The following is a 72,089-nucleotide window of genomic DNA, read 5'->3' on the forward strand; positions in this document are numbered from 1 at the left end:
AGAGGAACTCTGGGAACTCAAAACTCTTAAGCCACTTTGAGTATCTTGGCGTGCGGTGAATGTATCTGCACGCACGTTGGAAGTAGTGGGGGGGGCCAGGTCAACTTTTGCATCGGGGCCCACAAGCTTCAAGCTATGCCTCTGACTGTGTATATATATATATATATATATATATATATATATATGTATATATACAAAAGTACATAAATACCCCTCCAAATGATTGGGTTCAGGCATTTCCAGTGAAGGATACTGTTAATGCTTCATCATATTAAATCTACTGTGCTGTGCTATATACATGTAAACGTACATCATAGCATCAAGTGCAATAAAATCCACCAATAAAAAAAATGTATACATAAAAGTACAAAGAAAGTTAGCTCTTGTGCAATAATGTGTCAAATAGCATCCAAAATACCAGTTGACAGAGGTATTACTTTGGATATCACACCAGGATGGGTCTTCGCCACCAAACAGGCACAATAGAAGGCTTACGGAAGGACACTTGCAGGAATGTGATGATGTCACTATGCGTAGCTCCACCCAATGTGCTTCGTCACAGATGACGTCTTTTGGGACGGAGCTACATGCTGTGATGTCATCACGTTCCTGGAAGTGTCCCTGGTGGAGCACTTGGTGTCTTTTCTTTCTCCGACATGTATGCTTATTTGGGGTAACTAGTGGAAATCGAGGCTTAAAGCTATACTCCTCTTGGATGCCAATTTTGGTGGATAAGAGAGGTAAGCCTCTCTTATCCACCAAAATTGTTTAAAGTGCAATATGATATCTCTATAATATGAGAGTCATATTCCTGCAGTAAACCTTCTGTTGTGCCTGTCTGGTGACAGAGACCCATCCTGGTGTGATATTCACAGTAATACCTCTTTCAACTGGTGTTTTGGCTGCTATCTGACACATTATTGCACAAGAGTGGACTTATTTTGGACTTTGATTTATATGTTTTTATTATTGGTGGATTTTATTTGCACTTGATGATATGGTGTAAGTTTACATGTAGAGTATACAGCGCAGCACAGTAGCACATTTAAAATGATTGGTTCCATGTTTTATATCTCATAGCGTGCTAGCTGCCACCTATTGATTACATAATTTATTCCACTAGCATAGTTTCACATTTATTTTTTACTTGGTTAATACTACATCATACAAAGATGTTTTAGACGAGGGGTCTCCAAACTATGACCTCTGGGCCCCATCTGGCTCACTACAAGATTTTGCCTAGACCACAGCTAGGGTCACGGGTAAATCCTCTGACAAAGGCTGCGTTCACACCTCAGCATTCCAGAAATACAGGCAAAAATTCCCGTTTCTGCCAGCGTTTTTGAAAACACGTGACAAATGCGCTAAAACGTGCAATGAGTCTGTGGCACCATTATTTCCTAATGACACCCCAAACGCAAGTAGCAGTCCCAGGTTTTTTGTGCATTGGCCATGTGAAAAAGCGTGCAAAAATGCACAAAACGCTTATGGTGTGTGACAGAACATGCGAAAAACGTACAAAAATTTGGAATACAAAATATGCTTGGCTCAGTGCCTAGAAAAAGGTGCTTGAGCTACTTTGGCATGTTTTTCGCACGTAGGATAGCCCATTCAAGTAAATAGGCTGCCCTATGCGGTCATGCGAAAAATGCGCCAAAAAAACGCAACAAAAATGATGACATGTCATGCCACTCAGATGAGAATGCAGAATGCAGCATTAGTGCACAGACCGAGGATTCAGGTCAGTTGTGTCTGCTTTTGATGGAGAGACTGATTCTTAGATTGTAAGCTCTAAGGAGCAGGGCCCTCTGATTCCTACTGTATCAAAGTGTATTGTATTTGTACTGTCTACCCTCAAGTTGTAAAGCGCTACGTAAACTGTTGGCGCTATATAAATCCTGTATAATAATAATAATAATATAAGGGGGGGTGCACTGATGGGAACACTGATGTATGGAGGAACTCTGATGGGGACAAAGATGTAATGAGGGACACTTATGGGGACCCCGATGTAAGGGGGAACTCTGATAGGGACCCTGATTTAAAACGGGGGGGAGGGAGGGATTATAGGGGACTGTGATGTATAGGGGAACTCTTATAGGGATCTTAAAGGGAGGACAATGAGGGGGATTCTGATATATGGGGTAACTCTCATAGGGACACTGATGGGGATCCTGATGTATGGGGAACTCTGATAGGGACCCTGATGTAAGGTGGGGGGGGTGTAGGGGACCATGATGTATGGGGGAACTCTGATAGGGACCTTGAATGGAGAAGGACATTGATGGGGATTCTGATGTATGGGGTAACTCTAAAAGGGACACTGATGGGGATTCTGATGTATGGGGCAACTCTAAAAGGGACACTGATGGGGATCCTGATGTATGGGGTAACTCTAAAAGGGACACCGATGGGGATCCTGATGTATGGGGTAACTCTAAAAGGGACACTGATGGGGATTCTGATGTATGGGGTAACTCTAAAAGGGACACTGATGGGGATTTTGATGTATGGGGTAACTCTAAAAGGGACACTGATGGGGATCCTGATGCATGGGGTAACTCTAAAAGGGACACTGATGGAGATCCTGATGTATGGGGTAACTCTAAAAGGGACACTGATGGGGATCTTGATGTATGGGGTAACTCTAAAAGGAACACTGATAGGGATCCTGATGTATGGGGGAACTCTGATAGGGACCCAGATGTAAGGGGGAGGGGGAATGCAGGGGACCATTATATATGAGGGAGCTCTGATAGGGACCCTGAAGGAAGGAGGACATTGATGGGGATTCTGATATATGGGGTAACTCTGATAGGGACGCTGATGGGGATCCTGATGTCTGGGGGAACTCTGATAGGGACCCTGATGTAAGGAGGGGTTTAAGGGACCATGATGTATGGGGAACTCTGATAGGGACCCTGAAGGGAGAAGGACATTAATGGGGGTTCTGATATAAGGGGTAACTCTAAAAGGCACACTGATTGGGATCCTGATGTATGGGGGAACTCTGATAGGGACCCTGAAGGAAGAAGGACGTTGATGGGGATTCTGATACATGGGTAACTCTGATAGGGACACTTATAGGGATCCTGATGTATGGGGTAACTCTGATAGGGACCCTGATGTAAGGGGGGAGACTGAGGGAGATCCTGATGTATGGGGGAACTCTGATAGGGACCCTGTTGTAAGGGGAGCCCTGAAAAAATGCAGGGGGGCTGCTGATGTGATGGTAAGGCTTCTGATGTGAAGGGGAAATTCTGATATGATGAGGGTTTTCTAATATAAAGTTAAGCTCATTCATTCATTTAAATTTTATTTATGCATTTTTTTAAACCTGATTTTTTTCCATATCGGACCATATCATTCTCTTCTCTCATAAATGCTTCCCCCTGCCAGTCAGCTGACATGTACATTGAGCCATGCATGCACAGCGTACATTTACATCACCCACTCTGTGCCATGCTGATGTGACTCCCCTGTGCATGTGTAAAAGTGACATCATTACGGCCCAGCCATTCAAGCGGTCCAAGAGACAGAACCAGGACAGAAGAGCGGGTGAACATGGAAGTGACCAGGACCCACAGGATCAGTGACAGTGCAGCGCCGGAGGGCACATTATGACTTAAATCTGTCACAATGTGCTAATATGTGGTGCCTACTAGCACATTATGGTATACCCACCTGGGGGCCCATGTAATAAAAAAAAAAAAAAAAGCCTAATGCCGCATACACACGATCGGAAAATCGGCCAGCAAAAGACCGATGAGAGCTTTTGGTCAGAAACTGCGACCGTGTGTATGCTCCATCGGACTTTTGCTGGCCGAATTCCAGCCAGCAAAAGATTGAGAACATGTTCTCAATTTTTCGGTCGGAAAAAGTTCCTGTCCGAAAATGCGTTCGTCAGTAGCAATTCCGATGCGCAAAATTCCTACGCATGCTCGGAAACAATCCGACGCATGCTCAGAAGCATTGAACTTCATTTTCTCAGCTCGTCGTAGTGTTGTTGTACGTCACCTCGTTCTTGACGGTCGAAAGTTCAGCGAACTTTTGTGTGACCGTGTGTATGCAAGGCAAGCTTGAGCGGAATCCTGTGGGAAAAGCCATCATATCTTTTTCCGACCAAAATCCCGATCGTGTGTACGCGGCATCATACCGTTTTAACAACCAGTCTCCTCCTCATACAGAAAAAATGCAGGGAGCATGAAAACTCATCAAAAACACAAAATACATAAAAAAGAATAAAATGCGAAAGAAGCAAAAATGTGCCACAAGAACGCACTAAAAAAAATGCATGATTTTGCAGCAGCACCCGTGTAAACCTAGGCTTATACTTTGCCTTTATCTGCAATGCAGTCTGTAAGGTCCCGTATTGGTCTGAAGGATGGACTGAAGAAAATTACAAATCTTGAGTATTTGCCGGGTGTGGCAAGGCATTCCAACACTAAATGCCCCTTGGGATTTAAAAAAGCCCCCTCCCCCTACCTCCCAAAAAAAAAAAAAAAAACAGGCCACCTGAATGCCTGACAGCCATTGCGCTACCAACGCAAATCCGATTTCAGAGAGCGAAAGAACCCTGAAGGTTTGACGTTTATTACCATATCCATGGCACAAGGCGGGGTAACTATACAGATTGCAGGTCACGGCTGTAAAAGGCTCAGCTACTCCATCATTTATGATTCCATGTATGATAGTGACAGGGACACAATAATCATCAGCGTTCAAACGGATCGGCTTCATAGAGATAATAACAGACTGGGAATGAGGAGGACTCCACTGGGTGGCTATTAGTGACATGATTTGTATAAACAGCCGGTACCTGGGGCTTTGTGTGTGGCTGGAAACAAATGAACGATGTGCACGTTGTTGTTTAACCACTTTGTGTGTACAACAGAAAACACGCCACTAACGCCTTCTCACTGCTGTATGCGTACGTTTCATGAAACATTCCAATCTCCATTATTACTCTCAGCAGGGCCTATTTTAAGCGGGAATGTGGGGGGAATGTGGGGGGAACGTAGTTCCAGCCCCTCCAGCACTGAATGTATGTAAAGCAAAGGGTGCTGGAGAGTATATTGATGCTGATCTATTGTCTCTGGGGGGGACTCTATTGTTGCGAGGGTGGTCTATTTATGCTGGCGAGGGATCTGTTGTTGCTGGGGGGGGGTCTTATGTTACTGAGAGGGATATACTGTTGAGGGAGGGGTCTACTGTTGCTGGATTCTGCAGGTTCTTGGGGGGATCTACTGTTGCTGTGTAGCTGGTGGTATATTGTTCCTGCGGGGAACAATTGTTGCTGGGAGGAATCTACTGTTGAAGGGGGGGGGGCTGGCTGCTGGAGGTTCTATTCATGATGACTGCTGGGAGACCTATTGTTACTGGTGGAGGTCTATTGTTGCTGGGGGGGGGGGGTCAATTGTTGCTGGGAGGGATCTACTGCTTAGGGAGGGGTCTACTGTTGCTGGCTGCTAGAGGTCCTATTTATACTGGCTGCTGAGAGACCTATTGTTGCTGGGGGGGGGGGGGGTCAATTGTTGCTGAGATTGATCTACTGTTGCTGGCTGCTTAGAGACCTATTGTTTCTGACAAGGGTCTAATGTTGCTGGGGGTCTATTGTTCCTGTGGGAATTCATTGTTGCCGGGGGTCTATTGTTACTGGGGGTCTATTGTTCCTGGGGGAAACTATTGTTGTTGGGGGGTCTGTTGTTGCTGGGGGAATCTATTGTTGTTGGGGGTCTATTGTTCCTGGGGGTCTATTGTTCCTGGGGGAATCTATAGTTGTTGGGGATCTATTGTTGTTGTGGATCTATTGTTGCTGGGGGAATCTATTGTTGCTGGGGGTCTATTCCTGGCAGAATCTATTGATGTTGAGGGTCTATTGTTCCTGGGGGAATCTATTGTTCCTGGGGGTCCATTGTTGTTGGGGGTCTATTGTTGCTGGGGGAATCTATTGTTGTTGGGGGTCTATTGTTTCTGGGGGGATCTATTGTTGTTGGGGGTCTATTGTTGTTGGGGGTCTATTGTTGCTGGGGGAATCTATTGTTGTTGGGGGTCTATTGTTTCTGGGGGGATCTATTGTTGTTGGGGGTCTATTGTTGCTGGGGGAATCTATTGTTCCTGGGGGTATATTGTTGCTGGGGGAATTTATTGTTGCTGGGGGTCTATTGTTGCTGGGGGAATTTATTGTTGCTGGGGTCTATTGTTTCTGGGGGAAACTATTGTTGTTGGGGGTCTATTGTTGCTGGGGGAATCTATTGTTGCTGGGGGTCTATTGTTCCCGGGGGAATCCATTGTTGCCGGGGGTCTATTGTTGCTGGGGGAATTTATTGTTGCTGGGGGTCTATTGTTTCTGGGTAAATCTAATGTTGTTGGGATTTATTGTTGCTGGGGGAATCTATTGTTGTTGGGGGTCTATTGTTGCTGGGGGAATCTATTGTTGGAATCTATTGTTGTTGGGGGTCTATTGTTCCTGGGGGAATCTATTGTTGCTGGGGGAATTTATTGTTGCTGGGGGTCTATTGTTTCTGGGTAAATCTAATGTTGTTGGGGATCTATTGTTGCTGGGGGAATCTATTGTTGTTGGGGGTCTATTGTTGCTGGGGGAATCTATTGTTGTTGGAATCTATTGTTGTAGGGGGTCTATTGTTCCTGGGGGAATCTAATGTTGTTGGGGATCTATTGTTGCTGGGGGAATCTATTGCTGCTGGGGGTCTATTCCTGGGGGAATCTATTGTTGTTGGGGGTCTATTGTTGCTGGAGGAATCTATTGTTGCTGGGGGTCTATTGTTATTGGGGGGGGGGGGGTTCTATTGTTGCTGGCTGCAGGGGATCTAATGCACTGATACCTGTTTTTGAAGAGCGGATATATGTACCAATACTTGTACTCAAGTACTCGCCAATACCAGTTATCGAGACTGTGTGGAGTGATTTGAGCTCATAGAAAATTAAACAAATCGCATGTGAAAAGGAATGCGGTGCGATTCCTGTCTGAATCACATGTGGTTTCCCATACCGCTGCTGTGTGAACTCAGGCTGAAGTCATGTTGACAATAGTGGGTTCAGACAGGAGCGGTGTGCTAAACTCTGGACTCTGTTTTCCTGCATGGTCTGTTGTTTCAGCTTAGTAAAGTCTTTCTTATCACTCAATCTGCATATTCGGGAGTTTTCACTTTACCAAAGTGCAGCAAAAAAAAAAAAAAATCACTCCAATTCCCCAGCAAAAACAAGCAGTTGACCCGTATAGCATACCTCCCAACTTTTTGAGATGGAAACGAGGGACACCTACTAGCTAAAGTAAGTAAGACACACCCCCTGCCACGCCCCCTTTAAAGAGAATGATACAAAAAAAGATTTTTTAAACCCACAAATGTTTGGGGTTTTTTTTGTTTTTTTTTAGAAATTGGATGAAAGGTTTAGCACTGGGAAACACTTTTTGATAGAAAAAAAATGCATTTTATAAAAAAAAAAAAAAAAAAAAAAAAGACTAGATCTATAACAATACATCAGACCAAAATGAGGGACAAATGAGGATGCAAAGAGGGGACAGAGGGACGTTGTTCCAAATCAGGGACAGTCCCTCGAAAATCAGGGACAGTTGGGAGGTATGATATAGGCAGGCACAGCCCCACTGCATGAGAAAACTTTTTTTTTGCCCGGAGTTTCTATTTTTACTGCACCCTTGCTGCATGTGTGAATGAGCCCTTATGCCGCGTACACACGATCGTTTTTCTCGTCGGAAAAAGATGACGGGATTCCGCTCAAGCTTGCCTTGCATACACACGGTCACGCAAAAGTTCGCTGAAATTACGACCGTCAAGAACGCGGTGACGTACAACACTACGACGAGCCGAGAAAATGGCGTTCAATGCTTCCGAGCATGCGTCAAATTATTTCCGAGCATGCGTAGGGATTTTGCGCGTCGGAATTGCCACAGACGATCGCATTTTCAGATAGGAACTTTTCCCGACCGAAAAATTGAGAGCATGCTCTCAATCTTTTGCTGGCTGGAATTCCGCCAGCAAAAGACCGATGGAGCATATACACGGTCGCATTTTCCGACGAAAAAAATCTCATCGGTCTTTTGCGGGCCGAAATTCCGATCGTGTGTACGCGGCATTACAGTGATTTCCAGCTTCCATGGGCATCAGCCAGGTATGGAATTTGCAAAGTAAATGCAAAAAAAAAAAAATGCAAAAAATAGCCATACCTGAAACTCAGCTAAAGCACAAAAATAAAGATAATTAACACAAAAAAAAAAAAAAAACACAAATGCAAAGATCACATAAAGAAACAAAAAAGTAGATCATTTTTAAAGCAAATTTTGCCAAAGCAGCTCAGTGAGCGAAATTGCCCATCGTAAACCCCATAAACTCTCCTATCTCTCTGGCCTTTGCTGTATTCTTTCCTTTTTTCACCTTTTCTGCTGCACTTCCCTCAATCTGTGTTTTCATTGTTCCGACGCGTTGCAGACAATAGTCCCATGACCGAGATCCAGGGCAAAGTAACCTAAAGGGCCTTGCAATGTCACTGCTTCCAGCACACCTTATATCGCATGCAGCAATAGGCTGGTATTATGAATGCCTTTCACTGTGATTACAAAGGATCCTCTTTGGACTTGTACAGTCGTTGACCCAAGGCAGTCAGAACTGTCATTTCAAAAACATGATGGCATCACCGGAATAAAAAAAAAAAGGAAAAAAAGTATTACACTTGCCTAAAAATTAAATAACACTTTCATTCATAAGTAGATAAATTACACACATAGAATAATCTCATTGGGCATTAAAGCCAAACTTCAGCTGCGGGATAAAAAAAAAAAATAAATAAAATAAAATAAATCGTTGTACTTGAATCTTCTACATGTACTTGATTTCTTGTTTCTATATATGCAATATGTTAGTGAGTTTGTGCTCACTACTCACTACTCTGTCCTTTTAAAAAATCTATAAATAAAGAATAAAAAAAAAAAGCAGCTTTTGCTGCAATGCCCGATGTGATCTTTGATGCTCCCTGCAGTCAGTAATTTCTACCCCTAGATGGTGCTGCTTTTCTGGATTGAATGACATTCAGTGTCATTTAACTTTCTTCCTTGTGAGCTCAGGGTATCAAGGACCCGCCCCTCGGGGGCGGGACATCATCAGCCCACCCTAGGTTCACAAGAGAATGCTATGATCATTAGGTGGGGTCGCTCTGCAGCTTACAAGACCCACCCCTTGTCGCATAAGCATAGCGGACTATGCTTTTAATATGAGGGTGTCTTAGGGTAGGGAATCGCTCTCTGAGCTGGAAACCTACAACTGCTGAGAAGAGAAGAAAGCTAATGTGTCACATCACTCCTAAAATGGATCTTACAGAACATTGGCCATTAGGTTCCTTCCTCTCGTGAACCAGGAGGGGTTGAGTGACCCACTCGCTCGTCTCGGTGGTGGGCTCCAGCCTTTTGGCTAAGTGGACCAATTGTGAGCCTTACCCCTGTGAGGAGCCTTGTGCTTCAGGGTCATGGTAAGGGCCTACTTCTTGGAGAGGTGGACTAGAGACACATAAGGAAGGCTATACATTATGCAATTCTCTTAAAGAATATTGCTCAATTCCCTTCCCTCTAATCCCTCCCGCTGTCCTATTGTGTTCTGCTGGTGGGGAGCCTTCCCTGCTGGTATAACACAATGATTAGTCTTGCCTGATATGAGGAAGAACCTGGCAGTCTGGTTGTACAGAAGTCGATAGATAGATTGATAGATAGGTTGACTTGTGTACAGTCAGGGTGCCCATACATGGATCGAAAATTCGGCCGGTCCCTGCTGAACCAACTAAATTTCGATTCATGTATGGCCGGCTTTAAGTGCACTTTTTTGTTTGTGCTTTTCACATGCACTTTTTTTTGTTCACTTACAGGTGGATCGTTTTTGTGCACCACCGTGGGTTAAAAAAAAAAAAAAAAAAAAAAAGGACACTTGCATTAAAGTGTCATTAAGCCCAAATGACCAAAAATTGTCAATACAAGCTGTATTACATTGTGTTCATACTCACTTATACAGTAGAGCATTTGTTTTCTGCAGACTGCAAAAATCCTGGTTGGTCCTGCTTTTCACTGTCCCTCCCTCCTTGTCAACACTGCATCCTAAGATTGTGTAGACCAGCTGTTGACATCTACTGAGCATGCTCCAGTTTCAGTTCCCCTTTAAGCTGTTTATTTGCATTTTTTCTTATATGTGATTATAGAGTCACACATGTGGGCATATACAAAGTAATTGGCAGAATCTCCTCCAGATCTACAGTGTGAACAAAGTAAACGCTATTGTCAGTCAACTTAAACTCCGCCTACACCATGTTATTACAGAAAAAAAATGTGCTTTGAAATAAAGATTTGTAGGAAACTTTAAACCACTTAGTTGCTTTTAGTTATTTATTTTAATTCCTTTTTGAAAGCCTTTTTTAACGTCACATGACCAGAACAGCACCAATCAATGCTGTGCAGATACAGATTCATATATCAGCAGAGTACTAGAAACTCCTCGTTAAGGCCTGTACACAGAGGCCGAATATCGGACAAAATCATCCGGTACAGTAGAAGCTGGACGACATTCACCCCTTGTGTATAGGTCCTTGTTTGACCTCATGACTGGCTTCTGTCGAATGAGCATGCTAGAAAACCAGCAGTGGATCGGCATCCAATCAGCGCTGGCAGCCAACGGCTGACTGGTGTGTTCTGGTGGGTGAGGGGGCAGTCCCGCAGTCCCTCAGTCCCCTTGTCAGAACACAATAGTACAGATTGCTGTACTAACTTCGCATAGTTACAGCCATTGTAAACCGCTGGTGGTAGAAAAAAAAAAATCCTGCAAGACAATGTCATAATGTACTAGTATGCATTGCATACTAGCACATTATGAGAAACTTACCTTAGAACGAAGCCCTCCAGCACCGCAATGTCAGCGTCGAGACGGCTGACATCTTCTCCTGGTCTTCCTTCCGGGTTCGTGGCCTCTGGCTACATGAGTGGCCGGGGGCGTGATGACGTCACTCCCGCTTATGCATGCGGGAGCCAATGTTTCCGGCACTGGCTCTGAAAGTCTGGCACTGTAAGACGGACCTTTAGAGCGCATGCGCCGATGATGTCATCGGCTGCATGCACTCTGAATATCTCCTAAACTGTGCAAGTTTAGGAGATATTCACAGTACCTATAGGTAAGCTTTTTTTTATAGGCTTGCGTGTAGGTACAGGTGGTGTAACAGAGTTTACAACCACTTTAATACAGAGACCTCCTCAGGGTTTTTTTTTTTCATGTTTAGCCCGCTGGGTTGAACAAAACAAAACTTACTGTGTGTACCAGGCATTAGAACATTCCCTGAGGACAGGAAAGACGCGGGAAACATCATGTGACTGCTGAACAAAAATTATTAAATAAGGTACTCAGATGATTTTTTTTTACTATATTAACCACTTGAGGACCAGGCCTTCTTCTGACACTTTTTGTATAGATGTAAAAATCAGTAATTTTTGCTGCAAAAATATGTGAAACCCCCATGATATATATGTATATTTTTTTAGTAGAGGCCCTAGAGAATAAAATAGTGGGTTTTACAATTTTTTATGTCACATGGTATTTTTGAACACATTTTTTTTAAAAAAATGAACTTTTAATGAATTTTAATACACACAAACACAATTTTTTTTTTCAGCCTGTGGTGTGTGAACACACTCCCAAAAACTCCACCCAGTGCCAAAAAAAGTGCACACACATAAAGAATGTAACACAAAACGCGCAACGGGTGTACACATTCACTCCGAAATCGAAGGACCTTGCCCTGATCCCCCGGGGCGTTAGGTTCCAGATGGGGACTGGGGTACTTACACTTGGTCCATCTGGCCAAAACCAGACGGACCCCGTTCTCTGGGAGGTCTGCTGAAACAGACCCACCCAAGTACTAGATGGGGCTCCCCGAAAGGAGACCCCATGAGAGAGAGCGAACTAAGCCTGAAGGCCATGTCCACCCCTTCCCAAGACTTTCAGGGCAGGCCCGAGGACCTACACCCTACCAGTCACATGTGCAAAACCGTGTACAAACAAAAAAAGACAAAAAAGTGACAAACAAAGGGGCTTAAATAAAAGAAGTGGGGGGAAAAGGAAGTGGAGAGTAAGTGGAAGTGACCATTGTGCAATACAATGGCCGGCCCTTCGGCCAGGAATGAAAAATTTCCCTGGTCCCAGCCAAAAGGCCCGGCCCAAGAAGCAGGTGTGAAAAAAGGTGTATGAGGTGCAGTGACCCTGGTGCCATAATTCAAAGTGACCCTCACTCACAGTGAAGTTACAGCACCCCTGGACTGCCACTCCAGGGGCACATGCACCACGGGCTTCTTTTCAGCCCAGCCTTCAGCCGGACCAGTGCAGCCCCCATCCCTGCCAAATAGTAAGCCCTTCTAGGTTTTCTTGGGGGGAGAGCCGCAGATGCCAAACACAGCCTCCACCGATACTAGCCTTTCCAGGCCCCCATCATTCCAGTGGATTTGCATGGCATGGCCAGGAGACCAGGGTGACAGCTCCTCCACCAGGCACTGACAGGAACAGAGACCACACCAATCCTAGCCAAAAGACAGGGATGACGCAACCTTAGGCCAGACCAGTGCAGCACCCATCCTCACCCTTCTGGCCTGCTGTCAGAAACCATGAACCAGACTGAGACAGAAGTACAGTAAAATCACACTTGTTTATTAATAAAAATAAAAAGGTAAATAGAGTAAGCGTAGTCAAAGCATAGCCAGAGTTCAGTAACCAGATCGGGTAGTCAGCCAAGCCAGAGTTCAGTAACCAGATCGGGTAATCAGCCAAGCCAGAGTTTAGTAACCAGATCAGGTAATCAGCCAGGCCAGAAGTCAGGGATCCAAGTAGAGGAACAGCAAGTAGGATAAGGAGCCAGAAGGGATGTCAGCAAAGCCAGTCTTTAAACAGGAACGCAGGAGATGGTTTCTTGTGATGTGACCAAGGCGAAGGCAGGAATGAAGTGAGCTGGAGATCTGTAAGTAAGCGTGACTGACGGGCAGATCTACAACAGTTGGTTAACTGTGGAGAGAGATGAGAGCTGGGAATTAGCCGACAGCTGAGCGGCCAGCTCAGAGAAGGAAGGGCTGAGCCAGCCCTGGCACCCACTTGGACTCGACCGCGTACTAGCCTCCTAATCCAAGGAGCGCTCAGGTTGGGCCCCTGCTGAGACAGACTATCTAGATACCATCATGCCAGAGGATTTGCATAGCCCTCCCCATTGAGGGTAGCACAGCGCCTCCTCTGGCAACTGATAAGAACAGATACTACACTTGATCTTAGCCAAAAGGCCGATGATGCACACAAACAAAATATAGTACCCAATTGTTTGTAAAATAAAAAAGATGGTGTTACGCGAGTAAATAGATACCTAACCTGACGCAAATTTAAAATTGCGCAAGCTTGTGGAATGGAGACAAACTACAGAATTTAAAAATCTCCATAGGCGACGCTTTAAAAGCCTTTTCAGGTTACCAGTTTAGAGTTACAGGGAAGGTCCTGTGCTAAAATTATTGCTCTCGCTCTAACATTCGTGGCAATACCTCACATGTGTGGTGCGATTGCTGTTTACATATGCATGCGGGACCAAAAAATGTGTGGTCGCCTTTTTGCACAAGCACTGGGGGGCGGGCATGCTTCAAATTTTTTATTTATTTTTTTTTACAAGGTTTCTTTCATTTTTTTTATCACTTTATCACTTTTATTGCTGTCACAAGGAATGTAAGTACTCTTTATGGACAGGTCTTGTGGTCTATTAGACCCCAGATGTCTCCTCTGCCCTTAAAAGCTACTGATCACACCAAGATCAGTGTGATCAAATATTTTCTAAATTTAAAAATGGCGTGGTTTACATCCGGGGAAACCGGAAGTGATGAGTGATGTTTCCTATACCATAGAGCTCATTGGGGATCACTGGGGAAGGTAGTCCCCGGAGAGAGGCACCGATGGGCGTTGTGTGTGTGTGGGGGGGGAGGGGGTTTGGCGACCCCTCCTGCCACCTGTAAAAGCCATCCTGTGGCTAATTAGCTGTTAGGATGGCTTTTACATACCAGCCAGACACCTTGTGAGAAAAACAATACAGAGATGATGCCTGTAGAGGCAGGCATCATGCCAGTATAACCTCTTGAAGTCAAATAACCACAACACAACCTGCCTGGAGTTTGCATGTTCTCCATGTGCTTGCATGAGTTTCCTCCGGGTAATCCGGTTTCCTCCTACACTGCAAACTGTATCTTTAGTAGCACTCTGCCATGTACAGTATCTTTTATTCCCCCATAGCAATTACTATGAATGCACTTCAAACATATCCCAAACAGATCTCAAACCATAGCTCCCAACTGTCCCTGATTTTAAGGGACTGTCCCTGATTTGGAGCAATGTCCCTCTGTCCCTCTTTCCTCCTCATTTGTCCCTCATTTTGCTCTGATCTATATAGTTGTATATAAAATGCACTTGTTATCTTTCAAAAAGTGTTTCCCAGTGCTAAACCTTTCATCCAATTTCTAAAATCCTGCATTTGTAAATTTTAAAAGACAATATAAAAGGAATTATAGTGATAAAAAAAAGCACTCGTTGATTTAATTAACCTTTTTTTTTTTGTTAATTCTCCTTTAGGGGGTGTGGCAGGGGGCGTGTCCTATGCCTACATACGTTTCTTAGTAGGTGTCCCTCATTCCTATCTCAAAATGTTGGGAGGTGTGCTCAAACTAACTCCAAACTGATCTTCAACACAAGCCATTTTTCCTGGTCTCATGCTGAATTTGATTTGCTTCTGCTGCCCATGTCAACTAAAAGTGGCTGCCAACGACTATATGACACCCGTTCTCTGCGTGTCTATAAATGATTGCATATGCGTTTAGAATTGTTTGTGACTTTCAATTCGGCTTTCAAAAATGAACTGATGCAGCCACATGGTGCTTCCTCATTGGCTGTAATGGGAATGTTGCCCAACATGCTCTCTGTTGTAGATGTGCTTATCAGTAAAGTTACCTTTCCTGTTGTGATAAGCAAAGTTAGCAAATACAAAGAACTTGTCTGGCATGCTCCATACACCAGGCCTGCTTTTCAGTTTGGGCAACACAACATTCACCAAATAAAGGCAGACAATTTGAGAAAAGAGGATTACGCTGGACATACAGTGGCCAGCAAATTCTGCCAAAGACATGTGCCAGAAAATGTTTGTGTTCAATTTTAGTTTATTAAAGTTTTCCAAATACAAACAGGAAATACAGATAATTTTTTTTTTTTTTTTACAAATGTACAGGATAGCAAAAACATTATTAAAAAAAAAGATAAATAAGAAAATAAACGCGCACCCTAAAAACATGAGTGCACAAGATACTCTGACCACACACACACACACACACACACACAAACAACATAAGATATGTAAGGCTGGAGCCAAAAATATTATGCATGACTGTTACCCAGAGCATTCAGAAAATGTTTGGATGATCAGCAGCTGCAGCCCGCAATTGGTGTATTCTGACAGTGGTAGGTGCAGAGTACAATGTCCCTGCAGGGCGATTCCTCCATCCAACTCTTTTCTGGCAATGGAGGATACTGTTAGCTTTTAGCTAAAAAAAAAAAATATATATCTATGTATGGCCAGCCATAGGAGGGCCCTGCTTGGAAGATCCGCGTGCACGCCCCATACCCCGGAAGTGCCGGATCACGTGAACTCTATGTAAACAAGGCAGAGCTCTGTTCTGTCAGCAGAAATGTGAAGTATTTTCTTTCCAAATCCATCAGATCCCTTAGTTAAAGCACCACACTTAGTACACAAAAAACACTGGTTAGGCACACATTTAATTCTTTGATCGCCCTAGATGTTTAACCCCTTCCCAGCCAGTGTCATTAGTACAGTGACAGTGCATATTTTTAGCAGTGATCACTGTATTAGGCTTCATTCCCACAAGGCGGATCCGCTGCCACGGAGTCCGCCTCTGTCCGCCAACTCAGCAGGAGATCTCTCCGTTGATCTCCGCTGAGCCAGCAGATGACAGGTCCCTCTCTGCTCACTGAGCGGGGAGGGGCTTGTCGAGTGCCACTGGTTGCTATGGAGGGATCGTACAAAAACGGACAGCTTGTCTGTTTTCATCAGATCTCACCCGATCCGATCCGCCAGGGACGGATATGGACGTAGGGCCATCCGTCTTATTTTAGCGGATCGGATCGGGTTGGATGTCAGCTGCTGACATCTGTCGCTCCATAGGCTAACATGGATCGCCCGTTCAGGTCCGTCGACAAAACTGACAGGCGGACCTGGACGGTCCGACAGTGTGAAAGGGGCCTAAAGCCGCGTACACACGGGCGGAATGTCCAACAGAAAAAGTCAGACGGAAGCTTTAAATCTTATATTCCGATCGTGTGTGTGCCTCATCTGACTTTTTTTTTTTGAAAATTCTGACGGACCTAGAAATGGAACATGTTCTAAATATTTGTGACGGAACCAATCTCTATCGGGAAAACCGATCGTCTGTATGCTGTTCCGATGGACCAAAAACGTTGCATGCTCTGAAGCAAGTACGAGACGGAAGCTATTGGCTACTGGCTATTGAACTTCCTTTTTTCTAGTCCCTTCGTACGTGCTGTACGTCACCTCTTTCTGGACGGTCGGACTTTGGTTTGGCCGTGTGTAGGCAAGACCGATTGAATGGAATTCCTTCGGAGTTCCATCGGAGAAACCTTCGGAGTTTATTCCGACGGCAAAACTGATCATGTGTACGTGGCATTAGTGTCACTGGTTCCCGCAAAGTGTCAAAAGTGTCAGACTGTCCACTGCAATATCGCAGTACCGCTTTAAGACGCTGGTCGCCGCCATTACCAGTATAAAAAAAATAAATAAAAAAATTCCAGTATATATCCCATAGTTTGTAGACGCTATAACTTTTGTGCAAACCAATCAATAGACGTTTATTGGGATTTTTTTAACCAAAAATATGTAGTAGAATACATATTGGCCTAAATTTATGAAGAAATTAGATATTTTCAATAGTTTTTTATTTATTGGATGGGTTTTATAGCAGAAAGTAAAAAATATTGTTTTTGTTTTTCAAAATTGTCTGTTTTTTTTTTTTTGTTTTGTTTTTTATAGTGCAAAAAAAAAAAAAAAAAACCCCAGAGGTGATCAAATACCACTAAAAAAAAACTCTATTGTGGGAAAAAATGATATAAATTGTGTTGATCCTGTTTACAGCCGATTATTTATATCCTAGTATGATGGGGTGGGCGTGTCGCACAATAGGAGAGGGGGAGGGATAGGGTGGAAAGGAACGGGGGGGGGGGGGTTGTTTACATTTAGTTGTATATGGATAGATAGTTCTGGTCCATTGGATCAGTCTGAGCCTGGGTATGCCCAATAGAATCTGTGTTGTATTGTATTCTGATCTTTTAAATTAAATAAAAAGAATTTTCAAAAAAAAAAGCGCAGTGCTGTATCGCAAAAAAATGTCCTGGTCATGAAGGGCGGTAAATCTTCTGGAGGTCAAGTGGTTAAATGAAATATTCGAAAAATAAAATGCGTACAGGGACAGGATAGTTGGCACTTCTTTTGTACTCTGACCCTGGAGCAATCTAAGATGTGTACATTGTTATCTGATACTTCTGAGTGTCTCTGCAAGCTCAGATCAAACTACATATGTGCACATAGTATTTCCTTCTTTTTGCAAATATCTGCTCTTGACTAGTGACATGACACCTAATTCATGTACAATGGGCGTACGCCGTACTGTAATACATATAATTACAATTCATACACAGAAGCCGTAGAACAGAGAAATAAATCTAGGCACACCTTAAAATACTCTGAGGAGGATATACTGAACATCTAGGTTGTAGGAAGTTTTATTCTCTAGTACAAGTGACGAAATGTGAATTTACAATTTATTCAGACACTTCAAACCTACAAGCTGGTGTGGTCTAGGCAATCCTGATCGATCTTTGAAGCTCATATGACAATTCAAACAGAATCTCTGATACATCTGGAACATGGTGGATTATAAAAAGGGCAGAATGGCCTACTCCGGGGGAACACATGGAAATGCCCAGGGACCAGTTCTACAGGGAGACTCCTGGAGATGCCATGGGACCCGTTTTCCTTGGTGGGGGTTCATGGAGATGCCCTGAACCCCATACGACAGAGGGCTCATGAAGATGCCCTGAGTCTCATACTCCAAAGAGCTTATAGGGATGCCTTGGACCCCATGCTCCAAGGGGGTTCATAAAGATGCCCTGGGCCCCATACTCCAAGGGGGATTATGAAGATTCTCTGGGTCCATGGAGATGGCCTGAGCTCCATATTCCAGGGGGGCTCATGAAGATGTTCTGAACTCCATAGGGGTTCATGAAGATGCCCTGGGTGGCTTCTTCAGGGGGCTCATAGAAATGCCTTGGGCCCCATACTGCAAGGAGGCTTATGAAGATGTCCTGGGCCAATTGGCGGGGGTTTCTTTAAGTCCCTTGGCCTGCTGGGAGAGCCTATTTATTTGGGTGGAGTCAGGTGATCGGTGTTCTGTGCCACCCAGACGGCTGTCTGGGTGGACGTGTGTTGCACTGTCCCGGGCTGCTAGGCCGGAAGCCTGAGGCCTATCCTGGGGGCATCTGGCTGCTAGGCTGTCTGAGGGCCTATCCAGAAGCAGGAGAGCAGCGTAGGGTTGGGACTGCTGGCCTGCAGTCCAACCAGAAGTAACGGTTCAGCCGGACAGGGAACCCGCTGTGTTTGGAGGAAGGAGGGGAAGCTGTCGCCACTAAGGCACCATCCACCTTATTACCGGAGACCACTGTGAATAATCTGAAGTCATTACCTGAGCAGTCTTCTCATCAGCCGGGGACGGTAAAGAAGTGGGAAAGCTTCAGTGAGTGCCAAGCCAGGGACCCAGTGGGACAGCAGAGGTGACGCTTGAAGAGTATCTATGAGTGCCAAGCCAGGGACCCAGCAGGGAAGCGGGGGAAGAACGCTTGAGGAAGATACTGAGTGCTAACAGGGAAAGAGCTCAGGGGATTTAGTGGCTATTGGATCCGAAGTCTAGTGAAAGACTGGGAGTTCATTGAGTGAAGATCCACAGTGAGTGATTGTGAAGTAAACAGAGAACTGTTTGTGTTGTCAGTAGTTTAATATACTACCGTTAGTAACTACTGCAAGACTGTTGCCATAGGAGACAGCAGTCCTACCTATACAGAAGTGGTGTCCGGCTGGAGGCCTTCACCTGTTCAGCTATGATTAAGCACTGACTACAGTGTGAAACGCGTCAGCTTTCCTGCTTTGTGATGCTGTGGCATGTATTTTTATTATTATACTTAAAGATCGAAGATTACTTTTGGGTGCGGCTGTCCAGGATTTCTCGTTTACCTCCCCTTTCAACACAGACAGTGCTGACAGGAAAATCCCTCCCACTGAGACACTGTATTCTCCCGGGGGGGGGGGGGGCTGCAGGGGAAGCCATCCCCGCCGGGAGAAGACAGTGATTATTGCTAGCAACTATAGCAGCCGCTAGCGATAATCGCAAGTAAATCCAGCAGGCTGGTTGTACCCAAGTTTATTGACCAATCAACTTGTACATTTGGCCTGCCCATACACGGGTCAAATCTTGGCCGATTGCTGCTGAACCGGCTGAGATTTGAACCGTCTATGGACAGCCTAATCCTTTAAGGGCCCATTCACACACTTAACCACAGTGACATGCGGCGTGATGCACGCTTTACCTCATCGCACATATCTTTTTTTTTTTAGCAACTTTATTTGAAGTGCACAAAATGACATTCATGTCCCTGCATGTAGGGTTGCCACCTCATCCCTTTAAACCCGAACACATATTAATTACACAGGTTCTGTCGCTGATTAAGGTGATAATTAAACTCACTTGGTGCCTTATCTGCATTTAATCAGCCTCAGAACCTGTGTAATTCATATGTGTTCAGGTTTAAAGGGATGAGGTGGCAACTCTACTGCACGGCGACATGGTGTGTTGCGCTGCTGCTTGGCAACATGTGGCGCTGTCCAGTGTGATGCGATAAAGTGCAGCGTATCTACATTTTATCGCACTGCACCTCCAGGCTGTGAACGAGGTGCATAGATTGTTTTCTATGTGCCATAGTGGTGACTAGCATTCTTCCAGTGTGGGAAAAACACCAACAGGTGTCAAACTGGCGGCCCTCCAACTGTGGCGGTACTACAAGTCCCATGAGTCATTGCAAGGCTAACAGTTACAAGCATGACTCCCACAGGCGGAGGCATGATGGGACTTGTAGTTCCACAACAGCTGGAGGGCCACCTATTTGGCACCCAATGTAATGTAAAATGATATACATATTTTTTTTCAGTCATAGTGTGTTATCTCTGTGACTTGAGCCTCATGTGAGGGGACTCGCATAGCCTACTTTTATTTCTCATGTCACAACTTATAAGGTTTATTCTTGCTCTGACTGAACTCACACTGCTTTATGTGGCCGCCATTAGAGGACAAAATGAGGAAACCCCCCTCCCCTCCATGCATCTCTCCAATGGCCACCAATACACATCTATAGCTATGGCTACACAGGCCACACCCCACAGCCGGAAGAGATCACGTGCCCCAGCGCCGACTCGCCCCGTATCACGTGACCTATCCGCAGGCCTCGTCTCGCAGCCAACCGCTTGACGACTAGTAGGAGGCCCCTGCGTGGTGTTCTCTCATTGGCCGCGGCCTCGCCCAATCACGGGCAGCCATCTGTGTGCCCTGAATGGCAGAACCCGGCTTCCAATGGCGAGCGGACACCGGTGTAGGGGCGGCCAATGGGAGCGGATTTGGGAGGAGGGTGTGTGGAGGGCATATAAGAGCGGCGGTCGGCCGGCGCGGAGTGCTCAGTGTGGATCTCAGGAGCTGCTGTTCATCGGGGATCGGCTTCAATCATGGCCCGCATCGCTCTCCTCGCCCTACCGTTGCTGGCGGCTCTGTGCCTCGCTGAACCCTCCATCTACTTCCAAGAGGAATTCGGGGATGGAGGTAAGTGGACGGGCTGCGTGCCCTACAATAGGGCGGCCAATGAGGGGGGTCACTGGGGACAGGCTAGACTAGTACATCCCTCATAGAGCTAATCTACTGCTTTGGCCTTGTCGCTGGGCTCCCTGTCTACTAAAGGGGTAGCTGGGCGTGTAATCTGAAAATCTGCTGACCTTTTGTGGCTCTAAAACGCACTACAGGTCCCAGCAAACCTGTCATGCATGTGCGTGCTGGGACGTGTAGTACTTGATCCCGGCTGGGACGTGTAGTACTTGATCCCGGCTGGGACGTGTAGTACTTGATCCCGGCTGGGACGTGTAGTACTTGATCCCGGCTGGGACGTGTAGTACTTGATCCCGGCTGGGACGTGTAGTACTTGATCCCGGCTGGGACGTGTAGTACTTGATCCCGGCTGGGACGTGTAGTACTTGATCCCGGCTGGGACGTGTAGTACTTGATCCCGGCTGGGACGTGTAGTACTTGATCCCGGCTGGGACGGCATCTGAAAATCTGTCTTTAGGTGCTTTTGTAGTTGCAGATGATCTACAAGTCCCAGGAAGATTGCCCCATTGCTGTGCATGCTGGGACTTGTAGTGTAGCTGCATGCTCCCCTGTTAGGTAATTTGAAGATCCTCCCTGAGTTATGTAGCCATAGATGAGTTACAAGTCCCAGAATGCCCGCTGTCACTGTGTATGCTGGGATTTGTAGTGCAGGTCCATGATTCCCTGTCTACTTAAATGATAGCTGGGCATGCCATCTGAAAAGTCTGTTCCAGGTGAAGTAGAAGTCCCAGCATGCCTGGCATAGCTGTGCTCTCTAGGACTTTTAGGGCAGCTGCATGATGATCCTTTATGGCCAATCATCCCCTGGAAGCCTGATTTCTCTAAATAGACCCAGTAACCCTGGTGGGGGTCATGCTGGGACTTGTAGTTTTATGGACCCAGGAAAGTGCTGTTTCAGCATGTGTACATCCCAAGGGACACTAATATGGGGCCATGAAAAAAAAATGTTCCAGCATTAAACCCAACGGATGTATTACTACCACAATGTCAACTCTGAGCAAAATCCAACCATCGGGGGATACAGATTCTGTTCTATGATCTGACATTGTGCTGGTAATACAACTGTGGGGTTTGGTAGCTCATGCTGGGACTTGTAGTCTCCCTCCCTGTCCCATTCTGAAGATCTGACATGGCCGCCGAGTCCCTGTTTGCACACTTCTGTAATGACAGGATGTGCCGTAAGTGTAACCTGACATTTCCTGTCTCCCAGGACCTGGAGGTGGTGATAATTACAGCCTTGTGTTGTGTTCAGTCATTAGCCGGCTTTATTCATCATTATAATCCTCATTGTGATCTTCCTCACTAGTGACTGCCATTGGGAGGGGTCCGTGTGGGTTCTGGAGTCAGAGGTTTCATCGAGGTCTTGGGTCATTGGGGGACTTGTCTGGGGGTTCTGCGGTCATATGCTTGGGAGGGGGGGGGTTTAGAGTTGTTGGGGCAACTACCAGGGGGGCTGTAGTTGGGGGACTGGTCTGGGGGTGTTGCTGGGGTAGTTGGAATTTGTCTGTCTGTGGAGGGGGTCGCCGGTTCTGATGTCCTTGGGGGAAGTGTGTGTAAAGGGGGTTGGGGGTCTCTAGAGTTGGGGGGGGGGGGGGGGGGGGGGTTTCAGGTCATTGGAAGATGTCAATGGTGGGTCTCAGTTGATCTAAATTGGGCGATTATCTGTGAACAGTCTGTTTTCTTTATAGGGGATCTTTAGTTACAATGTTATGGTGGCCAATCATGGCACGATTTTCGATCCAGTCCCTGTATGATTGGATCAAGACTATTGAATGGACGTAATTTCCCCTCTGTGTGATTAAAGTGAATTTAAAGGCGGAAGTTTTTTTTTATTCATTCTATGCATTAACATATAAAAACCTATGTGTAGAAGCCTCCGCAATACTTGCCTGAGCCCATCTCTATCCAGCAATGTTGCAGGAGTGTCTCAGCTGCCCAGGACGCCCCCCTCTGAACATTGGCTCCCGCAGCTGTCAGTCAATCAGGAAAAGGGGGCGTGGCTGGGTCTCTGCTCCGTGTAGAGCTGTGACTCGGCTGGGGTGCCCCCTTAGCAAGCTTCTTGCCATGGGGGCACTCAACAGGAGGGAGGGGCCAGGAGAGCTGAAGAGGGACCCGAGAAGAGGAGGATCTGGGCTGCTCTGTGCAAAACTGCACAGAGGAGGTAAGTATAACATGTTTGTTTAAAAAAGACACTTTATGATAACTTTAAGCTCCTGTTCACACTGAATGCGGCTATGAAATTGTGCAACTTCATCACAATTTCAAAGCTGCCAGTCAGTGCGATTTAATGTGCGGCTTGCCGACATCATAAATGGCACAGGAACCTTTTTCATATCAGTGCAGCAAGTCGGAGTTGCACCAATTTGGATGGTTTCATAGGCAAAAACTGGGTGCAAATTGTCATGGGATTGTCAAATTCGCATGACAAGTCGCACTGACAAATGACCAGGAGAAAAATTTGTTTTGCATTGACAGTACTCGTTTATGAATATGATTGAACAGATTGACATTAGAAAGAGGCAACAAATGTGTTTGTTAACTTGCAATGGGGGGGGGGGGGGGGGGGGGCCGGCGCTAAAGGCATGATTTGCATGGCTCCACCCACTTTCCTGAAGCAAACAATACTTCTTGAATTGGGGATTTGTGATGGACAGACGTGACAGTACAGGATAATAGCAGTTCAGTACATAGGAACTACAACTCCCAGCATTCCTTCAGTTGTAGTTCCTGTGTCTGGGTCATTTGACAGGGAAGTTGTGTCCAGGGACAAATGTCTGGAGTGCAGACTGCTCACATTCCACAACATGAGTCGCGCCGTCGGGGCTTGGTTGCCCGGGGGCCGCGCCGTCGGGGCTTGGTTGCCCGGGGGCCGCGCCGTCGGGGCTTGGTTGCCCGGGGGCCGCGCCGTCGGGGCTTGGTTGCCCGGGGGCCGCGCCGTCGGGGCTTGGTTGCCCGGGGGCCGCGCCGTCGGGGCTTGGTTGCCCGGGGGCCGCGCCGTCGGGGCTTGGTTGCCCGGGTGTCTGGGGCCCTAGATCTGTGTATATGCATGTCTGGGAATGAAGTTTCAGCGTGTTTCCCCCAAGGGTACTGCTAGATATACCAGGGATTGTAGATCTCTGAATACATGGATGCCTGTTCCCAGCCCTGCCTATGGTTGCCCAGGTAACATATACGTTCTGGAAACGTCCATCTTGCACCATACCTGTGCATTCGTCTATACAGGATAAATGTGTACACGAAATCTTCACGTTCTACTAATAGATTGAAGGGTTTCTACAACTGGCATATTTTTGGCTCGCGTTCTCTATAGAAACCGGATGGGCACGCTCGGTTGATTTTGAATTGTCTCGGGTGCCGGTCTCTTCCTGACTGATTTACATATCTCTTGTGTAATGGTTTTTTGCTACATCTGGGCAGGTTTCAGACCCAATACATTTTTATGGAAGCTGATTGGACACCTTTTTGTCTACTTATAAACGTCTGCCCAAAAGCTTAGTCAATCAGAATCTGTATGAGCCATATCTGTTTATGCAAAGTGTTGAGGGATCGGTGTAAGTGCATGGCTGTCCGCCACGTCCTACCGATCCAGCAGTCTAACCAGCCCTGTTGCTGCTGTTAATGAAGCCGTTCCTCCCATTTGTCCTCCTCCCCCTTTCCTTCTTCCTGGTCATCATGCAGCTGTATGAATCTTCTGGAAACAGAAGGGGGAGGAGGTTGCTCATTGCCTGAAACCCCCCCCCCCTCTGCTTTTCATAGTGAAAGAGAAAGCACGGCCTAAGTATCGTTCTGAGTATTCTCCCTTCCTCTGTGTAATGAGTAAATATGGGCAGAAGGTCAGACCTTGGCTTCAGCACTGCAATCTCCTTCGCAGTATGCACGTTTTAATGAATGCAATTAGACACTTCCAATAGCCTTGGGTATTACATTTTTCATGAAGGTCCTTTGTAGGAAGATGCACACCCCAAATACAGGGGGGCGATTCAGTAAAGAATTTGCAGCATGTTTCTGGCATTTTGTATGTAGTTGGACTCTCTGCTCCAAATCCATGAGAACGTGACGCATGCAACAAATTCAGGTAGTTTCCAACATTTTTCTATATGGTACTCTTGAAACAAATGTAAAAAGCAATATCACTATATTGAGGGAAGTGGAGGTAAAAAAGACCCCTCCCCCATGTTGAAGTAAATTGATTGTCGCATCAAAATAATTCTGTGACATTTCTTTACGTTCCTTTGGAAGTGATATTTAATACGTTTCTTTTCTCCTGATTGCAAATTGCTTCTCTGCCTCAAAAACACGAACAGGAGAGATGAGATTCCCCTTACTGACATACCCGAATCTGTCACAAGATCAGCCACTTGTCACGTTACCACGAGGCACTTCTCAAGAGTTTCTATAACACTCTATTAGGGATGCACTGATAACCGTTTTTTTTTTTTTTTTATTCTACGAGTAGCGATACACTTTTTTTTTTTTTTAAGTACTCGCCGATACCAATTATCGATACCTACCACAACGGTTTGGTTTTCACTTCAGCTGTCAGCAATAGTATAAAGCATTAAAAAGTTATTAGATTTTTTAAAAATTTTGCAGGTTTTCAATGTGCATGTGTCATTAACAAAGGAAAGAAACAAAAAAAGTTTTTTTATTGTTTATAAAATAGATGTGAACAAAAAAGCAGGAAAATAAAAATTATATGCAGAATAGGGAGATAATTAAGGCTGATTAGAGTAAATTAAAGCAGAGGCCCACCCTAAAAAAAATTACATAATGCACCTAAAAATAAAAAAAAATAAAAATTGAAAAATACATTTTTTTTTTTTACTTACCAGAAATGGCTGTTGCTAGGCAGATCGTCCTAATCTGCCACTTCCTACACCGCGGTGATCTTCAGTCTTCTCCTCCTCGTGTTGTCTTCTGGGGAATGGGGCGCCATGTGTTCTGGGAACTGTGTGTCCCAGAACACAGCCGGTCATTCACAAAGCACCTCTCGACTCGCGCATGCGCAGTAGGAAACGGGCAGTGAAAAAGCAAGGCTCTACTGCCTGTTTCCCTTTGAATGGCGGCGCCAGGACCCAATCCTGGGGACGGATCTGCCTCGGGCGGCCGACATCGCGGGCACCCTGGACGGGTAAGTGTATTAATACACAGGTATTACAGGTATTAAAAGTCAGCAGCTACAGTGTTTGTAGTTGCTGATTTAAAAAAAATAAAAAAAATTCAGCTGGACCGCCTCTTTAAGGGGTTAAACAGAGGAACATTTGTTCACCCCTTTGATCTGCAAATGAAGAAACAGAAAGATACAAAAAGAAACGATGTTTCTTTTTATTTTAGTGTTAATAAACATTGGCTACTTTTTTTTTTTTTTTTTTTGACAGCTCCAATTACACTTCAGCTGTCAACAGGGGAGACCCACTGACAGCTCAAAGAACCGAGCCTGAAAGTATCGGTTTTTAGATATCGATGCATTTGCACGAGTATCGATACTTGTGAAAGTACTCAGTATTGGCACCGATACTAGTATTGGTGCAACCCTACACTCTATGAATTCCAGGGGTAGAGCGTTCGATTTTTTTTTTTATGCGGAATCTTCTAATGCAGATTACTGGGATTGCTGCATCACCTCTGCTCAGATTAGTTAACTTTCTACTGCATGTACTAGATCATACCACGAGCGTATGTTGCACTCTTGCATGGCTGTTTTATACAAGTTCTGAAGGGGCCCATTTACTGGAGGATGTCCTGTAGATTGGAGATCTACTCTAAATCCAGACAGCCACACTCTAATTGACACTTTGATTACAGAATCTTTACCAGCCCATAGTGATCACAGCAGATGGGGAAGGCTGTTTATGCACTCTGTCCCTAGTGCTTAGCCATCATCCCAAATGACCAATAGAAATTTGTTAGGAGTAAATGACAGGACATTGAAACGAATTAACACTGATCTGCTGTGATCACTATGTGCTTTTAAAGATTTATCAATAATGGTATCAATTGAAATGCAGCTGTCTGGAATTTTCATTGCCTGAACAGTACACAGTTGTGAGTGGAGCCAGCACCCGAGGAGTGTGATGGAGCACCATGGACCGACCTGGAGTAGTGTAAAGCTTAACCATACATTTTACAATTTTCTTCAACCACAGGTTAAAGGATCCTCTTGCCCCCCCCCCCCCCCCCATCATGTCGATGCAGGAATCCCTCCCACAGTGCTATTGTGTTCTGCTGGCAGGGAGCCTTCCCCCTGCCGTCAGCATACAATGATCACCGCTGGCGGCTATACCCCCGCCAGTGGTGATCACAGGGAAAAAACCCCAACATCCTGGTTAATCAGCTTCAGTATAACCAGCCTGCCCGTAGATCGAAATTCGATTGTTCCTGCTGAACCGACTGATTTTCAATTCGTCTATACCTGGCCTAAACCTTTGTAGATTGTGGCGATAGCTACCCTCTGTTAAAATAGGAACCCCAACTCAGTTGAAGTACATAGGATGTGCTCAACCCAAGCCCCCCCCCCAGCCCGCCCCTGGAGCCTGAAACCATTGGCCACATTGTGCTACAGCCTGACTCACCCATCACAACTTTCCACTTGCCTTTTCTTGCTGTAAATTATTTTGAGGCTGATAATGTGAAGACGTCTGGTGCAGGTATGCTAGTAGTAGTCATGTAATGTTTAATTTTTTTGGGGAAACTCTTCTAACACCAGATCCAGGTTTAGGTGAATTCATGTCCTTAAGGCAAAACGTCCTGAGATAATGCAACATGTATGTGCGGAAGTGAAGTGTCTATAAAGTCCCTTTGATTGTCAGGTTACCCATTGCTGTGCTTTATGTAAAAGAGTCATTAAGGTAATAATGAGTAGCGTACTTCAGTCACTTCTGACACACAATACTTTGATGGACAGCTGCTTGTGAAGGGTATTGTTACATGAGACCTTGTGTGATCCGGTTACAAGCACTCTGCAGAATAGCTTTGTTGTATCTGCTCTGTATTGTTGCAGAGTCTAATGTGCATAATTTTTTCCTTTTCAGATGCCTGGAAAGAACGCTGGATACAGTCTAAGCACAAGACAGACTATGGGCAGTTTAAGCTTACTGCGGGCAAGTTTTATGGAGACGAAGAGAAGGACAAAGGTAAGTGGCCTTCATTTCTTCATGTTGGCAGGTTAGAGGAACTCCAGGTATGTCACTTCCGAAGCCAGTTGGACTTAATTGGTTGTAAAACCTTTACATTCACCCAGTGAAGTTACTGGCCTCAGGTGATACCGATGCAACAAATCCAAACCAAAGTTGTACCTGTTTATCTGCCGTATTCTGCTCTACATCCATTTAAAGTCCGGAATTTATAAATTTTGTCTGAGCTGTCAGAAAATGGTGGGTGTAGAGCTGAAATTGCACTCTGCTGAGCTCATTGAGGAGAGCTCTGGGAGCGGATTGGAGGGAAGGGAGACCGCCCTACACACAGGAACAGAGCTAAGGCTGCCAATCACAATCTGTGAGCTCCATCCTGTCACTTTTTTTTTTTTTTTGTCTGGAGAACTTATTCATGCTGATAGCAGAGGAACAAAGCAGCAGACAGAATTACTTAATGCTTTTATTTGAGACCAGTACACACTATAGAGTAGGGGTCTCAAACTGGTGGCCCTCCAGCTGTTGCAAAACTACAAGTCCCATGAGGCATTGCAAGGCTGACAGTTACAAGCATTACTCCATCAGGCAGAGGCATGATGGAACCTATAGTTCTGCAACAGCTGTAGGGCTGCCAGTTTGAGACCCCTGCTATAGAGGGATATGCTTTGTTCATATTTCATGCCTGAGATTCACAACCACTTCAATATTGGGTTTGTAGTGTGTTTCACATGTGGTTAGACTAGAGATGTCCTTAAAGAAGCAATGCATGGCGAATGCTCAGCTGCAGCACCATGTAGACTGGAGAAGGAACAACAAACTAAAAGTATCATGCACTCAAGTACAGTTGCAAAGCAATATGGAATATTCTATTAACTGGACTGAATGTGGTTTTCAACAGCCTTTTTAGCTTGGATTGGGAGACCTGCAGCTAGCTTTTAAAGCCATTTTAGGCAACATCTATACATGTTTAGTGTTGGATTTCTAATAACAGATACAAATCTCAATGGTAATCCCAGTGTTGGTAGCAGTTAGTCCCAGGGAGTGTAAGAGGACACAGCCACACAGAGATTGGAGGAGAAGCGGTTGAACCTTAACCAATTCCGGACCGCCCACCATCGTTGTACATTGGCTGTTTGAAGAGGGATATTGTTATGGCAGCAGCTAGCTGCCATAACCCTGGTATCCTCTTCAGTGAGCGGTCCGGTTTCAGATAAAAGTGGTCTCTGCGGCGGATCCGCTGCAAGATCACTTTTATCGGTGATCCACACTCTGATGCCATCCGCTGCTTACCGGAGCTGTCAGAGGCAATCGGATCTTCACCCTTGCTGGGCATGGAGACTGGTGAGGGAAAGATGGCCCCCACCCATCTCCATAATGCAGGGCGGAAGCGACGTCAAAACGTCACTTCCGCCCATAGCTCTTAAAGGGCAATTTTTTTTAATAATTTTTTTTTGTGTATTAGTGTAAATATGAGACCTGAGGTCTTTTTGACCCCAGATCTCCTATTTAAGAGGTCCTGTCATGCTTTTTTCTATTACAAGGGATGTTTACATTCCTGTCACATGCAGAAGCAAACGCATACGTGAGTAGAGCCCGCATATGAAAACGGTGTTCAAACCACACGTGAGGTATCGCTGCGATCGGTAGAGCGAGAGCAATAATTCTAGAACTAGACCTCCTCTAACTCAAAGCATGCAACCTGTAGAATTTTTTAAACGTCGCCCATGAAGATTTTAAGGGTAAAAGTTTGTCGCCATTCAACGAGCAGTCGCAATTTTGAAACGTGACATGTATCAATTTACTCGGTGTAACGTTATCTTTCACAATATAAAAAAAAAATTGGGCTCACTTTACTATTTTTTTAATTCAAAAAAGTGTATTTTCCAAAAGTGTGCTTGTAAGACCGCTGCGCCAATACGGTGTGACAAAGTATTGCAGCGACCGCCATTTTATTCTCTAGGGTGTTAGAAAAAAAAGTGTTTTGGGGGTTCTAAGTAATTTTCTAGATAAAAAAAACTGAACTTGTAAACAAATCTCAGAAAGAGGCCTGGTCCTTAAGTGGTTAAGCTGCGTAGGGGGCTTTTCACTGCCAGGGTGGTAAGCATGTGGAACTCTCTTCCACAATTTGTGTCAACAGGAAGTATTGATAGTTTCAAAAGACTCTTGGACATTCATCTTATCGAATGCAATATACAGGGATATGGGAAATTATTTTTCTACACAAACGCACACCAACTCAGGTTGAACTTTTTGGACTGTTGATCTGTATTCAACCTTACCAACTATATAACGGGCACCACTGTTGCTTTTTCCCCTTAGGTCTCCAGACCAGCCAAGATGCCAAATTCTATGCCCACTCTGCTGGATTCCCTGCTTTCTCCAACAAAGACAAGGTTCTTGTAGTTCAGTTCTCAGTGAAGCACGAGCAGAACATTGACTGTGGTGGAGGATACGTGAAGCTTTTCCCAAGCACTCTAGAGCAGACTGACATGCATGGAGAGTCCGAATATAACATCATGTTTGGTAAGTGAACTGACAGGGCGGGTGTGGAAAGCTTTCTTGAATGACCTTGTTGCCTGAACTTTCTAGTTTTCTTTGTAGTTTTAAATGGAAATACCCTGCTTATCTCTGGCGGCCCAAGTCTTGCTTCCAAAGTGTCAGTGGGAGGAGTTGCAGTCTGCTTCCCTAAGCCACCTGGTGGTGAAGCTTTGTATTACAGAGCAATTATCTGTATGGAAATGGCATCAGACTGCACTGCCATTTGCTTTCCAACAGACCTTGAGACCTACCCAAAGCAAAACACCATGCACACATCGGCATGGAGCGGTGCCATTTATGTTCAATGGCACCTCAACACTAAGGCAGTGCCCCGTAATGTACGGTAATGCACTACCGTGAGTTGTGCACTGTTGCAGAAAAATGGTGCGTGTCTTGTCAGTCTGTTGTAGTGTGCTGGCAGGCCATTCAATTGAAGTGTATGTTAAAGCGGTAGTAAATTGTGTAAAATAAATAAATTAATTTAATCGGGCCCTGGGCAGTTTTAGTCATAATGTGCTAGTATGCATCACATACTAGCATATTATGACACCTGAAAACAAAGCCCTCCAGCGCTGCCACTGCTGTAGGTGCTTCCATCTTCACCTGATCCTGTCTGGATTTACAGGCTTTAGTGATATGAATGGCCTAGCCGGTAATGTCACTTCCACACGTGGAAGACTGTTTATGGCACAACTCTGAAGAAACGGCGCAGATATGCCATTCTTTCAGAGTGACTGTGCCAGTGACGTCTCCGGATGCATCTAAAGTAAATATCGCTCTAAACTGCACGTTTTAGATATTTGCAGTACCTATAGGTATAGGTAAAAATCATACATGGAAGTTTATGCTCACTTTTAATATGCAACATAGCTTGCGGTCAAAGTAAACAAGTCTGGTTGTGGCAGATGAACTAACTGCAGGGGATACAGGCATACCATGCTTTGGTATGGCATCCTTCCTCTCCAGAGGAGGCATAGAGATGCAAACTGCCCATTCCAGCTTGGATCAGCTTCAGTGTCTGGTGTCACTTTTTAAATAGATTGGCTGCTACTTTGACTTGCCTAATCGCTAAATGACCTCACTACTGCAGGCTTGTTATACTATCTTCTGTATCTCTATCAGGTCCTGACATTTGCGGGCCACCCACCAAGAAAGTACACGTCATCTTCAACTACAAGGGGAAGAACTTGCAGATTAACAAAGATATCCGATGCAAAGTGAGTGAAGAGTTTTGACTTGGTCTTTGTCGAATTGAACCTTTAAATGTTTAAAGGGGGTTAAATATCTTATGTGTTTTTAGATTATGGTTATTTAAAGTGGTGTGGTTTTTTTTTTTTTCCTGTACTTGCATAATATTCCAGAAGTGAAGATCCTTAGAATAAATGCATTAAATCCAATTTCATCCAAAGCATGGTTTTGAATAGTGAAGGGTTAAGGGTTTTTACTGCTGTCAACAGAGGAATGGTCCCCTTTTATGTCTGGTGTAAATGGTGCAGGAAAAGGAATGGAGCTGTCAACAGGACAGGAGAGCACAGACAATATTCCTAATGCTGAGCCCCTCAGCCCTGCTTTTAAAATGTGTGCACTGTTAATGGGTGCCGGCGCTGCTGTTTGAATCCATTGCACACAGTGGGTCTCTGCTGTCAAATGTGTGCCCGATGCAACATGGGCACTGAATGTCACATTCTCTACCCGATGTATACCGACGATGCCTTATGGTACATGTGGTGCTGTCACAAGATTTCGCATGGTGCTGAAACTTGGCTTTACAGGCTGGAAATAGTGTACTCCTAAATTATAAATTCCAAGGACAGTCCCTACTTTAAGGACTCCTGCCTCTTAGCACATTGATGGGTCAGCAACTGAAGTGTGGATTTCCAGTTGGGTTTTAATGACTTATTGATATTGTGCTAAAATCTGAATCTGAACCTTTTCCTTCCTCAGGATGATGTTTACAGTCATCTCTACACCTTGATTGTACGCCCTGATAACACTTATGAGGTGAAAATTGATAACAGCAAGGTTGAATCTGGCAACCTGGAGGACGACTGGGACTTCCTTCCCGCCAAGAAGATCAAGGACCCAGAGGCCAAGAAGCCTGATGACTGGGATGAGCGTCCCAAAATTGATGATCCCGAGGACAAGAAACCAGAGGTTGGTGTCTAATTTGAGCAACCCCTCACAGGAGAATGATGGCTGTTGGAAATTGTACAGTACAACAATGTTCTGAACAGGGCAGTAGAATCCACTACTTATGTTCTGAAAGTAATGGGTTATCCAGTAGCAGCTATTTTTAGGTCTAAGCTGCTTCTATCACTATTGTGACTGTTTGCAGTCTTTGGACTTCAAACATGGAACCTCCCACCATTGCTTTCCATTTTGGCATCTTATGGTTTCATGTTTGAAACAAGTACCCAGCTGCATTGCCACTTGGAGTTTTTACCAGGGTCTGCCACTAGGGGGCTGTAGTTGGGATTTAAAGCAGAGTTCCACCAAAAAGTGGAACTTCTGCTTATCTGATTCATTCTCTGCCCCCAACCTCCAGTGCCACATTTGGCACCTTTCGGGGAGCGGATACCTGTTTTTTTTTTTTTATAGGTACCTTGTCCCCACTTCTGGGAGACCGGGCCGCTGCAAATTACGTCAGCAGCTCAGTCCCCCTCCTCTTCAGCTGGGCCAATGAGAGCGCGCGCACAGTAGGCACCCGGTTGTGAAGCTGAGGGTACCGTACACTGCTGGGTTCCCTTACCCACAATGGTGGCGGCAGCACCCGACCAGCTAATGGAAAAATCGGCTACGGTGCCGACATCGCTAGACTCGGGGACAGGTAAGTGTCCTAATGTTAAGTCAGTAGTTGCTGACTTTATTTTTAAAGGGGTGGGCGGAACTCCGCTTTAAGACCCTAAGCTAACTCTACTAGAAAATATTGTTGGTAACTGGAGCTTAGACACAGCCTAATATATTGACATTCTGGGATAAGATAACTGTAGAAAAAAGTACTAGAATCTTAAATTCTGTTTTTAAAATCATTTTTTAAATTGTTTGCAGGACTGGGAAAAGCCAGAACATATCCCTGACCCAGATGCAGTGAAACCAGAAGATTGGGATGAGGAGATGGATGGAGAGTGGGAGCCACCAGTCATCACAAATCCAGAGTACAAGGTAAGCGATATTATCCTGTCACTGAGTTTGCCAATGGTATTCGGTCTCTGAAAGCTAGAGCTTGGAAAAATCTAAAGGGTCCTGCACAATGGCAACAAAGGTGTCAGTACGTCCCTTCAGGTTTTTAAGAACCCCTATCTGGATGGTTAGCAGTTCAGTCTTCCAAATTTGTTGCTTGCCTACGGTTAGGTAATTGGTCACCTTTTCCTCCTGAAATGCCATCCATGATGAAGCATCCTTCCACTCGACTTGGTTTCCTGCTAATATCTCATCCAGAAGCAGCCATTCTAAGTTGCTGTAAAAAATTGAAGATATATAGGCAATCTGGGAATGGCACAGTATACAGCTGATGGCTTCTTACTTGAAATGTTCACAATACAATTGTACATGGGCGCAGGATTTCTCCCGTAGTTGGCTGGTGTAGATGTGCATATTGTAGCACAGCTGAAGAACTGCTAAAGCCATGGAAGTCTCTCCACCCATTTTCACTTTTTTGTCCATGCTTGCAGAAACCAAATTCAGTTTCCCCTATGGAATTATCTAAGACTTATAAGCAGCATAACCGTTATAGATGCACTTATTATAGAATAGGTTGGTTTGTACTTGAAATAACAAGCAGCTTTTTTGCAGGGAGAGTGGAAACCACGCCAGATTGACAACCCTGACTACAAAGGAAAGTGGGTGCACCCAGAGATCGACAACCCAGAATATACCCCAGATCCTACTCTGTACTCCTATGAAGACTTTGGAGCTTTGGGCCTTGATCTGTGGCAGGTAAGCAGACATTCCCTAATGGCCTTACACGTCAAAGTTTGAAACAATCAGAAGTTATAACGAGCTGCTCTTTTTTTACAGGTCAAATCTGGCACCATCTTCGACAACTTCTTGATTACAGACGATGAGAAGTTTGCAGAGGAACATGCCACTAAGACCTGGGGAGTCACAAAGGTATGTGTGAAATGTGTAGTAGATCCAGAATAACATGCGGTTGGCTTAATCACTGCAGGACTGGAACATATAATGACCACTAGTGATTTTTGGTAAACTCACTGGTTTATTGACTTGCATGCTGCCACTGACATTTTGTGTTCAAGAGAACACACCATGACTGCTGTAACCTTCCATTTTAAAAGGGAATCTGTGGCTCCTTGTATAACAGTATTGAGGGTGGTTACCTCTTATAAACGTTAGTGGAGCAGTTCTGTCCACCATTCTTGGCTTAAACTGTTATTTTGAGTAGAATCTGTGGTTGCCTTACAGGGGGGGGGGGTTGTTTACCAGCAGGACAGGAAATTTTAAGTTTTTAATCTAAAAATTGCTAAATTCCAATAACTGATAATTCACCTGCAAAAATATCCATTTAAGCATGTACATTGCTGCTAGTCATGCAGATTGTCTGGTCAGCTCACAGAATAGAGATGATATTGACCACTAGCCATTGAGGAGGCTGGGGGCAGAGGTAACACAGGAAGCTGAGTGTAAAAAAAGGACCTGAGTGCCAGCCTTATTAACCACTTGCCAACCACAGATCCAGCTGATTGCAGTAAAGGGCCAATTACAGTGGCCATTTATCATGTGATCATCTGTGTCCAATCACAGCTGATTCTGTGTAAACAAATGGTTGTCTGCATTTTCTTTCCTCAGTGCTATCACTGTGTGAGAAAAGCCTGTGACTGCACATTTATACTGATCAGGGCACTGATCATCAATGCAGCCAAAAAATTACTTTTTTGCAAAAGTTTATAAGATGAGTTTCTTAAAGAGGAAGTAAACCCTGTTGGGTTTTACTTCCTCTGTTTCCCTGCAAAGGTAAAGCATAATGGGCTACTATGCATCGCATAGTAGCCCATTATGTGTCACTTACCTGACACAGGAGCCTGCGATGTCCCCGATTTCCTCACTGGCAGCGAGCGTCCATTCTTCACTTTTCCTTCCGGGGCTGCGAACTCTGGCTCTTTGACTGGCCAGAGTCGCATGATGTCAGTCCCGCGCGGGAGCCGCCAGTCACGGCATGACCCCAGCTTGAAACGGCACAGCGTGCCCTTTCAATAGTGCGCATGCACTGAGTACATCGGCACATGCGCAGAAGAACTCATCGTACAGGGCGATAGTAAATATCTCCTAAACCGTGTAGGTTTAGGAGATATTTCAAGCCACCTACAGGTAAGCCTTTTCTAGGCTTACCTGTAGGTGAAAGTGGTCTGTAAGGGTGTACTACCACTTTAACTTTTCTGGGGTTTTTTTGCCAAAAATAAAGCAGTGGTCTTTAAATTCCAACAAAAGAATGCTCTGTCTCAAAATGCTAATTTAATATAGGTACAGTGCTGCGTGACCGTGCAATAGTTATTTAAAATGTAAGAGCACTGAAAATTGACCTGGGCAGGAAGGGGGTGAAAGTGCCCAGTAGTCAAGTAATTGCCATCAACGCATATATCAGTGGATTTATCAATGGATAATCTGCACTGTGTAAACTGTTGGCGCTATAAATCCCCCCCCCCCCCCCCCCCCCCTGGTGACAGTCTTTGTAATGGACTGTAATTCATAAGGGCTTACAGACATAACCTGAAGCATGCAACATTAAATAACCACCTTTTAATTCTTCATCCATACAGGAAGGAGAGAAAAAGATGAAGGAACTTCAGGATGAAGAGGAACGCAAGAAACAGGAGGAGGAAGAGAAGAAGAGGAAAGAGCAGGAGCCTGCTGAAGAGGCGACTGATGATGACGACGATGATGATGATGACACTGATGATGACGAAAAAGAGAAGGAGGAAGAGGATGAGGAGGAAAGTGAAGCACCTCAGAAAGATGAGCTTTAAAGATGGCGTCTCTCCTCCTGACCAGCGCTCTCCCCTTCCCTGGGCGTTCATGTCTTGGATAGGAGAGGGGAAATGGGATCGTTCTGTCTCTATGAGACTCAAAATTTATATATATTTTTTACAGTTTTTGTTTTAACCCTGTAATGGAGGATGATCTGTCAATCTTCCCTTATCCCTTTTACCCATATCCTCTCTCCTTATCCCCTCTTCAGTCTTGTCACCAAGTCTCCTGCTGCCCTTAGGCCCTGGCTCCCATTGCAGTAAACCTCTGCAGTACGCTCCCCGGCCTTTCCCTGTGTGGAAATGGCCAACCAGGATAATTTAAATTGTGATTCTGCACCCCCCCCTTCTTCAAAACCACTTCTGATGACTTCCTCCCCCATCCGAGGGGCTTGAGGTGCATTAGCCATTGTCACAACACCTGGTCAAATATTGCCAAACCTAATCGCATTCCATCAGCCCTCGTTCACATTGCAGTATCAAATCACGTCAGTGTTCTGTACAATTTGGTTGTAGTTTTTAGGGAACTAAAGCTTTAATTTAAAGCCACCTCGGATCCTGATGAAGCCAGTGACAAACCTCTGGGTGGCCAGATTTTAGTGCAGTCTACCAACTGAGAACTGTTGGGTGTTATTAGTGAGTGGACAAATAACTAAGCTTATAAAATGGCTTATTTCAGAGGTCTGTTTCAGCCAGCACTTGGCTGAATCCCATTTAAAGACATCCTCCCTCAAGTGGTAAAGGGGACCGGTGAGAACAGCAGTTGTGTGGCACAGCCGAGACTCCTGTTTAGTCCTCTGAGCTTACATTGCCTGAATCCAAGAAGGGATGCCGGTTCATGGGGCTGAATGTGAACCTCGGCTGTGATTAACGGCTATCCTGACCAGTTCCCTTTTAAGTGAACTTGCCAACACATGCCCCTCATTGTGCCCTGTGATGTGGTGAAATGGGCCTTACCAAGCCTTCAGTCCACCCTGCTTCAAGCTCTGATTCTAATTTATATTGATGCAGGGATCATCGCCAGAATGTATGTATGGGTTATGTTTTGGAATGTACAGATGTCTGTAAAATTTCTAATTAAAGGAAAAACCTTTTTTGTGTCCAAAAACCTGTCTCGCTTTTATTGTCCTTGAATTAATCAATTGGCTGCAGCTTCACTGTAAGGCCTCATTCAGAGGTGAATGAGGGGGGATAGGCTGCTTCTTTTAGATGTGGCTAAAGACTACCTCTGGATGCAGCAGGAATCCTGTACTATCACCACACAAGCTGGACAGTTGGCTGTCAGTTTGTATGTGACCAGTTGCACCAGATCTTAATGGACACTGTCTGCATCCAGAGCCAGTCAGACCCTAATTAAATTCCATCCTATGGATGAGCAGTTTCACATAAACATCAGTGGTACTGGCCTGTTATTTTATATAGGACAGGGGTCGCCAAACTTTCCAATTTGCTGTCCTTCAGGCTTTAGGGGGGGCTGGATTGTGGCCAGTGGGGGTAGAAAATGTCCGCGGCACAGCATCAGTGAACATAAAAATTGCCTCAGGGCTGGTGGTCAGTGGGAGGAATAGTGCCCAATCATTGGTGTCTGTATAGAGGAATAGTGCCCCGTCTTTGGTGTCTGTATAGAGGAATAGTGCCCCATTATTGTCTGTGTAGATGAATAGTGCCTCATATCATTTGGGGAGGGGTGGGATAATAGCTAGAAATGGGCTGCATCTGGCCCTCGGCAGGCCAGTTTGGAGACCACTGATATAGGCTCAAAATCTGCCTGTGGCTGTTCCATACACACTGTGCATGGGGGGTACTTATTCTGCTGGCAAGGACCAGATTCCCGTCAGTGGCTGCCCTAAAAAAATAAGCACTTACATCTCATGTGACGTTTGGGGTGAGATTTACTAAAATTGGTGCACCCAGAATCTGGTGCAGCTGTGCATAGTTTACCAATCAGCTTCTAACTTCAGCTTGTTCAGTTAAGCTTTTACAAAAAACCTGGAAGCTGATTGTAGAGCCTTCATGTTTTACATGAAAAGATGATCATTTTAGGGATTTAGGATCATTTTAGGCACCCCTGCTAGTGTGGAGAGGTTGGTGCCATCCCTGTAAACTGATATACTCTGCAGGAGAGCTTGTTCTTTTGAAAAACAGACTTACTGGCTGGATCACCAGATGGAAATAGAAAAAAAAGCGTCTAAAGAGAATGCAGCCATCACATTTAAGCTGCAATAGGTTTGCTTTTTGGTTTAATATGGCTTTATATAAATACAATATCTGGAATTCATAAAGACTAGTGCAGACAGATTTTGCAAAAGTTTTTTTTAAAGTCTTAAATGTCTGTCTAGACTAGAACTTTGTCTGTTACTTTATGTAGCAATGTCTGTCTAGAATGTACGCCGAGACTTTGGTCCTAATAAGCTCCACATTCTTAAAGTGGAGTTCCTCTTAAAAAAAAAAAAAAGTCGGCAGCTACAAATACTGCAGCTGCTGACTTTTAATAATCTGACACCTGTCCCAGGGTCCAGGGATGCGGGGGAATGAAGCCCCACTTGTCCCCCCCCCCCTCCTCTCTGCGGTGCTGGCATTGTCACTGTGGCCACCTGGCTGTGGCTTCCTAGCCGGGCACGCACTGCGCAAGCTGTGACTGGCTGGGCAATCATCTGGGACCTATGACGTCATAGGTCCCAGATGATCCCCGAGAGGGAGGGGTAGAGAGGTGATCTTCCTTCTGGTGCCGCAGAGCCCCAGGAGGAAGTGGGAGCTGGAACTCTCTAAAAAGAGGGTATCCGCTCCCCCACCAAAAAAAAAAAACAAAAAAAAAGTGACATGCCAAATGTGGCATGTCAGGGGGGTCACTTTCCCTTAAAGCAGAAGTTCCATTTTTGGGTGGAACTCCGCTTTAAGCTACAAACTGTTGGTATTGTCTTTCAATTTGTTGCGGCACAATATAAAAGCGGTGCATTTTAGAACCAAGTGTTGCAGATGCTTCATAATTTAGTGCAACACGATAACCAGAGGGAATGATGTCTGAAAAGTGGCATAGCAGCGTCTCCTGAGAAGGAGTTCATAGACCAGTGATGGTGAACCTTGGCACCCCAGATGTTTTGGAACTACATTTCCCATGATGCTCAACTACACTGCAGAGTGCATGGGCATCATGGGAAATGTAGTTCCAAAACATCTGGGGTGCCAAGGTTCCCCATCACTGTCATAGATGCTCAAGGCGGTTTGCTTTGGGCGATTTGCTTGTCTTGGGAAACATGCAGCTTTTCAGAAGTTGCTCGTTGAATGGGAGGCAGTGTCTGGCTTCCTGGAGTTCTGTACCAGTGAGCCAGCCATATACAAAATATAAATGCTCCCGCTTCAATAGCAACTGCAAAATGCAACCTTGTGGATTTACAAATAAAGCCTTGGAATAACTGTTCTTAAACCACGGCTTTATATATCCATAGAGAAAAATACAAATACTGACTGCTTTTGAGGCAAAGCCCTTCCTCAGAGGTGTGGTGATCACTTGTCACCAAGCATTCAGCAGAACATGAAAAGCTTCAATAACCTGTCTGGTTGGGTCACCTGGCACATAAAAGGACAGCTGTCTGCCATGTAATCCAGATATATTCGGAGTCTACCGCTGGAGGTATTGTGCGGTAGTCTCATCCTCTGTCTGCCATTTATCATGGAATCAATGTCTGGAGCCCTCCTATGGCCAATACACACGATCCAAAAATCTGATGACAGATCGTAATTGTTTTATTTTTTTTTTTTTTTTTGCATGCTAGTCGCATATCGAAAATGGAGAGGTTACTAAAGTTAGGAAAATTCTCGAGCGACAGAATAAAAAAATCGGAAGTGATGTATTTGTTTTGTATTTTTGGGCGACAACTGTACTGATTACATGAAAATCGTAGGATCTGGTATCATACAAGAGTTTTTTTCAAACTTGTCCAATTGGATGGACTGTCGTGATCGGCTCTTGAAAGTTGTGTACTAACGATCCGATTATCGTAAGATTGCTACAAAAGTGGTATTTTTCATCCGATTTTCAGATCACGTGGTACGGGCCATTGGATAGAACACCTACCTAATATCTGGTCTTCTAAAACTGTGACTGCCCAGTGATTTGTGTCTGGAGGAGACCTTCTCTATGGAAACTTTCAGGGATATGCCTGAAAAAGTGCCTTTATTTTTTTTTTTTTTATACAGGAATTTTTTTGCGACCACATTTTGCACAGCACTCTACAAAATAAAGGGAGACTGTACAGCTATAATTCAATACAAGAGGGCTAGGAGAAACCTGCTGGTGTGAGCTTACAATCTAGTGTGGGGATCAATGGGTTAAAGCAGACAGTGAGGATACAAAGCCTCCTTGCCGCTTGTCAAAGGCTCACTGAAGAGCATTCTGATTGCTTTTTGGAGACCAAAGCAGGTGTGAACAAGCCCTTAAAGTTCAGTTTTTAGGTGGGATGGGAAAGACTTCCCCGAAAATATTAGTGTTCATGAATTCTCTACAGGCAGAGAGAGTAGGGGGAAGCCAGACAGATTGGGGAAGGGAGAGGTTCTGGGGGTGATGCAGGGGAGCTAGAGCATGAAGTCTTGGGATAAGCAAAGAGGATGGTTTTGGGTGATATTATGAGACCAGGTTGGTGATGTAGTTGGGGGCAGAGTTGTGGATGGCTTTGTATGTTAGTATTTTTAATTAACTATTTATTGGCCTATAACACACACTTTTTCACCCTGAAAATTGGGTGCAAATAGCGTGTTATATGCCAATACTTAAATTTTAGCTGCCTGGGAGGGGGTGCGACAAGCACGTCAGATTACATACAGTGAGAATCTCCTGTTTACTTGGCGGCCTCTGTAATAGGAAGTCCCGTCTCCTGGGCTGCCATTGGACCACTGTTCTGTCTGTCATAGGAGATTCTCACTGTAATCTGTCGGCGCTCATCCCGCCCCCCCCTCCCTGTCTCTTCTAGGCTGCAGATGGGCATCGATCAGACTGCACTGATGGCAACAGGGCTGTGTTTTGGCCTAGGCCGACAAGGCCTAGGCCTAGGGCGGCACTTTGCGGGGGGCGGCAAAAAGGGCCGCCCCCCCGCATGAGATAAAGCCCCCCCACCCGTCTTGTTGATTCCCGGCTCCCGCTGCCGCCTCCCGCACACTTGCAGCCCACGGCGGCCGGCTTTCTGTAGCGGCGCCACTGTGTATGGGTGTGCTTGGCAGAGGATGGGGGCGTGTATCTCACGCCCCCCTACTCTCTGACAAGCACGCCCATACACCACGGCGCCGCTACAGAAAGCCGGCCGCCGTGGGCTGCAAGTGTGCGGGAGGCGGCAGCGGGAGCCGGGAATCAGCAAGACGGGTGGGGGGGCTTTATCTCATGCGGGGGGGCGGCGTGTCACTCGCGCCCCCATAAGTGACAGGTGGAGCCTTAAGCTCCGCCTACCCTCCCCTGCACTGCATCTTCTCCTCGGCCCTGGGGCTGTGACGTCAGGAGGAGAGAGAGGAGCACGAGGGAAACCCCCAGGACAGCAGGTACAGTGTTTTAATAAAGTATATCAGTGTGATGGGCACTGGCAGAATTTGATGGGCACAATGGCTACGTTTGATGGCACAATGGCTGCATTTGATGGGCACGGTGGCTGCGTTTGAGGGCACAATGGCTACGTTTGATGGGCACGGTGGCTTCATTTGATGGGCACGGTGGCTTCATTTGATGGGCACGGTGGCTTCATTTGATGGGCACGGTGGCAGCGTTTGATGGGCACAGTGGCTGCGTTTGATGGCACAATGGCTGCGTTTGATGGCACAATGGCTGCGTTTGATGGGCACGGTGGCTGCGTTTGATGGGCACGGTGGCTTCATTTGATGGGCACAATGGCTACGTTTGATGGCACAATGGCTGCGTTTGATGGCACAATGGCTACGTTTGATGGCACAGTGGCTGCGTTTGATGGCACAATGGCTGCGTTTGATGGGGCACAGTGGCTGCGTTTGATGGGGCACAGTGGCTGCGTTTGATGGGGCACAGTGGCTGCGTTTGATGGGGCACAGTGGCTGCGTTTGGGGCACAGTGGCTGCGTTTGATGGGCACAGTGGCTGCGTTTGATGGGCACAGTGGCTGCGTTTGATGGGCACAGTGAGACCCCCCGTGATAGCATTAAAACTCAGCAGCTAAAAATACTGTAGCTGCTGACTTTTAATATTAGAACACTTACCTGTCCAGGGATCCAGCGATGTCGACACCTCAGCCGATTTTCGGATTGGCTCTCGGGTTTTGCCGCTATCATTCATGGTAAGGGAAACCGACCGGTTCCCTACTGCACATGTGCGAAGCGCGTTGCACTTTCTGAATGGCCCAGTGGAGGAAGGAGGAGGAGGGGGGGGGGGCAAACTTCAGAGGGGACAGCGCAGTCTCCCAGAAGTGGGGAAGGGTACCTGTCAGAAACAGGCACCCTTTCCCCCCTGAAAGGTGCCAAATGAGCCTAAAGAGGAAGGGGTGTTGTTTACAGATGATAGGGTGGGTCTTAAACAGGAAGGGGTGTGGCCTCGGCAGGATGGGGTGGGTCGTATTTAAATTAGGGGGGTGCATGCGTTTAGTCAGGCCTAGGGCAGCACAAAACCTAAATACACCACTGGATGGCAATGGTGAGGCTGCTGCATTGATGGCACTTGTGAGGCTGCAGATGGGCACTGACCCTTATTTTGCTTCAAAGTTCCTTATTTAAAATGTAAGTTTTTTTTTTTTAATGAAACTTCCCTCATTAAAATGAATGTGCGTGTTATATGTCAATAAATACAGTAATATTGGTTAAAAGCCAGTGGAGGGATTGGCAGAAAGGGGTAGTGGACACTGAGCAATTGGTAAGGTGGAGTCTGGAAGCTCCATTCATGATAGATGTAAAAAGGGATAGCCTGTGTAGAAGTAGGTCAGTGAGGAGAGAATCGTTGAGGCAAAAGATAACAATGGAGTGAATTAGTAGCTTGTTGGTGTCACTGGGTAAGAAGGGGACATACACTCACCGGCCACTCAGGCTTTGTTCACACCATTGCCAATTGGATGTGGGATCCCAGCATCCAATTTGCAATAGCAGGAGATTTTGACTGGCTCTCTATGGAGCTGGTTCACATCTTCGCAGCAGGTCTGGTGCGTTCTGCAGAAAACCGTAGTGCGTCTTTTGTTCCTTTTCAGGTCCGAATTCAGCCCAAAATTTGGACTGAAACCAGTGGTGGCTGGTGATAAATTTTTTTTTGGGGGGGGCGCAAACCCCTCCAGGTTTTACCTGCTTATCCTTGGCTGTCACGGCTCCCAATACCGGACACACTATACACAGAGGTGGAGGGGATCCAGCAGCACTCACATTAGTTATATTACCCTGTTTCCCCGAAAATAAGACCTAGCGTGATTGTCGGTGATGGCTGCAATATAAGCCCTACCCTGAAAATAAGCCCTACAAGGACTTTAACTAGGGCTTATTTGGGGGGTAAGGCTTATATTGCAGCCATCACCGACAATCACGCTAGGTCTTATTTTCGGGGAAACAGGGTAGCACCTGAGTCAGTGAGGATGAATTAGCCCTGTAAAGTGATGGAGTTGGCATGTTGTTCTTACCCTCCCCACAGACCATGTTGTTGTTTCTCTCTCCTCCCGTACAGTCATGTTTGGTAACTTCTTCACTGCCTGAATGCCCATTTTGACACATTTTAAAACGCAGCCTGTTGCTGTGAAACTTGCCCATCATCTTCTTATCAGAAGTCACCGTCAGAGTCCCACACAGTAGCTGCCTGCCGTGATTTACCGCATGCGCAGAAGAGATGTTCCACCAAAGCAGTCTGCTGGAGGGGGGGGGGGGGGGGGGGGGGAGACAGACAGACCGCCAGTACTCTTATATCAGCTAATCATAAATCGGCTGATATAACTGCAAAAGTGCAGCGCATAGGTGGCCTGGCCGTCCTTACTGGAGCTTGTTCCTGTTCCTCCATCCCACGCACAATCCACTCCACACACAACATAGTGATGGCCGGGAAACCGGAAGTGACGCCGCAAAAAGCACCGTCCTCCGGTCCCCTCCAATCAAACACAGACAAGGAGCCAAAAGGACAAATGAGTGGGGAGTGTTCGGGGCGCACCGCTTGTGCCCCAGACCCTCCCTAAACATGGGCAAATCAACTGGAAGCTTCCTATAGACCACCATGTGTCTGGCGCCTGGTCAATCTTAAAGTGACCACTTTTTTTTTTTTTTTAAGGAGAATAGCTTAGGGGGGGGGGGGGGCTGAAACTGTGAACCAGCACGCACCGCCCCCCTGCTGTGAGCCGTATGAAGCTCATATGTGAACCGAGCCTCAGGTTCACCTTGCTAGTACCGGGTTGGACCCCCTTTTGCCTTCAGAACTGCCTTAATTCTTTGTGGCATAGATTCAACAAAGTGTTGGAAACATTCCTTTATATATTTCGGTCCATATTGACATGATAGCATCACGCAGTTGCAGATTTGTCGGCTGCAAATATCTCGTTCCACCACATCCCAAAGGTGCTCTATTGGACTGAGATCTGGTGACTGTGGAGGCCATTGGAGTACAGTGACCTCTTTGTCATGTCCAAGAAATCAGTGGTGAGATGATTGGAGCTTTGTGACATGGTGCATTATCCTGCTGGAAGGAGCCATCAGAAGATGGGTACACTGTAGTCATAAAGGGATGGACATGGTCAGTATCAATACTCAGGTAGGCCGTGGTGTTTAAAGGATGCTCAATTGCTATTAGGGGCCCAAAGTGTGCCAAGAAAATATCCTCCACATCATTACACCACCACCATCAGCCTGAACTGTTGATATAAGGCAGGATGGATCCATGCTTTCATGCTTACACCGAATTCTGACCCGACCATCTGAATGTTGCAGCTGAAATCGAGACCCATCAGACCAGGCAACATTTTTCCAATCTTCTATTGTCCAATTTCGGTGACCCTGTATGATTTGTAGCCTCAGTTTCCTGTTCTAAGCTGACAGGAGTGGTGTGATCTTCTGCTGCTGTAGCCTGTCTGCTTCAAGGTTCGATGTTTTGTGTGTTCAGAGATGGTATTCTGCATACCTTGGTTGTAACGAGAGGTTATTTGAGTTACTGTTGCCTTTCTATCATCTCAAACCAGTCTGATCTTTCTCCTCTTGACCTCTAACATCAACAAGGTATTTTCGTCCACAACTGTCTCTCACTGGATATTTTCCTTTTTTTTTTTCGGACCATTCTCTGTAAACCCAAGAGATGGTTGTGCGTGAAAATCCCAGTAGATCGTCAGTTTTTGAAATGCTCAGACCAGCCCGTCTGGCACCAACAACCATGCCACGTTCAAAGTCACTTAAATCCCCTTTCTTCCCCATTCTGATGCTCGGTTTGAACTTCAGGAAGTCATTTTTACCACGTCTAGATGCCTAAATGCATTGAGTTAACTCCGTGTGATTGGCTGATTAGCAATTTGTGTTACCCAGCAATTAAATAATAAATAATAATAAAGTGGTCGGTGAGTGTATTTTGACACTGTTATGGAGCTTCACGGAGCAAGATTAAGAAGCCGATTGCATGTGTGGCTGGAAGGAGAGGTCAGAGTCCAGGATTACACCGACCACCCTGGTATGAAGGTAGGAAATGATAATTGTACTATGGATCTCAATGCAGAATTCAGAGAGTGGACGGGGGTGGGGTGGAATGATGGTGGGGCTTGTGTCGTCATCGTAGAGATGGCGTTTGAAAGTCTTGGGAGGCTCACAAAGGTTGTTCCTGCAGGCCCTGGTCTCCACGCTTCCTCTTTCTCTCTTTGGACTGGGCTACTGCAGAGGGTTTTTGCACTTTCTGATTTGTTTTCCCAAAGTTCTTACCCAGTGTGGCAGTAGCCACAGGACTTTATTTAATGTTATTTTGAATTTGTTTTAGTACTTTGAGTGACTTTCCTAGACTATCAGATGCAGTCACTGTTTGTGTATTCAAGCAGCCGCGTGAGCCTGAATACATTAGCTAGCAGTGTATGGATGGCGTATTCTATTGATTTTTTTCTTACTCAGCCCAGAGGGTGAAAGCAAGCCATGTATGGCTAGCTTAACCATTTAAGGACCAGGCCTCTTTCTGAGATTTGTTGTTTACAAGTTAAAAACAGTTTTTCTTTGCTATAAAATTACTTAGAACCCCCAATCATTATACACTTTTTTTTTCGAACACCATAGAAAATAAAATGGCGGTCGTTGCAATACTTTCTGTCACACCGTATTTGCGCAGCGGTCTTACAAGCGCACTTTTTTTGGAAAAAATACACTTCTTTGAATTAAAAAATAAGACAACAGTAAAGTTAGCCCAATTTTTTTTAAATTCTTTATATTGTGAAAGATAATGTTACGCCGAGTAAATTGATACCCAACATGTCACGCTTCAAAATTGCTCCCCCTCGTGGAATGGCGACAAACTTTTACCCTTACAAATCTCCATAGGCGACATTTAAAAAAATTCTACAGGTTGCATGTTTTGAGTTACAGAGGAGGTCTAGGGCTAGAATTTTTGCTCTCGCTCTACCGATCACTGCGATACCTCACATGTGTGGTTTGAACTCCGTTTTCATATGCGGGCGCTACTGACGTATGCGTTCGCTTCTGCACACGAGCTCGTTGGGATGGGGCGCTTTTAAAAAATGTTTTTTTCCTTATTTATTTTACCTTTTATTTTTACACTTTTTTTTTTTTTTTTTAAATTGTCACTTTTATTCCTATTACAAGGAATTTAAACATCTCTTGTAATAGAAAAAAGCATGACAGGACCTCCTAAATATGAGATCTGGGGTCAAAAAGACCTCAGATCTCATATTTACACGAAAATGCAATAAAAAAAAAAAAAAAATGGCCCTTTAAGAGCTGTGGGCAGAAGTGAGGTTTTGACGTTGTTTCCGCCCAGCAATTGTATGGAGACGGGTAGGGGCCATCTTTCCCTCACTCGTCTCCATACCCAGCTAGTGACAGGACACGATCGCCTCCGCCGCTGCCGATGGCTCCGGTAAGCGGCGGAGGGCACCGTATCGCTGCTGCAGGGGGGGCCCTCTTCCACCACCGATAAAAGTTGTCTTGCGGCAAATCCGCCGTAGAGACCACTTTTATCTTGTAGGACCGCCCGCTGAAGAAGGGGATACCGGGGTTATGGCAGCTAGCTGCTGCCATAACAACGATATCCTCCTTAAAACAGCTGATGTGAAACTGCGGCGGGCGGTCCGTAAGTGGTAAAAGGATAAGCTCACTTTTTAACAAAAAAAATAATTGCACCTTTTTTTGCAGGTAAAAAAAAATTAGCATTTATTATTTTTTTGTCTCTGGAGCCTGTAGAGCAGATGGTGCTCTCCTGCAGATTTGTCAGTGTATCTGTGTGTCCGTACATTGTACGGGCAAGCACATACAATCTGACCAGAAGACTCAATGAACTAACACAGCGCTCCAAGGGTGTCGGGACTTGTAGATTTCCATCCCAGAGGACTGTAAATGAGTGACGCGGCCAGGCGGGCTAGATTGTGACAGCTAGTGGGGGAGTTGAGAAGATACCCTTTAGCTGTCAGAGCAGGGGGGAGTGGGAGCTGGTCTGTTCATAACGTTACACCCTGAATATGGGTGTAACATGTTACGAAAGGTGAACTTATCCTTTAACGTTACTTGGCCAAAAGCATATGGACCACCTGGCCATCACACCTCTCTATACGGCCAAAAGGCCATATGTGTGCAGTGAAGGGTTTCAACCTTGTGGAAAGAGTTTTTTTTTTTTTTCTGATACAGCATGGCTTTGCCCTTGTGTACAAAGTCAGCTCCATAAAGCCATGGAGGAAAAGGAGCTCCCCGCATACCAAAAATATCACACAAGGTTCTGGCTTACTGAATTTGACAATCACTACAGAAACCCATGCCCATGGGACCTCACCTCTAATGAAAGGGCTTAAGCTAGTGTGAAACTCAGCGCTATAACCTAGTAGCTGCAGAGTGATATACAAAAACCCATAAATCTTGTTAATTATTTATAAAAAAACACGGGGGTTCTGGGACTTTAAATGATAACATGCACCTCCATCCCTAAATCACAAATAAGATTGGGGTTTTTGGGACTTTGAGTGAGGCACAAGACACGTGCTAGGAGAAATTGTAAAATTGTTTAATTGGAATATAAACAAAGCATACCTCATAAACATGTGATACATGGTTGAACATGAGTATTTTTATCTATATACAAGGCGATAGCATACAAAAAAGTAAAATTCAAGTATGTACATGCACGCATCTGAAATTGCATAGTATCCCATGGAAGTAACAAGTATAAAAAGCCAAATGCTTATTGGGTAATGGATACAAATGGGTTATAGGATACGAATGAATCACAGTTGAGGTCAAGCTATATGTTGGGAACATGATGACATTGAAAGGCTTGACGCGTTTCGTGGCCAGTTGCCACTCATCAGGAAAAAACGCATAGCGTATGTATAAATTGTTCTAAATAAGCAGTGTGGCTCTGGCTTTTCTCCTCACACATGCACATCATGTCTCAGAGCATATCTCTGTGCAATATCACCAGACTTATTTGAATTTATTTCTCCTTTTGCCTATTACGTTTAGAGGGTGCTTCTGGGGTGTGTCGGTGCACTCGCTTCTTCCTTAGGTTCATTCCCTCAGCTCCCAGGATAGACTTGCCTCGCAGATCCTGACTTGCAACGCTGCTTATTTAGAACAATTTATACATATGCTATGCGTTTTCTCCTGATGAGTGGCAACTGGCTACGAAACGCGTCGAGCCTATCAATGTTCCCAACACATAGCTTGACCTTAACTGTGATTCATTTGTATCCTATAACCCATTTGTATTCATTACTCAATAAGCATTTGGTTTTTTATACTAGTTACTTGAATGGGATACTATGCAATTTCAGATGCGTGGATGTACATACATACATTTTTCTTTTTTGTATATCATCGCCTTGTATATAGATAAAAATACTTACAGTATCTCACAAAAGTAAGTACACCCCTCACATTTTTGTAAATATTTTAATATATCTTTCCATGTGACAACACTAAAGAAATGAAACTTTGCTACAATGTAAAGTAGTGAGTGTACAGCTTGTATAACAGTGTAAATTTGCTGTCCCCTCAAAATAACTCAACACACGGCCATTAATGTCTAAACCACTGGCAACAAAAGTGAGTACATCCCTAATTGAAAATGTCCAAATTGGGCATAATTAGCCATTTTCCCTCCCCGGTGTCATGTGACTCATTAATGTTACAAGGTCTCAGGTGAGAATGGGGATCAAGTGTGTTAAATCCGGTGTTATTGCTCTAACTCTCATACTTTTTCACTGGAAGTTCAACATGGCACCTCATGGCAAATAACTCTCTGAGGATCTGAAAAAAAGAATTGTTGCTCTACATAAAGATGGCCTAGGCCAGTGATGGCGAACCTTGGCACCCCAGATGTTTTGGAACTACATTTCCCATGATGCTCATCTACACTGCAGAGTGCATGAGCATCATGGGAAATGTAGTTCCAAAACATCTGGGGTGCCAAGGTTCGCCATCACTGGACTAGGCTATAAGAAGATTGCCAAGACCCTGAAGCTGAGCTGCAGCATGGTGGCCAAGACCATACAGCGGTTTAACAGGACAGGTTTCACTCAGAACAGGCCTCGCCATGATCAACCAAAGAAGTTGAGTGCACGTGCTCAGCGTCATATCCAAAGGTTGTCTTTGGGAAATAGACGTATGAGTGCTGCCAGCATTGCTGCAGAGGTTGAAGAGGTGGGGGGATCAGCCTGTCAGTGCTCAGACCATACGCCACTCACTGCATCAAATTGATCTGCATGGCTGTCGTCCCAGAAGGAAGCCTCTTCTAAAGATGATGCACAAGAAAACCCGCACCCAGTTTGCTGAAGACAAGTAGACTAAGCATTACTGGAACCATGTCCTGTGGTCTGATGAGACCAAGATAAACTTGTGTGGTTCAGATGGTGTCAAGCATGTGTGTTGGCAACCAGGTGAGGAGTACAAAGACAAGTGTGTCTTGCTTACAGTCAAGCATGGTGGGGGGAGTGTCATGGTCTGGGGCTGCATGAGTGCTGCTGGCACTGGGGAGCTACATTTCATTGAGGGAACCATGAATGCCAACATGTACTGTGACACACTGAAGCAGAGCATGAACCCCTCCCTTCGGAGACTGGGCTGCAGGGCAGTATTCCAACATGATAATGACCCCAAACACACCTCCAAGAAGACCACTGCCTTGCTAAAGAAGCTGAGGGTAAAGGTGATGGACTGGCCAAGCATGTCTCCAGACTTAAACCCTTTTGAGCATCTGTGGGGCATCCTCAAATGGAAGGTGGAGGAGCACAAGGTCTCTAACATCCACCAGCTCTGTTATGTCGTCATGGAGGAGTGGAAGAGGACTCCAGTGGCAACCTGTGAAGCTCTGGTGAACTCCATGTCCAAGAGAGTTAAGGCAGTGCTGCAAAATAATGTGCTGGAAAAAAAATTTGACACTTTGGGCCAATTTGGACATTTTAACTTAGGGGTGTACTCACTTTTGTTGCCAGCAGTTTAGACATTAATGGCTGTGTGTTGAGTTATTTTGAGGGGACAGCAAATTTACACTGTTATACAAGCTGTACACTCAGTGTCGGTTCACACTGCCATGACTTGGGATCCAACTTGTCAGCCCTCAAGTTGCCCCAAGTAGTTTGACATTGGGAATTGCATTATAGTCAATGAGAGCCGTCTAAATGTACACTACTGAAGTCGCTCCGACTTCAGAAAAGGTTCCTGTACTACTTCAAGGCGACTTCTAGGCGACCTGTACCCATAGAATTCAATGGAAGTCGCCTCCAAGTTGGATCCTCATCTATAGTGAAGCGACTTTACAGGAAAAAGAAAAGATCATGAGGGGGAACGCCATGCCAATTGCCAAATGTTAAATAAAAAACCGGCATGGGTTCCCCTCCAAGAGCATACCTTAGGTCTGGTATGGATTGTAAGGGGAACCCCCTATACCAGACCCTTATCTGAGCACGCAGCCCAGCCGGTCAGGAAAGGGGGTGGGATGAGCGAGCACCCCCCCCTGAACCGTACCAGGCCGCATGCCCTCAACATGGGGGGGTGGGTGCTTTGGGGAAGGGGGGCAACCTGCGGCCCCCCCACCCCAAAGCACCTTGTCCCCATGTTGATGAGGACAAGGGCCTCTTCCCGACAACCCTGGCTGTTGGTTGTCGGGGTCTGCGGGCGGGGGGGCTTATCGGAATCCGGGAGCCCCCTTTAATAAGGGGGCCCCCAGATCCCGGCCCCCCCACCCTATGTGAATGAGTAAGGATGGGGTACATCGTACCCCTACCCATTCACCTGGGGGGGAAAAAGCGTCAATAAAAAAAACACACTACACAGGTTTTTAAAGTAATTTATCAGGCAGCTCTGGGGGTCTTCTTCCGGCTTCGGGGGTCTCTTCCGACTTCTCCGCTCTCTCCGGCCTCTTCTCCCACTCTCTGGGCCTCTTCTCCCGGTGTCCGGTTCTTCTCCCGCTCGACGGTTCTTTTGCCGGGCTGTTACAGGCGCCCTGTACAGCTGACTCTCAGCTGTTCAGCTTCGGCTATTTTTGGCATCTCGTACTGCCCAAGCGCTGCGCCTGCGCAGTACAGGGGAGTCCTTATCCGCCGGGGGGAACTTTCTCGGCAGAACACCAGTCCAGACTCTGGAGAGATTCTGACTTTAATGTCGGGATCCAACCAGATGCCTGGACTGGCAGCTGGCTCAGCCTCCTAGAGAGTCACTCAGAGCCTAAACCAGCTGCTCCCGCCTCCTCCACAGCCCGGCGCTCCAGTGAGTGCTGGAAGGGCAGAGAAGAGAGCCGGAGACTAACAGTCACTAGCTCTCTCCTCACTGAAGACTGACAATTGAGCAATCATTGTTCTCAATGTAGAGGTTGCGGGGGACAGATGCAGCATCCCCTTAGGTGAGTACACATTTTTTATTTTTTTTGTTTTTTAATCCTGAACTTCTCATGTCCATGGTTTTATAATAGGATGTCCATCAAGCTCATAAATGTTTGATGGTCAGGTGTCCACTTGTGGCCATATAGTGTGTATCTTATTCAACAAAAGCAAAAAACACATCTTGAAGAGACTAAAAAAAAAGTGTTATAACACTGGAGGAATGTAGGGCATGTAGAAAGAGTATCATTATAGGTTCCTCTTATGCCCCGTACACACGGTCGGACTTTGTTCGGACATTCCGACAACAAAATCCTAGGTTTTTTTCCGACGGATGTTGGCTCAAACTTGTCTTGCATACACACGGTCACACAAAGTTGTCGGAAAATCCGATCGTTCTGAACGCGGTGACGTAAAACACGTACGTCGGGACTATAAACAGGGCAGTGGCCAATAGTTTTCATCTCTTTATTTATTCTGAGCATGCGTGGCACTTTGTCCTTCGGATTTGTGTACACACGATCGGAATTTCCGACAACGGATTTTGTTGTCGGAAAATTTTATCTCCTGCTCTCCAACTTTGTGTGTCGGAAAATCCGATGGAAAATGTCCGATGGAGCCCACACACGGTCGGAATTTCCGACAACACACTCCGATTGGACATTTTCCATCGGAAAATCCGAACGTGTGTACGGGGCATTAGTTGTATCTCTCTTACATACACACATACTGTTTTACTGACAGATGCTGCCTCCAAGCTGGCCAAGCAAATTTCATGTGCACATTACAAATATGAGAGTTTGTGAAAGACCCATACAAACCATATACTTCTGGAAATTTCAAGACCTAGAGCAGAGGGTCTCCAAACCTTTCGGTATGAGGGATGCATCATATATTTTACAAATATTCACAGGCCAAAGAAAATCAGTTTTTAAGCAGTGCCCCCTTACATCCAGGAGTGCCCATCAGAGTCCCTCCTTACATTCAGGAGTGCCCAGCAAAGTCCCCCCTCACATCAATAAGTGCCCAACAGAGTCCCCCCTCACATCCACGAGTGCCCAACAAAATCCCCCCCCTCACATCCACGAGTGCCCAACAGAGTCCCCCTCTCACATGCACGAGGGCTTATCTATACATCCTCCATGTTGCCCACCATTCTTTTTTATTGTGATCACGTTTTTATTGTACAAGGTTTTTTTAGAAATAAAAATACCCCATTTTTTATCTGCACTTTTTTTCTTTCCACATACTATCCGAATGAGAACAAGTGCTCACTCCAGTCCCATGAGAGAAGTCGCTGCCTTTCTGATCCGCACCTTGGTTGTTCCACTGCGAGGACCCACCTGGCGGCCCCGGGAGATCCACGCACAGTCCAGTCCGGACGGTTTTGAGTGGCGGGACATCTTTCGGATTACATCCACAATTTCTTTAGTGGGACATTTCACTCCTTACCCACTCATATATTTATTGACTTTATGTTCACTATATGATTTGGTTGATTATTTATCAATATTTTGTTGGGTCGAGGCACAATTGAGGACAATTCTTTGTACTTCGATCATACACTTATCTATGATGCGCTACATTGTTTTCATCCTATTTGTATTGTTTTAGTCACATTGTATGTAGCTGCTCCCCCCCTTTGTTTGTTTAGGGTGCCAGCGCAGTGTTCTTTTTCCTACACCTTTCCAGAGTCCCCCCTCACATGCATGAGTGCCCAACAGAGTCCCCCCCCTCACATGCACGAGTGCCCAACAGAGTCCCCCCCTCACATGCACGAGTGCCCAACAGATTCCCCCCCTCACATGCACGAGTGCCCAACAGAGTCCCCCCCTCGCATGCACGAGTGCCCAACAGAGTCCTCCCCTCACATGCACAAGTGCCCAACAGAGTCCCCCCTCACATCCATGAGTGCCCGGCAGAGTCCCCCCCTCACATCCATGAGTGCCCAGCAGAGTCCCCCCTCACATCCATGAGTGCCCAACAGAGTCCACTCTCTATGTCCATGGTGGTGTACAGCAGCAACCCCCATACATCTATGGGTGCGCAGCAGAGTCCCAACTTAGGTCCCTTTCTCAGTGGGGCGAGCTCCACCAGGAGTCCACTTGCTCAGCGGGGGATCTGCCTGGTGATCCACGCTAAGCAGGGAGAGACCCCTGGAAGTCTCACATCTATGATGTCCTACAGAGATTAATGGAATGGCAATCTCAGCCTGGTCTCCGACCAGGCCACGCCCCAATGTGTTTCACTCCGCCCCCCAGAGCTTAGTCATGCCCCATGACTAAGCTCGGGGGGGGGCAGAATGAAACACGTTTTGGGCGTGGCCTGGTTGTAATCCAGGCTGAGATTGCCACGCCATTCATCTCTGTAGGACACCGTTGATGTGCGACTTCCACAGGTCTCTCCCTTTCTTATTTGATCTTTTGCAGAAGCCAGGACGGGCTCCATCCCCTTTCAGTACTCTAGCAGCAGCTGCGGATGCACTACCTACATACCCCATCCTTATCGAGCCTGAGCAGCACACATACACTTTCCAGGTCACAATGACTGGTTGGCAGTGAATGTGCTGGTCTCCATATTATAATGCACAGATTTCAGTATTTTCCCAGACAGTTACTGTGGGCCAGATATTAACTTGCAGGGGGTCAGATGTGGCCTTTAGACCATATTTTGGAGATCCTTGACACAGAGGAATAGAAGATGCTCATGCTGATTTTGTAAGTGTCATGGTAATTGCACACATGCTTATCAACACAAGATTTTCTATAAAAAATACACTAAGATTGTTCGTAGACTCATGCCATACAATCGATCCTGCCAATGAAGACATATATCGCCAGCAACAAACAGGGTTACTAACAGACCACTTTCCTGCTCTTATGGAGTTGCTCCCTTGTTAGGTGGGACACTGATGTGTTGCTCCTTTTGCTGGCAAGTGAGATATAGCGGCTTTCAGCAAGGAAAATTATTCCGTAAGTTAGGTGGAAACTCTCGTTTCTGCTGGCGATAAGACATCAGCCCTGGCACATAAGAAACACAATACAAAATGAAAAACTCCTACTACATAAAAACAATTAAAATACATTATATTATCAAAAGTATTGGGACGCCTGCCTTTACACGCACATGAACTTTAATGCATCTGTAGGGTTCAATATTGAGTTGGCCCACCCTTTGCAGCTATAACAGCTTCAACTCTTCTGGGAAGGCTGTCCACAAAGTTTAGGAGTGCGTCTATGGGAATATTTGACCATTCTTCCAAAAGCGCATTTGTGAGGTCAGCAAAGTTCCTCCACCCCAAACTCGCTCATCCATTTCTTTATGGACCTTGCTTTGTGCACTGGTGCGCAGTCATGTTGGAACAGGAAGGGAGCATGAAATTGTCCAAAATGTCTTGGTATGCTGGCGCCTTAAGCGTTCCCTTCACTAGAACTAAAGGGCCAAGCCCAACCCCTGAAAAACAACCCCACACCATAATCTCCCCTCCACCAAATGATTTGGACCAGTGCACAAAGCAAGGTCCATAAAGACATGGATGAGCAAGTTTGGGGTGGAGGAACTTGACTGGCCTGCACAGAGTCCTGACATCAACCTGATAGAACACCTTTGGGATGAATTAGAGTGGAGACTGCGAGCCAGGCCTTCTCGTCCATCATCAGTGCCTGACCTCACAAATGCGCTTCTGGAAGAATGGTCAAACATTCCCATAGACACACTCCTAAACCTTGTGGACACCCTTCCCAGAAGAGTTCAAGCTGTTATAGCTGCAAAGGGTGGACCAACTTATTATTGAATGCTATGGACTAAGACTGGGATGCCATTAAAGTTCATGTGTGTGTAAAGGCAGGCGTCACAATACTTTTGATAATATAATATATTTTAATTGTTTTTATGTAGTAGGAGTTTTTCACTTTGTATTGTGTTTCTATGTGCCAGGGCTGATGTCTTATCGCCATCAGAAACAAGAGTTTCCACCTAACTTATGGAATCATTTTCCTTGCTGGACCAACTCAATATTGAACCCTACGGACTAAAGCCTCATACACACAATAGGATTTTCAGCAGGGAATTGTGTGATGAAAGACTGTTGGCCTAAAATCTGACCATTAGTATGCTGTATGCTCCATCAGACAATTGTTGTCCAACTTTCCGCCAACAAATTTTGGATGGCAGGCTAGAAAATTTTCAGCGGACTGTCTGTTGTCAGATTTTCGTATCGTCTGTACACAAATCCGTCACACAAAAATCCAAAGTACAAACACGCATGCTTGGAATCAATGCTCACCAAACACAACATTAGCAGAAGGTGCCCAAAGGGTGGCACTCAAGCCCTGAAATTCCACGTAGTACGTCACTACGTTCGTGTTTGTTGCCTGACAGTTGTGTGCTGTTAGTATGCAAGACAAGTTCCTGGCACGTGCCCTTCGGACAAAAGTCTGACGCTCGGTTGGCCAAAAATCTGACAGTGTGTACAAGGCTTAAGACTGGGATACCATTAAAGTTCATGTGTGTGTAAAGGCAGGCGTCCCAATACTTTTGGTAATATAGTATATACAACAGCAGTTTAAGGCTACATTCACACTAGCCTCCTGTGTTTGTTTTATTTAGCCAAACCTTATGCTTCCCAGATCACTTTCTCCTGCATTTAAATGTACCTGTCATTACATGCATTAATAGAATCTAATCTGCCCCTGGGTACACAGATATCTATCGTCTCTAACTAACCTGAATGCACCTAAATGCAGGTAAAGGCAAACTGAATTACACCATGTAGAATTATTTCATACATTTATATGCGTTTATAACTGCATTGCCATTGAGAAACGAGCCAAAACCTAAATCTCCACCAGGTGTCAGCATTGAGCCTTCAACCTGTCAAGCTACTGAGGCTCATTTACTAAAGGATTAGACATGCACGGAGCAGCGGAGGAACGGAATCAGTGTAGGGCATACATGACAGGGTGAGAAGGAGAACCGGTAGTAAGGGGTTAACATAATTAAAAGTAACATGTTAGTACTGGCAATTACCTTATTGGCTCAGAGGAGGGTGTGACGGGGTGGGGCCAGTAGTCAGTTGTCCGGAAGGGAAGGTCCCGGGACACTCGCTAGTATGATATCATCAGAAGAGCATCTGCTGTCCTGGTTCCTGCGATAAAGTCAGAAAACAAAAATGAGAGATTTGGAGCGTCTGATGGCTCAACTTAGGGCTGCTGCTGATATTCATGGCTAAGACTCAGAGCCAGGTTGCAGCCACTCTGCAGGGGGTCCACCAGAGCCCCCCCGCAAGCGGGGCATTCCGCGCCACGCGCTTGGAGGTCTCGGCCTCCAGAGCACTTTAGCCCAGATCGGACCCCCAGGGCTCAGCGCCGGCTAGGGAGCCCACAAGTGGACCCTCCAGGGCCCTCTGCTAAGCGCATGCCAGCTTCTGCAGGGGGCAGTCCCATCTCCCATCTGGGGAATCCCCATCTCAGATGGAGCCCACATGGGGCGTGACACTCACCACGGCAGGGCCACTGTCACCTGCTCGTCCGGATCCGGGAGCATGCGGCTGCATCCACTGGCGATGTGCCGGTCAGTGGGGCGGCCCGGCGGGGGAGAGCTACATCTACGGGAACCGGCCTGTATCCAGGTGCGGCCGGCGGCCCTCCTCGTGGAAGAGACGTGTGATGGGGAGGTCGGGCACGTCTGCCCTTGGTGCCAGGAAGTCAGCGGTGATTACCTCTGGGTCCCGGCCGGGTCCTGGGTGGGAGGATGAAGCAGTGAGTGGTGAGGGGGTCGCGGGAGGCGGAGCTTCAGCACGGCTTGGGGGATACCTCTGAGCCATGGCCAGAGTTTACAGCAGGAATTGCCTGCTGCTGTGGAGGGGAGGAGCCGAACGGATGACAGGAGAGGAAGAGACTGTAGCCCTGAAGCTCGGCGTTCAGAGGGGGAAGTGAGAGGTGAGGAGCCTGGTGAGTCCCCTTCTAACATTATGTCTGTTCTTTGTCCTTCTATCTTGTCGGGGTCTGGGGTCGCGTGGGTCAGGGAGTACGCGGACTTCGGGGGTGAGTGGGAGTGAGGTGTTAGCATGTTTGCGGGAATTGCTGAGCAGGTTGGAGGGCCTGTGAGGGACGGGGCTCCGGTGACGGCGTGGGACCTGCCGGGGGGACAGGGGGTGGTGGCACAGGGGCCATCCCTCACGCCATTGGTGCAGGTTGGGTCGGCGGCTGGCACGCAGACAGAGGGTGCCGAGCTTGGACCAGTAGTGGTGGCAGAGAAGGAGAAGGAAGTGGACAAGATGGTGGATCAGGTGAGATTGGTGGATTCGGCGAAGTGTGAGGTGTACGTTTGCTTTGAGGGACCGCTCAGCGCTCATCTTAAACAGCAGGTGCGTGACGAAATCTGGAAAGTGGAGTATGTGGAAAAATTTTCCCTTCTCCCCTTGGAAAAATTAGATTTGGATAGGGTTAAACCGGACGAAAGAAAAAAGGAGGAGGAGGAGCGGCGGAGATATCGGCTTATCCCGCGTATGTTTGCCATTTTCAGCAGCTCCTGTCGTTTTAAGCACAAATGCTCAGGATGTGGGGGCAGCCATTCGCTCTCACGTTGTTTTAAGCAAGGAAAAGGACACACTGGTGACTCCTCTGGAAAGAGGGACGACTCCGGTGAGGGTGGAAAGGATGGTTCCTTTTCTAAAAAGGTACTCCTGGAGTTGGGAGCCTCTGTCAACGATGGTATTGATCCGCTTGCGTGCGTGGTTACCTATACATCGTTCGATGCGGCTATCTCTTGGATGCGTTGATATGGCCATGGTTTACTATTAGCCAAGACGGATGTGGAAGCAGCTTTCAGGCTGCTTCCGGTTCATCCTGACAGTATCATATGTTGGGCTGTCACTGGCAGGGCTCGTATTTTGTCGATCGTTGTTTACCAATGGGTTGTTCAATTTCATGTGCCCTGTTTGAGACTTTCAGCTCTTTTGTTAAATGGGTGGTGCGGGATGTGTCGGGTGTGAACTTCCTTTGCATTAGGCCTTCGGATTCTCGGATTTGTGCGATTCTTTTGGGGACCTTACAACATATATCGGAACGCTTCGGTATTCCATTAGCCCCAGACAAGACAGAGGGTCTCACGATGGAACTGTTTTTTCTTGGCATTACGATTGATTCATTGGCTATGGAATGCCAGCTGCCGTTTGATAAATTGGTGGCGTCGACCAAAGGGAGGCCTTTGGTCGACGGAAATTGCAGTTGGGGGAATTGCAGTCGTTACTGGGTGAACTGAATTTCGCTTGTCGGATCATTCCGATGGGCAGGATTTTCAGTCGCCGGCTAGCGGCAGCGACTTCAGGTGTTAGTGCACCACGGCATTATATACGGTTGACCGGAGAGCTCCGGGCCGACCTTCAAATTTGGGATCTCTTTTTAGAATCCTAGAATGGACGCTCCCTCTGGATGGCCGGCCCAGTAAGCGGTCCAGTGAGCAACGCAGACTTGGTTTTGTTTACCGATGGGGCAGGTTCAGCTGGCTATGGAGCGTTTTTCCAGGGGAAATGGAGTGCGGAAGGGTGGCCAGAGGAGTGGCATTTGGCTGGCTTTCTCAAAAATTTGGTACTGTTGGAGATGTTTCCAATTGTCTTGGCGGTTGAGATATGGGGGGAGGCTTTTCGTAATAAAAAGGTTTGCTTTCACTGTGACAATATGGGTGTGGTGTCAGCGTCTGCTTCTTCTCCACCAGTGGTGCGCCTCTTGCGTCATTTGGTTTTGCTCTGTCTTTCATTTATGCTGTACATATTCCAGGAGTTTGCAACAAAGTGGAAGATGCTTTATCTCGATTTCAGTGGGACAAGTTTTGCGTGTTGGCACCGGAAGCAGAGCAGCATGGGATGCCTTGTCCTCGGGGGCTTTAGAGGATCGCTTTGGATTCGCCGCTGCATTGATTCGGGATTCGTTGAGTACTGCATCCTGGGATGCTTACTCAAGGGCCTGGAAGGAATGGATTTCCTTGTTGGAGGAGGTAGGCTCTGGGGGGGGTGGTAACAAAAAACTTGCCACCGCCCTCATCTATAGCTGGCTATCATAGTAAGCGGCATTGGAAGGCTAAAACAGGTAACAACAAAGCCTGGGGAATGCCCAGGAAAAAACCCAAGCCTACTTACCAACCAGCTCACAGACAACCAAATTAACCTGTCTAACAGTATGCGTTAAAAACAGGGGTTTAGTCCGTACGCATTTGCAAACGCATGCGTAAGCCACAGAGCCTCGTCACGGCACCCTGGTATCTGTGGTCCTAACACTAAAATATGAGTGTCCCCACAGTGGAGGCACATGCATTCTGATGGATAAATGAGGGCAGGTGAATTGAAGGAGAGCCTACCCCTTCTTAAAGGTACAGGAGCACACCAAACACCCAGCAAGTAGCACAATGGCTGCAAAGGTGTTGGTGCGTTGCTGGTAGGGTTGCCACCTCATCCCTTTAAACTCGAACACATATTAATCACACAGGTTTTGTGGCTGATTAAGGTGGTAATTAAACTCACTTGCTGCCTTATCTGCATTTAATTAGCCTCAGAACCTGTGTAATCCAAAGGTGTTCGGGTTTAAAGGGATGAGGTGGCAACTATAGTTGCTGGACCAATACAAACGCCAACGTGATTGGGGGGTGGACATTTCTACGTTGGTCCTTTATTTTGTGAGTCACAATTTCGGCTTCTGCGGTGGATCGGCTTCTGCGGTGGATCGAAAATTGGCAGGCCTGGCCTTTTGTTTCAAATTGCTGGGGGTACAGGATTGTACTAAAGCATTTGCGGTACGACAGGCCATGAGAGGGTATCAGGGTCGCCGAGCGATCGATTTACAGGGCCCTGTGTCTTTTTCTGTTCTAGGTGCTATATTGGGTCAATTACGTAAGGTCTGTTCGTCCTCTTATGAACAGACATTGTTTAAGGCGGCCTTTCTGGTGGCCTTTTTTGGGGCTCTTCGCATTAGCGAGTTGGTCAGCCCTTCAAAACGGGTAGCTGGGGGTTCGATGGTGGAGGACGTTGCTTGTTCCACTTCCTCAGTCAGGATTTTGTTTCAGCGACCCAAGACTGACCAGAGTGGCAAAGGTTTGCTGGTACAGCTTTTTGGGGGTAATGGCCCCCCTTTTTGTCCAGTGGTTGCCTTGGAACAGTTCTTGCTGGTTCGACCGCGGACCGGTGGTGTCCTGTTCTTACAGTCGGATGGCTCGTGTCTATCTAAATTTCAATTTGTAGCTGTATTCCGTAGATGCCTGGTAGCAGCTGGGTTAAATCTTCTTGAGTATGCTTCTCACTCCTTTCGTATTGGGGCGGCCACTGAGGCGTCCCGGTGGGGATTGGATGAGAATATTGTTAGGCGCATTGGTAGGTGGAAGTCCAACCGATTCCGCTCATATGTTAGGCCGCATTTGCTATAGACAATTTTATGTGGGTGGGTTTTTTCCTTCAACTGTACTGCTATTTTATGTTGTTGTTGTTCCTATTTCCTGTTGGGGTGCACTGTGCTTTTCTTTTCTTTTCAGGTGCCCCGAGATGCCTCGTTTTGGATACTGGGACATTCTTTTTTGTTTTGGGGGGCCAGGAGGGCAGAGGTTAAACTCAATGGCAGGCAGTTAGGTCTACCTTGTGCTTTGGGTAACGTACGTTGGATCGGGGTCCCGGGCATGCTATGGGGCCGGGTAGTCCCGGAGGTCACTCACTTTGCCAGGTTGGATAGGGCCCCCAATATTCTGATTCTTCATGTGGGGAGGGGGCAACGATTTGGGCCTCCGCTCTGGTAGAGAGCCTATCAGGGAAGTAAAGTTTGATTTTCGACTTCGAACGGCGTTCCCTGGTATGCTTTTTCTCTGGGCAGACGTCGTGGCTCGTACGTCTTGGCGGATGGCCAGATCTGTCGTAAAAATCAATAAGGCACGGGTCAAGGTGAACAAAGAAGTAGGGAGGTTTATTGTTCAGAATGGGGGTTTAGTCATTCGCCACCTGGATTTGGAGACAGACACCTGGCATTTTCTTAGTGGTGACGGTGTCCACCTTAATGCAGTGGGTACTGATCTGTGGCTGTTAAATTTGGAAGATGGGCTACAACGAGCTGTTCAGGTGTGGAGGGGTGCCCAAGTGTAAGGCTTTACACTTCGGGCGCTGTGGCGGTTGGGGTCCTTGACGGAGGTCTATCAATGGTTATTGGGAAACCGGTGGGGATCCATCTGAGGTATGGAGTCTTTGAGTGGGTACGGTACAACGCATATCCGTGTTAAGACCGGTGGGTGTCTGAGGTCAGCTGGTTAAGGCCACGAGCTGGTATTTGTGGCTGGGGTCGCAGGCCAGCTATCTGGTGCCTCAGACACAAAATAAATTTGGCAAGGTGGCACTATCAGGGACCTCTAATCTTGATAGCTGGATAAGTCAGTTATGATTAGGTTATGTTTATAAGAAAGTGTATGTTTTATAAATAGGCCGTGTTCGGCCGTTTTAACTCCACATATGTCTTGCGTGGTCATTTATGATAATTAGAGGGGGGAAGGGGGGGAAGTGGGGATTACAAAGGTAGTATAGTAGCAGGTGAGCTCTCACCTACCCTAGTCATGAGAATTTTCAAACAATAGGGCTAAATTCGCACAGGCAATGGGGAACAGATAGTTTGCTGTATTCAGAGGTGGCTAAACGCCGCCTCTGGAAGCAGCAGCACTGTGCTCTGGCCACATACAAACTGTCCCTAATTAGCTGTGGCCAACACTCTGCAAAAATGCTGACCCTGGACACAAACAGTCTATGTCCAGGGTCATTCGGAGGCACCATTCACATGTAACCGCTCAGATGAGTGGCTACATGCAAACATCAGCGGCACCGGCCATTAATTTGTACTACAAATCTGTCAGCCGCCGCTGGTCACACACAGTGTGTGTAGGCACGGGGAATCCCTTCAGTTCTCCCACATAGAGGAGTTTGGCTCCCATGGTTGAGACGCAGGATCTTTCATTCTATTACTAGGGTAGGACCCACTAATTCAGGGTACTTTGTCGCAGTAAGTGGGCTTAGCACTATATGACCATATAGTGTGACCAAACCCCCGTATTTTTTTCAGTATGTTCAGGTGTTTTTAACTAGCCTTGCAGGATAAATGTCATTGCTGAATGTGTGCGCTATAATCTGTTTTGTAGCGTTTACAACCGACGGCAAGAATTCCCTGTACCGGTGACCATTTTCACCAAGAATTAAAACTGTGGGAAATCAAAAATTTTACAATTGTCCCCAGAATTAGAGGCTGGGGAAAGGGGACTGTGAGAAGAATGACTCGATATTTAAAGAGATTTCCTTTTACTTCCTGTTGGGCCTCTGGAACTGTAAGTGAAGGGAAGTTTCCCCAATAGAACACAGACATCAAAAAATAACCAGGCCGGGAATGTAAGCCTACTCTATTCAAAAGGAAAAAATGTTTTGGATACACATGCTGTCATTAAATAAAAATTGAAAATAAATTGCTCCCATCCTGCAAAGAAAACATAATACTCCCTTTTACTGCTGCCCATGTCTCCTATCTCTGCAGAAGAAAAACCTCTGGCTGAAGATCATGAAGAATCTGACACCTCCAGGTGTGCTACAGTTTTGTTCCCCTGCTGTGCTCAGGGTTTGACCCGCAGGACCCCATGTCCCGTATTGCTGTTGGGGCTGGTTGGACGAACCTAAAATGGGCAGTGGGAGATGGGAGTATTCTATGTTTCTTTGAAGAGGGACATTTATTTATATTCTTAATTTTAGACACAAATTTGCATTGAGATCCTCTAAAGCAAGGGTCATGGTCTCCACCAGTATCCCCCTTACATTAAGGTCCCTATCAGAGTTCCCTCATACATCATGGTCGCCATAGGTGACCCCCTTACATCAGGGTCCCTATCAGAGATCCCCATACATCATGGTCGTCATAAGTGTCCCCTCTTACATCTGCATCTCTTTCAATGTTCCCCCCATACATCATGGTCACCATCAGTGTCCCCCCTTACATCAGCGCCCCTATCAGAGTTCCCCCATACATCAGGGTCCCCATCAGATTTCCCCAATACTTCATGGTCGCCATCAGGGTCTCTAACAGAGTTCTCCCATACATCAAGGTCTCCATTCGACTTACCCCATACATCATGGTTGCCATAATCCTGCAGAGTACCTCCACACATCATAGTCGCCATCGGTGTCCTCCTTACAGCAGGTTCCCTATCAGGGTTCCCCCATACATCAGGGTTGCCATAAGTGTCCCCACACTTATGGCGACCCTGATGTATGGGGGAACCCTGATAGGGAACCTGAAGTAAGGAGGACACCGATGGCGACTATGATGTGTGGAGGAACTCTGCAGGGTTATGGCAACCACTGGGACACTTATGGCGACCCTCATGTATGGGGGAACCCTGATAGGGAACCTGATGTAAGGAGGACACCAAATCAGTGTCCCCCTTAAATTGGGGTCTCTATCAGAGTTCTTCCAAACATAAGGGTCCCATCTGAATTCCCCAATACATCATGGTCCCTATCAGAATTCCCCCATAAATTAGGATCCCCATCAGTGTCCCCCTTACATCAGAGTCTCCATGATAGTTTCCCCTTACCTCAGGGTCCCTATCAGAGTTCCCAGTGAGCCAATGAGGAGTGAGCGAGGGGCGGGCCGAGCTGTGGCTCTATGTGTCTTATGGATGCATAGAGCTGGGCTCGGGAGCAAGCACGCACCAGTGCCTCCATAGCAAGTGGCTTGCGATTGGGAGCACTGGTCAAAGGGGAGGAGCCAGGAGCATCAACGGGGGACCTGAGAAGAAAAGGATTGGGGCTGCTCTGCAAAACCATTGCACAGAGCAAGTAACTATGACATGTTTGTTATTAAAAAAAAAAAAAAACTTTAATATTACTTTTATACAGAACATTATAGTAGAAGGTTTAGCAAACTTTGAAGAACACTAGAGGGCGATATATCATTTTTTTTAAAGATCAAATTGAAGTGTATGTAAACCCTAACAATAAAGGTCTCTTATTTGCTCCCTTTTGGTCTGTTTAACCACTTCAGCCACGGAAGGATTTGCCCCCTTAATGACCAGGCCATTTTTGCGATACGGCACTGCGTCGTTTTAACTGACAATTGCGCGTGCAACACTGTACCCAAAAAAAATTGACGTCCTTTTTTACCCACCAATAGAGCTTTCTTTTGGTGGTATTTGATCAACTCTGCGGTTTTTATTTCTTGCACTATAAAAAAAAAAAAAAAATTAAGAAAAAATAATACATTTTTACTTTGTGCTATAATTCATATCCAAAAAAATATATAAAAAAACAAATGTATTCATCAGTTTAGGCCAATATATATTTTTCTACATATTTTTGGTAAAAACAAAATCGCAATAGGTGTATATTGATTGGTTTGCGCAAAAGCTATCGTGTCTAACTACGGGATAGATTTAGGGACTTTTATTTATTTTTTTATTGTTTTTGCTGGTAATGGCGGCGTTCTGCGTTTTTTAGCGGGACTGCGACATTGCTGCAGACAAATCTCTGATCCCAAATGGCACTTTTTGGGGACTAGTGACATTATTACATTGATCAGTGCTAAAAACAATGCACTGATCAATGTAAAAATGACACTGGCAGGAAAAGGGGTTAACACTAGGGGCGATCAAGGTGTTAAGTGTGATCCCAGGGTGTGATCTAACTGTAGGGGGGATGGGCTCACTGGGACATGACAGAGATCACTGTTCCCGATCACTGGGAACAGAAGATCTCTGTCATGTCATTAGGCAGAACAGGGAATCACCTTGTTTACATAGGCAGTTCCCCGTTCTGCCTCTGTACACAGTGATTGTGGGTCACTGGCAGACGTCCAGTCCGCGGGACCCGTGGGCACGCTCCCGCGGCGAGCGCATGCCTGCTATTCTGCTTGCACAGACCGACAAACGGGTACATCGATTTGCGCAGGAGAGCCGACCTGCCGCAGTATATCTGCGTGAGATGTTTGGCAAGTGGTTAATATATTTTTAAAGCGGAGTTCCAACTAAAAAAAAAAAAAAAATGTAAAGTCAGCAGCTACAAATACTGCATCTGCTGACTTTTAATAATCGGACACTTACCTGTCCCAGGGTCCAGTGATGCAGGGGAACGAAGCCCCGCTCGTCTCCCCCTCCTCTCTGCGGTGCCGGCATTGTCACTGTGGGCGTACGGCTGTGGCTTCACAGCTGGGCACGCACTGCGCGTGCGCAAGCCACGCTGCGCGCTGTGACTGGCTGGGCAATCATCTGGGACCTGTGACGTGTCCCAGATGATTGCCGAGAGGGAGGGGGGAGAGGTGATCTCCCTTCTGGTGCCGCAGAGCCTCAGGAGGAAGTGGGAGCTGGAATCCTCTAAAAATAGGGTTTCCCCTCCCCCCCAAAAATGACATGCCAAATGTGGCATGTCAGGGGGGTCACCTTCCCTTAAAGCTGAAGTTCGCATTTTCTACTTCCCGCCTGGCTGTCATTCTGCTATATGTGGTTATCCTGACTGGATGTCATATGACGTCTTTCAGGATAACATGCCGGCGCGCGCCCGCGGCGATCGGTGGTGCTGTGTCACTCTGACACACTCCATCTCTGATTGTGGTAAGGAGTCTCTGATAGAGGCTCCTTATCACATGATCAGCTGAGACCAATCACAGCGTGAACCAGGAATTACCAGTAAACGGCTTTCCTCGGTTCGCACTGACAGGGAGAGCCGATCAGCGTCTCTCCCTGTTGGTGGGGGTCTGCGCTGATAATCAGCACATTGATAATCAGCAAAGCCCCATGAGAGGTGTCCATCAGCTGCCAATCAGTGCCCATCAGCTGCCAGTCTGTGCCTCATCAGAAACGCCTGTCAGTGCCCATAAATGTGCCAATCAGTGCCCCATCAGTAATGCTTATCAGTAGCACCTCTTTAGTGCTGCCTATCCAGTGCCATCTATCAGTGCCCATCAGTATTGCCTACCAGTGCCACCTATTAGTGCCCATCAGTAGTGCCCATCAGTGCCACCTATCAGTGTAGCCTATCGGTGCCCATCAGTGCCACCTATCAGTGCACATCAATTCTACATATCGGTGCCCATCAGTGCCACCTCATCTTGTGCCCATTAGAGCAGTCTCATCAGTGCCTGTCAGTGAAGGAGAAAACTAAATATTTTATAACAGAAACAAAGAAAAACTTTTTTTTTTTCAAAAATTCTGGTCTTTTTTAGTTTGTTTACCAAAAAATAAAAACCCCAGTGGTGATCAAATACCAAGAAAAGAAAGCTCTATTTATGGGACTAAAATGATACAAATTTAGTTTGGGTACAGTGTTGTATGACCGCGCAATTGTCATTCAAAGTGCAACGGCACTGAAAGCTGAAAATTGTCCTGGGCAGGAAGGGGGGGGGGGTCGTGAATGCCCAGTATTGAAGTGGTTAAATGAATCTTTTTATATCAGTTCAATAGCTGCAAAAATATAGCAGTTGATCATGTCTTCAGAGCTGTCCTGTGTTGTTTGCACCTTTCCTGTGAAAGTGTAATGCCGCTTACACACGATCGGATTTTCTGACAACAAATGTTGGATGTGAGCTCGTTGGCGGAAAGTCCGACCGTGTGTACGCTCCATCGAACATTTGTTGTCAGACTTTCCACCAACGAATGTTGGCTATCAGGTTCTCAAATTTTCCGCCAACAAATTTTTGTTGTCGGACTTTCCGATTGTGTGTACACAAGTCCGTCGCACAAAAGTCCACGCATGCTGGGAATCAAGTACGAGCCGGAGATATAACTAGCATTCGTAATGGAGATATCACATGACTATTGAACTCCCTTTTTATCGGCTCTCCGTACGTCTTGTACGTCACTACGTTCGTAATTGTTGGCCAACATTTGTGTGACCATGTGTATGCAAGACAAGTTGGAACCAACATCCTTCAAACAAAATTCCACGGTTTTGTTGTCGGAAAGTCCGATCGTGTGTACGGGGCATAAGGAGTCTAACCAGCCCTTAAGCTGGCCATACATGGATCGAATTTTGGCTGGTTCAGCAGGGACCGGCCAAATTGAAATCCCTGTATGGGCAGGGGGGTTGTCCGGAAGTCATTCTACTGACTTCTACCTTGTCGGATTCTCCCTGCTCAATCAAAGCTGCAGGCTATAGCCTGAAACGCTAATCAGTGCACTGCATTGTGATGGTGGGGAATGCAATAGCTCAGTGGGTAGGATTCCCCCATCCATATCGAGTGTGGTTGAACAAAAGAAAAAACAAAAAACTGACTCATCTATGGGCTGCTCTACAGTTCTTATCTTAGACTACACAACAATGACTCTTTGTTGTAGAAATCAGTAGAGGGGAAAGGATTCTGTAGTTTAGCAAAAGACAACTGGGCAGGGCTGACACCATCGCTTGCAATTTTTGCAGGCTTTTAAATGAGTAAAACATATAATGCACAGATGTCCTGCATTTTTTTTTTGCCTTGACATATGTCTTGAAGATTAGCAACATTTCCCCATAAAGTCTCATTAACCCTCTCTCTATGGGCAACAGGAATCCCATTTTCTTGGAGCTACGTTAATGCCAATAAAGGGTTAGTTCACCTTTACAAAAAAACTGCCTATGTATGTAATGCGTGCCTCTAAAATCAAACTGTGCAGCTTTGACCAGAGTTGAATAATGCCCTTGATATGGGTGTAGGCCATTTACATACCTCCTGATGCCCAGCCTATTAACTCCCAGAGATGGCATAACCCCATCCTGCATTGATGATAGGATGTTGCTAAGACACCCCCAGCCATGACTGCTCACCCCCAGGCTCTCATACCTCTACACATGTGTGGTTCACCATCTCCTTTGTCACAGCATTGCTGAGCTTAAAGTAACTCCACTTTTGTTGAGAAAAATACATTCCCCTCTGGGTGATCTCTATACATTGCAAGGATTTTAACAAACTTTGTTGCAGATTCCTACCTTTTGTTATTCTGAAGAAATCCCTGTGTGTTCCTCTGTGCCCCATGTGCTGAGTGAGTCTAATGGGAGTGGTTTCATAATTATCAACCAGCTGTGCACCTGCAGGGCCGTAATGAGGAAAATCACAGGGTCAGCATCCCTTTAGACGTGATTTCCTATTGAAAGCATCTCACCAAAAATTACATTTTTGTTGCAGGGGATGCCTGAAATTGGTGAGCCAATCACACAAGCAGGAAATGTTTCGGGGGGGGGGCGCGTTCTGTAAACATTCTGTGTACAGAACACCTCCAGGTTGCCATATTGCATTTTCAGAAAATTACAGAGCTGCAGATTGAAAAGGGAAGGTAATTTTTATTACCATTCAATTACAATATGACTTGTATTGCAATTGTATATGCTATATTGTTTTTTCTTTAGTTGCTATTTTTTTTCCCCACAAAAGTAAAGTTACCCTTTAACGTTACTGCAACAGGGGAGAGAGTGCATGCAAAGGGATTTGAATTGGCTGGGAGAGTCTTAGTAACATCCTAGGAACAAGGCAGGATGGGGTGGTGCCATCTCTGGAAGTTTTTTGGCAAGACTTCATGAGGTACGTAAATGCCCAATATCTATAGCAAGGACATTATTTAAAGCAGAGTTCCACCCATTTTTTTAAATTTCCAGTCATTCCCATGGACATCCTCAGTGCTATTCTAAATGGCAATATTTTTTTTTTTTTCTCTAAATACCCCTTTTCTTTTCATGCCGTACTTCCACCTTCGGCCGCCTAGGCGATTACGTCAGAAGGCGATTCCCATGGACTCCTGGGATATCAGCATCATCTATCCCAGGAGTCCATGGGAATCGCCTAATACCAAAATCTCGCTTCATTCCCAGGCCGGAAATGACGCGAACGTGAGGACTTAGGTGCCATTGCTATGTCCTGTCCAGAATTAACATCAAAAGTAGATTACTGCGCTGTCTGAGACCAATCTCAACCATTCATCCAAAATTCAATTGAATGGATAATTGAGAAGTGAATCAGCTGCAACTTCAAGTGAGATACACACTATAAACAATCGGGGTCGTGGCCTTACTGCGCATGCGTGAGATCAAGAGGTGCATGCTGGGTAGCCAGCTGCACCATATCCCGGAAATGAAGACAAGTGGGCTTCAGATGCCCGCAATAGCCATGGACCCTGCCTGCTTCCAAGATCTTACAGAGTGTCAGTATAATCAGTTAGCTGAAATATCCATCTAGGGGGACACATTCTTTCTCAAAGTGTGTACATAGTATTGTCATTGTAATATTTGTCTTGTGCCTTTCTTAGGAATTATTTTACTGAGTTGGCGCTGTCGCCTAGAACTCAGCAGATCTATTACCCCCTCTTTGTGATAACGTTCCCCTTTATTGGTTCAAGTAAAATATTCATGGAACCTAAACACGCAGAGTTGTCTGATTATCACTCTACAGCAGGGATCCTCAAACTACAGCCCTCCAGCTTTTGCAGAACTACACATCCCATGAGGCACTGTAAAACTCTGACATTCACAGACATGACTAGGCATGATGGGAATTGTAGTTCCTGAACACCTGGAGGGCCGCAGTTTGAAGACCCCTACTCTACAGTGATACAAGGATGTCTGAACCCAGAGTGTCAGGTGGGTTGGAATGTTCACCAGGTCATGGCCGTGCAGATGAGCAGGTAATTCTAAGCAGTCCTCTAGGGGGCCGTGCTACATTAAAAAAAAGTATGAAAAAAGAAAGTAGTTATCTGTAAAATAAGTCCCTTTCCTACCCAAAACCAACACCAATCTGTCCATGCCTGGTGGACGGATCTTCCAACTGAATTGGGATTCTCCTGCACATGTGCGGCTCAACTGGGGGTCTTTTTTGTGAAGGGCCTTGCCCAAGGGGCCCCAGAGTGAAGATCTATGAGGAGCATTGACAAGCAAGTGCCGGATGCTGGAGAAAGGATAACTGTACTAAAAGTCCAAAGACATGTGGAACGCTTTTCAAATTAGGAAATAGAAGTAGAGGCAAGAGGGGGTTAATCCAAAGAGCGGTCTCGCCTGGCTTCCTATACTGGAGAATCCGGTTTGGGGAGTTTAGAAAAACCATGAATAGAAAGAATAATCGTAAATGACAGGAGATCCAATACTCAGATCAAAGGGCACTTGTCAATATCAACACACATTATGGTGCGAAATCAGTGGATACTCACCATCATTTATTACATACTATACGGTGCAGTGTGATCATTATCGGTGGATATATTCTCGGTATCATTACAATGTGTGGTGTGATCATTATCAGTGTATACAGTGGGTATAGAAAAGAATCACCTCTTTTTTAAATAATCACATATTGCTGCTTTACAGCCTGAAATGAAGACAGATGCAGTTTTTGTTTTATCCAGCTGTAAGTGCAACTTATAACATCCAGGTGAAAGATAGAACACCA

At 46.0% G+C, this 72,089-nt stretch overlaps 1 protein-coding gene across 1 annotated transcript; it reads left to right on the top strand.

The window, feature by feature from the left end:
• The first annotated feature begins 20,838 nt into the window (after positions 1-20,838).
• Positions 20,839-37,833, top strand: CALR (calreticulin). The gene is made up of 9 exons (XM_073622640.1): positions 20,839-21,016; positions 28,108-28,209; positions 30,526-30,729; positions 31,867-31,961; positions 32,689-32,898; positions 33,793-33,906; positions 34,537-34,680; positions 34,762-34,854; positions 36,519-37,833. Exons 1-9 carry the CDS (start codon positions 20,923-20,925, stop codon positions 36,723-36,725), a joined length of 1,263 nt encoding a protein of 420 aa, XP_073478741.1. The 5' UTR covers positions 20,839-20,922; the 3' UTR covers positions 36,726-37,833.
• The last annotated feature ends 34,256 nt before the right edge of the window (positions 37,834-72,089 follow it).

The sequence above is a fragment of the Aquarana catesbeiana genome, linkage group LG03 (assembly GCF_042186555.1).
Source record: "Aquarana catesbeiana isolate 2022-GZ linkage group LG03, ASM4218655v1, whole genome shotgun sequence".
Taxonomy (NCBI): Eukaryota; Metazoa; Chordata; class Amphibia; order Anura; family Ranidae; genus Aquarana; species Aquarana catesbeiana.

Excerpts from the sequence above, each read along its gene's own strand:
- CALR (XM_073622640.1), top strand. The coding sequence starts at position 20,923 with ATGGCCCGCATCGCTCTCCTCGCCCTACCGTTGCTGGCGGCTCTGTGC. Across the intron at positions 21,017-28,107 it reads AGAGGAATTCGGGGATGGAG|ATGCCTGGAAAGAACGCTGG; the intron begins GTAAGTGGACGG and ends TTTCCTTTTCAG. Across the intron at positions 33,907-34,536 it reads TCACAAATCCAGAGTACAAG|GGAGAGTGGAAACCACGCCA; the intron begins GTAAGCGATATT and ends GCTTTTTTGCAG.